The sequence below is a fragment of the Dermacentor albipictus genome, chromosome 10, assembly GCF_038994185.2.
Source record: "Dermacentor albipictus isolate Rhodes 1998 colony chromosome 10, USDA_Dalb.pri_finalv2, whole genome shotgun sequence".
In the NCBI taxonomy this organism is placed as follows: Eukaryota; Metazoa; Arthropoda; class Arachnida; order Ixodida; family Ixodidae; genus Dermacentor; species Dermacentor albipictus.
Window position 1 is genome coordinate 53,368,198 of NC_091830.1, and position 72,089 is coordinate 53,440,286.

General features: G+C 45.0%; 2 protein-coding genes across 7 annotated transcripts; both read right to left on the minus strand.

Annotated features, from left to right (window-relative positions):
• Positions 1-200: 200 nt before the first annotated feature.
• LOC135907636 (uncharacterized) lies at positions 201-47,692 on the minus strand. 3 transcript variants are annotated; one of them, XM_070526827.1, is made up of 8 exons: positions 47,120-47,686; positions 35,176-35,271; positions 32,191-32,519; positions 31,741-31,843; positions 24,961-25,040; positions 23,389-23,415; positions 9,390-9,597; positions 201-425 (listed from the first exon to the last, which is right to left on the minus strand). In XM_070526827.1, exons 1-8 carry the CDS (start codon positions 47,316-47,318, stop codon positions 343-345), a joined length of 1,125 nt encoding a protein of 374 aa, XP_070382928.1. In that variant the 5' UTR covers positions 47,319-47,686; the 3' UTR covers positions 201-342. The 3 variants fall into 3 exon arrangements, with proteins under 3 accessions (XP_070382928.1, XP_070382929.1, XP_070382930.1); XM_070526828.1 differs by lacking the exon at positions 23,389-23,415; XM_070526829.1 differs by lacking the exons at positions 201-425; positions 9,390-9,597 and adding an exon at positions 11,233-11,400 and having other exon boundaries at positions 47,120-47,692.
• A 3,107-nt stretch (positions 47,693-50,799) lies between these two features.
• Positions 50,800-70,831, minus strand: LOC135907682 (uncharacterized). 4 transcript variants are annotated; one of them, XM_065439381.2, is made up of 7 exons: positions 70,777-70,831; positions 70,523-70,674; positions 68,744-69,051; positions 60,481-60,589; positions 59,041-59,300; positions 56,727-56,886; positions 50,800-51,557 (listed from the first exon to the last, which is right to left on the minus strand). In XM_065439381.2, exons 1-7 carry the CDS (start codon positions 70,827-70,829, stop codon positions 51,445-51,447), a joined length of 1,155 nt encoding a protein of 384 aa, XP_065295453.2. In that variant the 5' UTR covers positions 70,830-70,831; the 3' UTR covers positions 50,800-51,444. The 4 variants fall into 4 exon arrangements, with proteins under 4 accessions (XP_065295453.2, XP_070384313.1, XP_070384314.1 ...); XM_070528212.1 differs by lacking the exon at positions 50,800-51,557 and adding an exon at positions 51,773-53,058; XM_065439382.2 differs by lacking the exon at positions 50,800-51,557 and adding an exon at positions 54,646-55,180.
• Positions 70,832-72,089: the final 1,258 nt, after the last annotated feature.

Below are 72,089 nucleotides of genomic sequence, written 5' to 3' on the forward strand. Positions count from 1 at the left end.
CGGAGCATGATGAAAAACCACCACGAGGAAGAAAAAAGCGAACTGCTGCGAAAACAAAAACATAGGTCTCCTCCTTCACGTCTAATAACACAGCATGTCCAAGAGCGGTGCAGGTCGTCTCGAAAGCGGCGTTTCAAACCATCATCAGCAGGTTAACTATGCCCAATGGGTGCAGTACGGAAAGAATTAACAAGTCAGAAACCACTTCTGCAACATTTATTATTGATAAAAGACCTGTTTTAGTAGTAATGACCATTTCAATGAGGCTCAGAGGGCTCAGCAATGTTATGCGTTTTTGATGTCGTGATATGATTACAGGTCACAGCAGGTCATTCTGCCTGCTCACTTTATTTCTCGAGACAGCATGCTTGAAAGGCTGTTCTTCAACTTGCCAGGGAATGTTTTGAAGTGCCGACATGTGTAGCCTGAAAGAAAAAGCAATAACAAGGTTCGGTAATGCTGCGACCGTACCTATGATCGAAGAGGTGACATTATTTTCGTTGCAAATACTTTCACTTCAAACAGGTTCTTTAGGGAGTCTTATTTCAAGTTGCTGAAATTCATTACAATGCTCACTTCTTTTTTTTTAACTCCTTATGTCTCTTGTAATCTTCACTTCATAAGCGAGTGCTATTTACCCATTTTTATTCAAGAACGCCTATTTCACGGTGTTAATGAGCATGTTTGCACACAATGTTTACCGTATATACTCGTGTAAGGGCCGCACTTTTTCTTCGAAAATTTTGCTAGGTGCGGCCCTTACACGAATCAGGCCGATTTAGTACAGGCAGTACAGGCCAAAGGTCTGTACTGTTTATGCAACAGTAGCAGAGTGCAAGAGTCACAAATGACATGCCAGAAATGTTTTTATTCGGATTCCATTTCGCTGTCCTCGTTCTCGGAGGAGCTCGCCTCGGCGTCCGCGTCTTCCCAGAGACGGTCATCTTCGGTGCCGTTCATGGAGTTCGAAATTCCCGTTACCTTGAAGCTTTTAGCAACTACTTCTACTGACATGGCACGCCACGCATTCAAAATCCATTCACACACCTGTTGGAGCGACGCCCGCTTCAGCCGTCCTGTAGGGGTCTTCTCGTGGACGCCTCCAGCCATCCATTCAGAGTAACATCGGCGAAATTCCACTTTGAATGGTCTGTTGACGCATACGTCGAGCGGCTGCAGCACACTCGTCAGGCCACCGGGAATGACGGCCAAGTCCGTACGAGTTGCGGCAACTCGGTTCTTGACGCGGTCGGTCAAGTGGCCCCTAAAGCTGTCCAAAACAAGGAGGGCTTTCCGTTGTAACAGCCCTCCAGGTCTGTTTGCCCAGACGGTCTTAATCCAGTCAACGACCAGTTCCTCGGACATCCAGCCCTTCTCTTGCGCACGTACGACGATTCCCTGAGGGAACTTCTCTTTTGGGAGAGTCTTCCTTTTAAATACGACGTACGGCGGAAGCCTCCTGCCGTCTGCCGTGATGCACAACATCACAGTGCACCTTTGGCGTTCTGCACCAGTCGTGCGCACAGACACACTTTTCGCACCTTTTAAATCCACTGTGGTGCTTTCCGGTGCATCGAACCACACAGGTGTCTGGTCCGCATTCCCAATTTGGGACAGGTCGTATTCATGCTCCCTCCTGAGAGCATTCACGAAGCGATGAAACTTAATGACGTGGTCTTCGTACTCGCGCGGCAGTTTTTGGCAAATCGTCGTTCGGCGCCGAATAGAAAGCTGGTTACGGTTCATAAACCGCGTAGCCCAGCCCCGACTTGCCTTGAATTGTGCCGGGGGTATTTCCATGTGGCGAGCGATGCTGAGGGCTTTGACGCGTATCATGTCAGTCGATACGGCGTAGCCGTCCCTTCGTGTGTCGACGACGTAGTTGACGAGCTCGCTTTCGAGTTGCGGGTACTTGCACTTTTTCCCGCGAAACGCCTTTCGGCTCCTGTTAGTAGCGGCGAGGGCATCTTTCTGATTCATCCAGTAACGCACGCGCTTCTCATCGACGTCGTACTTTCGTCCAGCTTCCCGCTTCCCGTGCTCCTCGGCATAGTCAATCACTTGCAGCTTAAATGCTGCAGTGAATGATCTCAGATGCCGGCCCATCGTCCGTCACGTGCGCTGGCTTCTGCAGGGTTCACTACAACCAACAAAGTGACACCGACGACACCGATCTGAAGTCGCGCTGCCAACGTATCGACACGATGCTAGGAACGATGCCAACAAAGAGGCCGCACAAGGCAAATATGGCGGCGCGCTGTCAACAGCGTGGTCGGCGCGTCGGCGGAAGTAGAATAAAAGCGGAAAAGCGTGCAGCGCCATCTGGCTGTAAATGAACTAACTACACTTTTCTGGCGGGACATTTTGAACTTTTGTTTTTTTTTTTTCGAAATATCCGCTTTCAAAGTTGGGGTGCGGCCCTTACACGAGGGCGGCCCTTACACGAGTATATACGGTACACACTCTGCATGCCTATGCATAGTATTGTTGCTTGTTCTTGTTTTTTATTTCTCTCTCATTCGCTTTTGCTATATGGTAGCTATTTTCATTATTTCAGCATGATTTACATGACGTACAACCATGAGCAAAAGTATACGAACCAGGGATAGCGCGATAAAGCCGATTTTTTTTCCTCTACCTGTCAATACAACTTGCAATTGAAGACTGCAGTCCAAACTTGGCATTGGGAACTTTCCATTGTACTCGTCAGTGTCAGTTTATGCACGTTAATTACAAAGAAATTCAGTTTTTTCGGCGACCCTGTGGTCCGTATACTTTTCCTCACGAGTGTACATATTTTAGTACACAAACCTGAGTATTCTATGTTTTTATCATCCCCAGTTAGTAGCTACTTGCGTTAGCTGTGTTGCAGCTGCTGCTGCTAACGAAGACGGTCAATGGCAAGTGTTGCCCATCAAGCCAACATGATTGCTGGTTTTGTCACCACACTCGGAGTATGCCTCCTGAAACTCAAAATAAAGTTGAAATCCTGAAGCTGGCCTTGTGGCTGCTGCTAGAATATGCTCTATTTGCTGGGTTCACAGAGAACATTCGGCTCAAAATTCAATGCCAATTCAAGGATTTCAAGGATGCCACAGGCCAAAATTCAAGGAAGGGGTAGCAAATCTTAGTCATAAACATACACCAGAACTTTGTCAAATCTCCTTCTTAGCTGAAATTTATTACCCAGCTAAGCAACTGCCAAGTTCAAGCTCTTGAGGTGGCTTTTGAAAGTTGGCTTTCTTCTTGTGGTGATGTCAATCACCTTCTGGCATGACGGTTAATATAGTGTCCAGAATCAGCCAAAGATACCCGTGAAAGCCAAATGGCTGAAAATTATTTTCCGCCAGGCATTTCTAGAGCCTATAGGGCTCGAAAGTGGAGCCATCATGGCTGCAGTGTGAACCAAATAGCAAAATAACAAAATAGTGGCAAGGCTTGGTTGCTTGATATGGCTTTGCCTAGTTCCACGATGGCATTAGCGACTTAAACAGGCCTGTCGTTGGCGGCTACAGACGCAGAACATTGCAATCATTTAGTGGCACGCTTAAAATAAAATATCTGCGATTGTTTACCAATAGACAGTGTCGGTGGCTTAGCCCCTATGTGAAGCTTGTTACTCTGAATAGTACAAAGTTACCTTCAACCCAAGTTTTCAAGGAGTTCAAGGAGCACATTTATTTTCAAGCAGTTTTGAGGGCCCTTCAATGTATTTTTCCAAATTTAAGGGTTTTCAAGGGATTCAAGAAGATGTACACACCCTGCCTTTTTTTACCTAATTTACAGCAGCGTGACAACACTACCAGCTCCACTGGAAAGTCGGGCATAAATAGGGTCATTTCTGATATGCTAAGTGGTTGCTTCTGATATGTTACGTGTAATAACTGTAATTACTTGCATCTTGGATTAAGACACACTCCTGTTTACTAGGCAAATTTCATGTGTTGCGTTTTTTTACACACTTGCCAACCTGCTTGGCCTTCGAGTAAGACGACAGTGAATTTCTAACATATATTAAAAAAAAAACAGATTTTCAGAATCTACCTCTACAGAATGTAAATTTACTCACACCTAAACGTATACTGGCACAATATTCTCGACCTTTCATTTCTGTAATAAATAAATATCCTAAACCTCAAACCTCCAAAAAAAGTACTCCGAGCCACAGAGCACCCTAATTATAATTAGCTTTCTACAAACCAGTCTTGATATAAATTTCCAAGAGGTTTGTGTCAGCACACAGATGGCAGTCACATGCGACCAGAACATTGCAATGTTCAGGCACCTGCTCATCTGCAATGCTGCTACGTTGATCTACCGAGTGCTTAAAAAACCTAATCCAATAATGTTATGACAACAGAATGTCTACCAGCATGTTGCGGGGGACTGTGCATGTTGTGAGGTAATGATCGTGATGATCGGTCATGACGAGCTGAGGTCAAGTGCCTTTAGAGGATACTAAAGGCAAATACAGTTATCGACGAATTTTTCAGACTCCAAAATACGGACTTGATGGATATTCCGGACTTTATAAATGTACCGCCAGGGTTCCCATAGAGCTAATGCATTTTGCGACTGATTTTTATGCGAAGCATATTACGAGAGCTCAACCCAGCTCCTCAGGCGCGGCGGTGTCGCCTTCAATACCATGTGACACCGTGACGTCACGACGGAGGAGAAACGGGGCTCCAACTCGCGCCGTCGCTCGCGGCGTCGCGGCGGTATATAAGCAGCTGCTCTTGCCTCTGCTAGACACTCACGAGGTGAGATGCCTCCTGGAGACAGAGCTGCTCGTTGGAATGAGAAGCGAAGGTTGCGGCGTGCTACAGAGACTGATTTTCTAGGTGGCTTTGGCTCAACTCTTGCAAGATGGGCTGGGTGGGAATCGAACCAGGGTCTCCGGAGTGTGAGACGGAGACGCTACCACTGAGCCACGAGTACGATGCTTCAAAGCGGTACAAAAGCGCCTCTAGTGAATGTGGTGTTGCCTTAGAAACGAGCTGTTTCTAAGGCTCAGGAGTGCGTCGCTTGCTCAGGCGCACATTTCGTTGCCGCGCCGAACGCTGCGTTGCTCGACGCTCACCGCGTCCAATGCGGGGCGCGTAGTCGCTGCCCTGTAGCCCATTGTCTTACACCCCTTGGCGGGTCGACGGGAACGCTGTCGCGTTCCACTCTTGAAGGCGAAGCAGAGTAATGCATGAGTTGTTTCTTCGTCTAGCCAAACCAAATATAACCAAGCAACAGCAGTTCACCAGGCTAAACAGTGGTTCAACAACTAAAATAAAGGCTAGTATGCTTCGCATCCTGGGCTTAACCTTAGCTAAGCCACAGCCATTTTTTTTGGATGAATTTAGGCACCAAAGCTTGATTTTCTGGACTAAGTCGCTCATTACAAGCCACGCTACCCAATCACGGGGGGCTGCCATGTTTAATTTTCATCTCACTTGGCCAGGCTTGGCTTGCCGTGGCCCGCTCTATAGACCCTAAAATTGGGAGGCACACGCTTTTAATAGAGAAAGTGCATAAAACTTCTGTCTCTGAGGCCATGCCCGCTCTTCCTTGGCTCAATGTCGACGTCGTCGTGAGGTTCTGTATGAGTGAAAGCGTCTGAGGGTGAGCCAGCGAATGTGGTTCAATCTCGCGTGCACGAGCGAGGAACGAGGCCTGGATGCGTGCCCTCTCCTGTGGCACGCGAGGCAGGGGGGTGAGGCGAGGGAGGAGGGGTGTTCTTTTCCGGCGGCTGCTAAGGTGCTTTAATGTCATGCTCAATCGTTGCTCCGTACAGAGTGGACACAACCGTGGCGTCTATTACAGCGTTGGCCCGGCGAATCACGGACGCCATAGTAGATGCCTTTGGCGGATGCCTTAGGGACGCATTGACGGTGCTCACGTGTCCTGAAAGCGGTCTGCTACGTGGCTAAAGTGCGCGTCCGCGCGGGCACCATTTTCAAAGCGATCTGCGATGCTTGCAGAATGTGCGTAGTGCCAGTAGCTTTGTATGCACTGTGCTTTCAATGTTTCGTACGCGCTGAAGTGACAGATGCATGGAGGTCCATTGGCTTAGGGGTGCTGCCGCGATTCCTAACTCGAGCATTTTCACAGACAGTTTCCGCTGTCATCGAGCAATGTGTGTTCATATTTACCTGTGCACGCGTGACACCGTGCTGGTTTAGCTACAACACGTTGACGGGCTAGTTGGTTTGAATCCATGATAGAATGTGTAAGCACGACTGAACAAGGACATAAAAAGAAGCAGACACACAGACAGAGCTGTATCTGTGTGTCTGTTTCTTTCTACGTCATCATTGAGTCACACTTACGCATTCTATCACTATTGATTTTGTTAGTAATCGAATGTTTAAAAGTTTACACGGACAAAAAACTACTATCCTTACTCCGTACAGCTGCCTGCTAATTTGCTATCACAATCAGTGCGTTGCCTGACTGGCAGAACTGCGAATTTTTTTTTTCGTCATAATCAGCACTAATCAGCACTATCGTCATAATCACTTTGTGCAGGATACATAATCTTTTTTTTAAGTTTAGGTTCCTGTTTTGCACATGGTATGTTTACAGAGCAGGTGTGTCTCAGAGGCATTTCATTTTTGTGTGTGTTTATACGGCTTCGTACTTGTGTGATTGGCACCACCTCACATGCCTTCGCGAGAGCCAAGTGGTGTGAACAAACGTGACTCATTTATTCAATCTGAATGCCGTTCTCTGACACCGGAGATCGCCAACGCAGCAATGCTCTTGTCGGACTATACGGAGACGACGTCACTGTTGCAAAAATACAAGCAAATCTGATCACCTCTAAGTGTAGTATGATGCAGGGATTCAACAGTGATTTTTTTAAGCCGCTCTAAGCCTAATAAGTTGTATTTTTTGGGGTGAATAAGTTTTTTGGACTGTTCGATTTTTCGTGCTATTTCTGGGTCCCCGCGAAATCCATAAAAATCGGTTGGCGACTGTATTAAGTCAAGCTAACACGACAGATTATTGCTCCAAAACATCTAAGGCACCAATATTATAGCGAATAGAGCTTCAGTAATCGAGAAATTGAGGTGAATGCCGGACGCGATTAGACTCCCCCGGGATAAGTACTAGCCCGATTACGAAGGCACTCCTCATCATAATTCTGTCACCAGTACTCAAACACTCGTAATAAAAAAGATCACCATATTGCATTACAATATGAAAGAAGATGCAACTTGTCCTGTTCTATCTGATATTTAGACAAAAGAACTCATTAACACTACCCTTAACAACAACTTGGGCAGTCGAAAGGTTTTGTTTTCTCCCCACTCTGCACTACCCGCACTTTCGTGTTTCACCAGTTTTGTTATTGCACAGTGTTGCACTGGTTTTTTAGCTAGCAAAACACAACCTGCAAGTAGCAGAGAATGCTACGTCCATGTGATGTTATGATATTCCCAAAGGGTCTATGCCACTTGACAAAGAGCAGCTACAGTGGCGAATCTAACACTGTCTTGGCTCAGTTTCTCCATGGCTGTGTGTTTGCACAGAAGACCATAGCACTGTCTCTCGGGCACCGTTTTACTCACCAATGGCTGCAGAGGTTGGTGACGGCATGCGTAATGTCACCACTTCTGGCTCAGGGTGGGGGAACAGAAATGCGCCAAAGGTATGCGGACCCTTAAGACGCAATTTTATCATAAACCAAGTCTTCTTCTTTTGCCACGGAACAAGCGCTGCAAGGTTTCTACAACGGTATCTTTAGCAGTCCGTGTCAACTTAGTATTTGCCTTTAGTGTCCATTTAAGAAGCATGGTAACAAATTTCTTTAATTCAAGGAAAAGCTTACCTGTCAGTGTGTCCAACCTAATAGAGGAACTTCAGAAATATATTTCATCAGAATATTTAAATCTGTAGTTATGATTGCCTTTATGGAATCCTATGCTGGAAGCAGATAGGCAAGCATGATAGCAACTATATTCCTGCATGATAGGGCACAAGAAGACAAGTGCCCCCCCCTCCACGCCCCCGACCCTATCCGTAAAAAATTAATCTTTTGTTTATCTAGGAAATGTTCATGCAGTTCACGCTTCCTGAACTGTTGAATTATTTTTACAATAATAGCTACATGCTCTTTCTGTTTCCTAGCAAGGTACTTTGATATGTACAGTCCACCATTAAATTTATTGCGGAACATATTTGAGAAAAAGCTGAATATCTGCACAGCCTCACAACGTGGCCTAGTATCTGCATTTACAGCCTTTACCAGTATATGTGAACAACGTGATGTTCGGTTTTACTGACAACTGTTACAGGCTGCCCGAAAATGAAACGTTTTTTTTGAGATCCTGTAAAACGTAAACTTTTGTGATTGACTGTACAAGGCAAGCCCCGTTTTCTTAGCTAAGCCAAACCAAGCTTTCAATAACAAAGCAACACTTTTACAAGAGATGCATTGGCATAATTTTTGCTGCAGCCACGCATGCACTCTTCATTTCGGAAGCATTTCATTCTTTATGAGGCTTCAACAAAGGAATGTAGTTCACATGAAAAGGTAAAACACAAAAATGACGACCAAAAATGAGAAGGTTTAAAAAACTTCAAGACATTTTAGTTTCTGTACAGACGCCTTGTTCAACTTTTGTTCCGTACAGAAGCCAAAACGTTTGGAAGTTTTTAAACCTTTTCATTTTAGGTCAGCATATCTCTGTTTTACATTTTCTTACGCCACCTGCCAGCCAGATGAATTATCTCTGAACCATCAATTTATTGTAGTCCAAAGTGCAAGTGTGCGCATACCAGAGGCATGCATATGGTGTCAGAGAGCAACCGGTGGGTTCAGAGTTACTCTATATCACTCCTGAAGAGAGCCAGAGTTGTGCAAAGGTTCACCATCTTGTTATCCAATGTCACATGGTAAAGCCACCTCAAGCTTGCACAGTTGCTTTCAGGATTTCTATCCGCGCACGGCACATGTATCTCGTGGCATGACATGCATGACATGACATGTATTGGGAGTGCAATGCATGACATGACATGCAAAGAATGACATAAATGGCATGACATGACCTGCATGAATGATGTAAAATACATGCATGATGTTTCATGACATCCATGAAGTAGACCTGTCTTTTTCAAGGCTGGCTTGAAGAAGACAAGTCCACTTGTCTAAGCACTGGCTGCCGCTTTTACTTTATTCTCATTTTGCTCACCAAGGGATGTCCGACATACTGCGTTTCTCGAACTTTGGTGCAAATTTCGAATCACATTTTTTATGTGAACCACAAACAGCATGACTGATTCTGTAAGTCATGGTCATTTCCATCAAAATCTCATGACATGTCCTGGGCAGTTGTGGACCCTTTAAGTTTATCAATGCATCAACATGCCTCAACAGAAAGCTTGCCTCATACCAATGACTGCATTAAGCCGCACAGGATCCAGTGATTCCTTGGCCTCCTTGTCTTGGCAGGACTTCCCACACAGGGTCTTCCCTCGCAACTCCTCATGGGTGAACGCCATACGGAGCAGGCGGCGAGCAAACCTACCCGCTGTGCAGGGCTCCAGGAGCAGTTGGTCCAGCCGCGACTTGTCGACCAAGACACCACCACCAATGTCCACCTCGAATAGAGAAACTAGAATTAAAATTCTGGTGGAAGAGAGGCATGCATCTGGTGCTATCATGCCAATTGACGAGCATTTGATGGCAGAGAATAATGCATAAGCTGCTGCGGCTAAGTGGGTATGTCTGAATCAGCTGATTTCAGTTTCAGTTTGTTTATTCAGACATACATTGCCTGGGTTGAAAGTACTAAAGGCAGATGAACTCTGCCTGACTAAGGTCCCTCCACCCATACATTTGCTAGAAAGCAATGAGAATAAAAAAGAAAGAAGAACAATGGCTTTGTACATCAAAGCACCACAAAAAAATTATCATGAACAGAAGTAACGTCGTGAATAGGCATCTTAAATTTTCACAATTAATAAAGGAGAATGACAAAGAAGACGGGTCTGTCCGGTGTGCAAGCAATCCACTATCTTGGTTGCTGCTGTGTACCTCAGTGTAAATATATTGTCATGCCTCAAGTCGTTTTACGTCACAACTTTTGTGGTGGAAGTGGTGGTTGTTCCCTATACCTATCACGGAGCTCCGCAACGACCACCTCATCACAGTTCAAACCATGTCACTCGGTGCCAGTACATCATCTGCACCACGTGCCCCTCCTGTGGCTTTTACCTACATGGTTCTCCCTCCTGCTCATGATCCTTGCGTGTTTTCCGGCCAGGATGGAGTTAACGTCAACACATGGCTCAACATTTACGAATGGATCAGCGCCAGCTACAGGTGGGACCTGACCCTTATGCTCGCCCACTTGCTTTTTTACCTGGATGGCCCACCACGCGTGTGGTTTGAGGCCCACGATGCTGACATTATAAGCTTGGCCTTTTTCAAACAGAAGATCCGCAACCTTTTCAATGACATCACTAGTCAGCAGCTTACTGTATGGAACGAACTAGCGACTAGTGCACAGACGTCTACCGGGTCATACGTTGCTTACATTCACGACATTATCGCTCTTTGCCACCGGGTTGACGAGCGCATGCCCGAGTCTGAGAAGGTTTCTCATATGCTGAAAGGTATAGCCGACAAAACTTTTAACCTGCTCGTTTATACCAATGTTGATACCACTGAGGCCATCATCAAAAACAGCCGGTGATTTGAACAAGCCAAGAGCCGCCGTATATCCCAGACAGCTGCCCAACATGGCCGCAGCTTCGTGCGATGCTGTTCACCTGCTGCCCCGAGCCGTGCCGCACGTGTTTGTAATTAATCCCTCCCACTCCTGTCGGTGACTATATCATCACTCCGATTGCTGACTTACGACTAACGCGTAATGTTCCTCTGCCACATACCACAGCCCCAATAGCAGATAGCTGTGTGTTCTTCCCAGTACTAAATGTTGGTCTGACCCCTTTAGTATTGCCCCACAACATGCCGCTTGCCCAACTCACTGCTATAGCAGTCACTGACGTGAAAGTTGTCGCCATAGCTGCTCTTGATGAAGCTGAAGTTTCCCGGGCCCCAGGTTTTGACGACACCATTTTCAAAAAATGATTGGATCAGACCTTTCACCTACCCAGACCGACGCACTCTGCCACATTTTGGCATCATACAGCGACATTTTCTACATCCATTATCGCCCCCTGGGCCAGACTAAGAGTGTCGCTCACCACATCAACACTCGTGACTCTGCTCACTCCCCGTTGGCCTTACCGTATGTCCGCATCATAGCGTGAAGTAATTCCAAAAGTGACCGAAATGCTTGCGAAAGACATCACCGAACCATCATCTAGTCCTTGGGCCTCCCCCGTTGTCTTAGTAAAGATGACGGCTCCTGGTGTTTCTGCATTGATTATCAGCACCTGAACAAAATCATAAAGAAGGACGTGTACCCTCTTCCCTGTATTCACGATGCCCTCAACTGCCCCCCCGGTGCCACCTTCTTTTCATCTCTGGACTTTCGCTCAGGCTACTGGCAAATTGCTATAGATGACATGGATCATGAAAAGATCGCCCTCATGACCCATGACGGTGATGAATGTGGTGTTTTGTGGAATAAGGGCCAAACATGGCCAAGGAGTGCCCAACCGGCATTAATGATTTTGCAGTGGAGGTACGAATTACGAGAGGTGGATGTTACGTAGCCGTAAAGGGGCCTAAAATACAGTCACTGAGAAGTGCAAAAAAATGTATATGTATTAAAATCATCCCAAGCATTAATGAACTGTACTATGGACATGAAAGATACATTGTGAAATAATGATGATATAGTAAAATATGTCACAGGTAAGCATATGCAGCAAGCACTACTGTCTCAACAGAGCCCTTGAAACGCAAGGGCCTGGACGCATGTGCTATACGAAGTCACTATCACAGCAGCATCCTCTGGAAAGAGGAGGCGCTGTAAATTTATGGGGCTCAAAACACGCAAGACGACATCATTCAAGTATTTTAGAACTGATTTGGTGTCAAAGAATGGTTGTGCACCAAGAAACATTACAGGATGGAAAGGGGTGTGCTGGCGCCATGCCAGAGGAAAATGTTTTTTGGTCTCAGCTTCGGTTTCCCAACACTCCAGGACGATGTGGAGGACAATCAGCTTGTCACCATACCTATGACAGGCTGGAGGCTCATCTCCAGTCAGTAAAAAACTATGGGGAAGGCCGGTAACATAACAGTGGATTAATCAAGTGAAACTTGTTCTTTTTTTCCATGTCCCACAAGTGTTGCCAGTGGCTTCGCAGTTTCTTTTGTAAGAAAGGCTTTAGATCAGTGGCAGGAACAGCAGCGGTAGGAATAATAGCTTGCAACGTAAGTGATCTGGCCATTTGGTCTGCTAGTACATTACCCTCGACACCGTCATGGCCAGGTTCCCAGCATATAAGGACATGCTGGTTAGATACGTATGCTCTACACAGAACAGCATATAGCTCAGTAAGTAGAGGGTTGTTGTGTTTGCAGAGTGACTTCAAGGCTTTTACGACGCTTAGGGAGTCTGTAAATACAATTGTTTTTTGAAGTTATGGTTTTCTTATATGCCTCACAGTCAACAACAGTGCATAGGCCTCAGCCGTAAAGATGCTTTCTTTTGGGGCAGTATGGATGGACAGCAGGATGGACCAACGGCTGGATAAGACACCCTAGCATGCGACTTGGAAGCGCCTGTGTGAAACTCTGTGCACAATTACTTGGACTTGAGTTCTAGGAAATGCATTCTAAGGCGTGCCTCTGGTTCGTGTTTAGTGACTTCTACAAATGATGTGTCACACTCTATGCCCTGCCACTGTCACGACGGTAACAGCTACACTGTAGCCGTACAGCACTGTTCCAGTACTGAAACACCCATTTCCTCACTAAGGTTCCTTACATGCAAAGAGAACAGCTTTCTCGCTGCAGGTCGCCATTCTACCAGTGCTAATGAACTTTGGGACTTTGTATAGCTGAACATTAGACTCCTTTGGACTTTGTTTCTTTGTTATTTTTTTCTTAGTAATTGTACTTTTGCTTTCCATTCTCCTTTCATATGTGTCTACAATTTGGAATCCGCGTTGAAAATACTTGATTCACACTTTAGAAGCTGCTCAAAATCATGCCTCCCATTTTATCTTATCAAATTATGACAACACTATCAGCGTTACTAACTTGAAATTAGCTATTGGTCTGCCCCTTTTAGCATCAAGACGTATAATTTTGCAACTGCCTATTCCATAAATTCTACTATAACTTTCCTGACCTTCGTTCCTTGCTTTTATTTCCACCTGTGCACTCATCACATCGTCTATTCAATTCTTTAAGTATCCAACGCCTTCATGGTTATACAAACGCTTTCAACAAATCCTTCCTTCCCGTTGCAATAGAACAATGGAACGCGCTTCCGCAATCTGTTGTTGTACAGCGAAACCCTTCGAAACTCGAAGAGTCACTAAGCACCCATATTTTCAACTAATTATGCAAAAATCTGGGTTTTCTTTTCAGTGTCTTTTCAGCTGTTGCTTTGTACATGGACATTCCTTTGATGTTTGTAGTATTGTTTTGCACCCCCCCCCCCCCCCCCCCGTGTAGTACCCCACATGGGGCCCTTGAGGGACTAATAAATGATGATGATGATGATGTTCTTTAGAGCATCGGAACGATGCTTTTTAAGAGGGGAGTATTGACATGTGTACTTGTTTATCTTTATCGGGTGACCACGTTTCACCGCCTAACAAATGTTATCGCACAGCGCAGGACGCGCCTGCATGTATAAGAAGTTTCTCAAATGTTACCCATGGTTTTATCCACTGTCTGTGGTCACCGAACCGTGTGCAATCTGATTGTATGCGCGAAGTGAATTGTGTAATACTTTCTGGAAGACACGCAGGCACCGTCGATTACTCTGGAACATTCGATGACTCATGTATAAAAACCGATGCGCTTGACCCGCTGATCAGGTTTTCAACGATCGCCGACTGTGTTCGCCGCTATCACTGCGCTTTAAGTGTAGCCTGTTTTTCTGGGCACAGGTTTGGCCAGTAAAGAGTTAATTTCATGGTTCATAGTTTTGCTACTCTGTTCTTGACCGTCACTGCCATGTAACGATATATTCAAACTGCTTGCCCAGACAGTCTGCCTGATCTTCCAGGTCATGTCCTTGGGTACTTAGTAAGGGCAGGGGGTTCGTCACTCAGCCTTCTAATTTATTCACCCTATTCCCTACTTTTGCCTTGCCTGCATAGAAATTTATCCCAGATATGTACCACTCCCAGCTTTCTCTTTGCACGTCGATGCGTTCTCCTGCTTTGCGATTTCACCTGTTTGAAATTAACAAATGTTTCAGCTGTCAGAGAACTGCAAAGCAATGCCTAAGCTTTGTTTTGATTTTTGCCAGCTATCTGACATTCAGCGTTCCACCACGGGATGCGACGGTTATTTGCCAGTCTGTTTGTCTAATACATTTTGTTGCAGCGTCAATAATAAAACCTGTCAGTATGCCACAGCATTGTCTACATTAAAATCAGAGATGTCATCTCTGCCAAAATATGCGAGTTTTCGAAGCAGTCCCCAGTTCGCTGATTCGATGTTCCATCGAACGAAATGTGGCGTGCATGCACCTTGCTTTGTAAGATTTAACGTAATTGGGGAGTGGTCGCTCCCAAAGTGGTTCTTGAGAACAGACCACTCCAGGTATGGAAATAGTGTGCTTGAAACTATGCTCAAGTCTGTAGACAAGTATGTGTTATATGCAATGCTGTAAATACATTGGTTCTTGTTCAGTAAACATGCACCTGGAGAAAGCAGAAAATTTTTTATCAGGCGCCCACGTATATCGCAACGAGAGTCGCCCCACAGGGGGCTATGAGCGTTTAGATTACAAGCGAATATGTATGGTGGAGGAAGTTCCTAAATGAAGCTCTGAAACTGTGTTCTGGAAAGCTGACAGCAAGGGGGGGATGCAAATGGAATTGTGACTAGCTTACCAAATAACACTGCTTGTACAGCAACTGCCTCGAGGGACGTTTGGAGGCTTAACCGTTTCGCTGTCACAGACATACCGGTACGTCATAGCGCTTCCCCCCCACAGTGTCACTGACGTACCGGTACGTTCTCTATCGTGCGTTCAAAATTTCGTGCCAGAGCGCAAAGCTGGCGCTCCTGGATTGGCCACGCTATCTGTTGACTCTTTCTACAAGTTCGTATATTTGCCCCGACCTGTGTTACTCCATGTATTGAAGAGTACGGCGCGACTGCTACTCCCCACTTTCTCTTTGCCGAGTGGTGCGGTGGCTCCGTGTTCGCTGTATCATGCGTCGCGCGCGTGTGGTTATGGGTTCAAGGGTTGCTCTGCCATCTCCGCTGGTTTGAAGATTTTTATTTTTCTTCTGTTGGTGTGCCTGCTACGGCGCGTCAATTTCAGGCGCACGTGCCGTTTCCTCTCCGAAAAGGGTGACTCGATTGCTGCTTTCGCTCTCTCGCCGCACCCTCGCTTCCGACTTGCAGCAGTAAACGTAAAGCCCTTAGAACTTTATTTAGCCTTTTTCCATCTCCCTCTGTCTTCTTGATCACGCAACGTCCCATTGCTCTCCGTTGTGCGGGCGACTGAAAGCGCATCCTCCCTGCGCGCGGTTACTTTCGGATGGCTCAGCGCGCGGGACCTTCGTCTGCTCATTGGAGGAGTGGCTCAATTCCGATTCAGAATACGAGCCGAGCTCGGATTCGGACTCGGACAGAGTCACATGCGAGGAAGAGGGTTCCGCATCGTCAGATTCGGATGTTGAAAGAACTTTATAGTCAGGCTGATGATGATGATGATGTTTACTAACAACAGCTGCAGAACACTGAAATGTGCATATGGCATTGACTACGTTATTTGTATACCAATCATAATCAAAAATAAATTGCTACGTTCATTCCCTGTTATGCTCGTTCCCTGAAACCAAGCCGACACTGGGGGTGCGTCACGGCCAGAAAGGTCCGACAGCGAAAGGGTTAATGGCTGACATGCAACACCCTTATCTACTATTACGGCTACACCCCTCCAAGAGGTGAGTGCATCGTCGTGGTCTTTGTGGAAAGTGGCATATTGTCTTAGAAAGTTGGTCTGCATTAATTTGAGTTGTGTTTTTTGGACACGAAGCAGCTTTGGAGTGAATTTGCAGAGGAGTTCTTTAACATCGTCAAGATTGTGGGGGAAGTCCTCTCACATTCCATTGTAATATTTGGGTATCCATAATGAGAAAAGAGTTAGTGCTGTGGTAGGTAGCAAGAGAAGTTTGGTTACAGGGCCCTTTGCCGGTCCTGTAATGTGCTGCATTTCTTTCTTGGAGCGGTTGAGAGAATCTTGCTGCACCTTAGGCGCTGGTGATGCTGTCTGACTATAGGTCATGTCCGTCGCCTCCTGAGGGGTGCTGCGCACCCGCTCTTGTGAGTGGTTTGTTTGACTAGAGGGCTCCTTCTCAAGAGATGAGGCCCTTGAGGCCACTGGCCCAGAGGTCAATGGTCACTTCTGCAACGGCAGAGCAGCGCCAGCCGCCGAGGGGGCGGATGACGTCACTGTGTGTGGGCCGGACAGTTGCCGGAGGCCATTGTGGCGCTGCCCCCTGACGCGCCACTTCGGCAAAGCTATTCTTTCGCAGGAAGGATACCCACCTGCGTACCTCCTGGAACAAAATATTCTTGTGAATTTTGATTGCCATACATTTTTCCAAGATGGGCAGGATTGCGAGTATGCAGCGTGCTCCCCTTCCCAATTCACAGTGTGAAGTGTTCTCACATGACTAGGACAGATGTTCATGGTCGCTAAATTTAGCAAAGGTTAGTTGGCCTTGGCAGTTCTGAGAACCGTGGCTTTAAGATTTGGCTTTAACCTTTAAAATTTAAAGTATCGTAGGGGATCTGAAATATATGGCCTGACCCTGATCTTAACATTTCGTCCTTACTTTTATGGCTGACCTTTCCATGTTGTCACTGCCCAATCACACACCCTGTTGGCTTTCTTTAATGAAGAACCCTACAAGATGACGCGGTCGTTGGGCACTGTGCCTTCAGGAGTATTCTTACTCAGTTGCCTACAAGTCTGGCCACCTCCATCTGGATGCAGACTGCTTGCCCGGCTACAATGTTGACCCACCAGACGTATCATACAATCGCCTAGCGACTGCATCATGTCTAAGTTTCTCCAGATTGGTGACGAACACTGCCATGATGCTTCTTTGCGATGGCTCATTGACCGTCTCGAATCTAAACCTAACGTCGCGTCACTGCGCATGTTCGTCCTCTCGAATGGCACACTTTACTGTCGTAATGTCCAGCCAGATGGTCCTGAGCTGCATTTCGTTGTACTCAAACATCTGCTTTCCACAGTCCTGCATGAGCTTCATGACTAACCAATTGCTGGTCACCTTGGCATATCTCGCCCAGTCTGTCAAACGTTATGTGGCCTCCTGCGATAAATGACAACGTTAGAAACGACCTGCTGCACTCCCTGCTAGACTGTTTCAACCGCTCTCCATCCCGACCGAGCAATTTTTCCATGTTGGTTTGGACCTTTTCGGTACTTTTCTGGAGTGAAAATCTGGCAACAAATGGGTCACCGTTGCTATAGATTATGCGACCAGGTATGCAATCACATGAGCGCTCTTCACCAGCACTGCTACTGACGTTGCTGATTTTTTTCGCTCCTCCTCAACGCAGCACAAGTTGACCACTTCCCACCATCCCCCAACAAATGGCCTCACCGAGTGCCTAACTCACACCCTCACAGGCATGCTCCCGGTGTCTGTTTCATCTGACCCCTGTGATTTGGACCTGGCGCTGCCATGCATGACCTATGCCTACAATTCGTCACATCACGACAGCGCCAGCTATGCATCCTTTTATAAGCTCTTTGGCCGTGAACCAACATTACCAATGGAGACCCTACTTTCGGCTGCTACAGCGCCACCTAACAATTATGCCCGTGATGCCACTGCTCATGCTGATCACACGCATCAGGTCACCCACACTAAGCTGTTGGCCTCGCAAGCGACCCACAAACGCCTCTATGACAGCGGGCATCACAACGTTTGTTTCTCATACGGTGCCTTAGTTCTCCTGTAATGCCCATTGCGTCATGTTGACTTGTCAGAGTTCTTATCTCGGTGCACGGGCCCTTAATCGTCCACCAGGTCATGGATGTCACCTATGAGATTGTTCCTGTCTCGCCGACTGCGCCACCTACGATCGCTCCCAGTGTCATAGTTCACGTCATCAGACTGAAAGCACCCCGCCCACCTCCTAACATCAATGTTTAGAGTGCACCAAGATGGCGCTCCTACCACCGGGGGTAATGTTACAAAGCCAACTCATTCGGAGAGAGACATTCTCCCTAAAGCAGACACAAAAAGACGGGTCTGTCTGGCATGCAGGCTGTCTGTCCACCATCTTGGTTGCTGCTGTGTACCTCGGTGTAAACACATCATAAATAATCCCGCCTCATGACGCTTTACATAACAATGTTGAAGAACAGTGCAGTTCTATGTTGTATTGCTGCAAATGCAACAGCAACTACAGCTGCCATTCTCCTTTCATGTGCAAAGTAACACGCAAAATAACTGTTCAAAGACACTGAAACCGCTGTTGGTTAACGTTCTTCTGCCGAGATAATAAATTCATCACCGGGGACTGATCAGAATGCAAGTCAGAAGTCTTGTAAGCAGACCGGACCCACCACCACCACTTCCTATCACATACCAGTATGAATATTTACTGATGCATGATGATGACGATATGTAGTGTTTTATGGCACAAGGGCCAGTCATGGCCAAAGTGTGCCAAGCCATGTTGCAATGCACTCAATGATGCAATTAATGATAAATGGCATCGTGGTTGGGTAAAACAATATAATGTGGCTGTATAGGGGCCTAAAAGGAGTAGTCAAATATATATCTATTAAAATAGTCACACTGACTTGCCAGATATGCTATGAATCTAAAAAATATACCCTGATGGAATGAGATACTAAAATATATAAATGCAAACAGCACTATTCCCTCAATGAGGTGCTTAAATGCAATGGCCTGTAAGCACTAGGACTACAAAATGCTACTAAAGCAGCAGCAACCTCACATAAGATGCTGTGCTATGACACTCTTGGACCTGTAATTTGCAATGAACTAACATCCTGCAGAAAGTTAAAAACTGATTTTCTGTCAAAAAATGGGTCAGCACCAAGCAACATTGCTGGATGATAAGAAATATTTTGTCGGTAGGCTAGAGGGAAGTGTTTTTATGCGAAGCATATTAACGCAGGTTTCGGGCCTTCGCGCGACGCCCGGCGGTGGCCACCATTGACCCTAAAGTGAGGTCACGTGACATGACGTCACGTGATGACGTCACACAGGCTGCAGATGGGGCCTCATATCGCGCCGTCGGTCGCCTCCCGGCGGTGGGCACCATTGACCTTCAAGTGACCTTCAAGTAGGTAACGTGACATGACGTCACGTGATGACGTCACACAGGCTGCAGATGGGGCCTCATATCGCGCCGTCGGTCGCCTCCCGGCGGTGGGCACCATTGACCTTCAAGTGACCTTCAAGTAGGTAACGTGACATGACGTCACGTGATGACGTCACACCGGCTGCAGATGGGGCCTCATATCGCGCCGTCAGTCGCCTCCCGGCGGTGGCCACCATTGACCCTGAAGTGAGATCACATGATGTGACGTCACGTGATGACGTCACAGCGGCTGCAGATGGGGCCTCATATTGCGCCGTCTGACGTTGCCCGGCGGAGGCCTCCACGCTTCGGATCGCGCCGTCGCGCGCGACGCGGCGGCGGCGCCACTATCGCTGCATCACGTGATATGTGACGTCACGCCAGGGATGAAGCGGCGCGCGCCCGCTGTCGCGTCAGTCTCTGTGCCCGCAACCGCGCCAGCGTCTTTGCGCCGGGCGTGTATGCGGTCAAGATGCCTCCAAACGCTAAGGATACGCTAAGGTTAAGCCCAGTGGATGCGAAGCATCCACTGGGCTTAACCTTGATGAGCCTCCAATTTTTTCCTTTCAGCTTTCATTTCTCTACACACCACCAAGACATGGAGGATGGTTAGTGTCTCGCCACATCTACAGCAAATGGAAGGTTCACCACCGCTAAACAGGTAAGAGTGTGTGCCATACGTAGGACCTATCCTAAGGCGGCAGAAAAAGACCTCGAATTGCCATATTTTTGTTATTGGTGGCAAATTTCCTAAATGTGGCTTGATTAAATGAAGTTTATTGGAGGTTTTGATGTCACACTTCTGTTGCCAATGCATTTCTAAGTTTTTTGACGAAAAATGGCTTTAGGTCTGTGCCTGGCATACCTATGGAAGAGCTACCAGCTTTTGCTGCAGTGGATGTGGCAATTTCATCTGCAAGCATGTTGCCCTCAATGCCACTGTGCCCAGGCGCCCAACATACTATGACATGCTGATAAGATGTATACGCTGTGCACAGGAGCGAATATAGCTCACTGAGTACAGGATTGTTGCGTTTGTGGAGTGACATTAGAGATTTTACGACACTAAGAGAGTCTGCGAATATAATAGCCCTTTGCAGTTTTGTTGCCGGAAAATACGAAATGCCGGAATGCGACTTTAGGGCATCTGTGTAAAATTCTTGGCTAGAGTACTCCGAGTGAAGTTCAAGAAAGTGAACTTGAATGTGTACCTGGGGAGCGTTCTTTGTTACTTCAACAAATGGAGTATCACATTCAGCGATACCATTGCCACAGAGGACATAGCTTGACAGGAGCCATTAGAGGACTTTCAAAAAGTGGAACACGCATTTCTTGACTAAGTTTCCGTACTCGCAGTGAGAAGGGTTTTCTAACTGCCCATTGATTATTAAATTAAGTTGCATATGTCATGTTGTTTATACTTACATAAGAGAGATGTCTGCGGTTTGCATTTAACTTCAGAAAGTACACAAAACTTGAGTACGACCTCTGAAGTTGAAGCACCCACTCATTAGCTTCAACATAAAGAATCTTTACAGGACTTGTCCTGAAGGCACCGGTCATGGACAGGATCCAGCATTTTCAATGCGCTAGGAGTAGCCTAATGATAAGCTATGGCCCCATAATCCAAGCGTGTTCGAATGAGATTCCTGTAAAGGTTCATGATGCACCTCTTATCACTACCCCACGTCGTGTGTGACAGAATTTTAAGAATGTTCATGGTTTTTAGGCAGTTGTTTCTAAACCACTTCAGGTGTGAAATAAAGGTTAATTTTGTGTCTAAAATTACGCTTAAAAATTTGTGTTCTGTGTTCTCAGGTATGTGCTACCCCTGAAGTTCTACATCAGGATTTGCTATGAGGCCTCTCTTTTGTGTGAAATTAGCACAGGTGCTTTTTCTGGCATTGAGCTTAAAGCCATTTTCATCAGTCCACTTAGACACCTCTAGATAAAGCCGTACTTGTTGCTCACAGACAGCAAGGTTACATAACTTAAATCCAATCTGAACGTCATCAACATGTACCAAATAAGATATAGTACACGGTATTGATAAGCACAAGGAATTCATTTTTATGATAAAAAATGTGCAGCTAAGCACGCCTCCTTATGGCACTCCAGTTTCTGCATCAACAGTCTCGAGAGAACACTAGCAATTCCAAGACAAAACATGCCATTTGATAAATAGCTTTCGATTACATTAAGCATTTTTTCCATGGATGCCCATTTCGAATAGGTCAAATAGTATTAGGTACTGCCATGTGGTATTGTAAGCCTTCTCCATGTCTAAGAACACTGAAAGAAAGAACTGTTTGTGTATGAAAGTGTCACGAATATATGCTTCAGTGCAAACAAGGTCTTCTGTCGTCAATCGGCCTTCACTAAAACCACACTGATGTGTGTTTGATTCAAGGAACTTGGTTGATTCAAGGAAGTGTGAAAGCCTGCAATTTATCATTATTTTCAGAGTTTACATAAACGCCCTGTGAGTGCTATGGGCAGGTAGTCTGCCACAGAGGACGGATCTTTACCTTGATTCAAGACAGGGACTACAATCGCTTCTTTGCGCATCAATCGAATGTCTCCTGCTGCCCAAATAATGTTGAAAATAGACAACACAACAATCTGCATGTCAGGACATTATGTACATAACTATCAGCTCCTGGTGCAGATTTCGCACAGCTGTTCAAAGAAGCTCTGAACTCGGCATTGCTAAAAGAATGGTTGTGGAGTTCAGTTCCACAACATTTACAGTTCAGTGCCTTACTTTCTGCTATTTGTTTACGTTTCTACAATGACTGTGAGTAGTTCACAAAGCTAGAAACATGGTCGAAATTTTGTCTGAGAGTATTCGCCTGGTCTTGAAGGCTGTAGCCTTGATTATCGACCAAAGGCATAAGGTAGGTTTGTCGACTAATTAATTTTCTTAGCCTTTTGCAGATTTTTACTTCTTGCATGTAGGAATTTAGGCTTGTGACATATTTTCCCCAGCTTTCTCTTTTAGCAGTACGTTGCGTTCGTCTGCGTTGGAATTTCACATGGTTGAAGTTCAGGTGGTTTTCTGCCGTTGGAGACTGATGTAGTAAATGCCAGGCTTTGGTATGCTCCTTATGCACATTCTTGCATTTTAATTACGCCCCGGCACGTGCCTTTTTCTAAAAAAAATTATGGGGTTTTACGTGCCAAAACCACTTTCTGATTATGAGGCATGCCGTAGTGGAGGACTCCGGAAATTTCGACCACCTGGGGTTCTTTAACATGCACCTAAATCTAAGCACACAGGTGTTTTCGCATTTCACCCCCATCGAAATGCAGCCGCCGCCACTGAGATTCGATCCTGCGACCTCGTGCTCAGCAGCCCAACACCATCGCCACTGAGCAACCACGGCGTGTCTCTTTCTCTCACTCTTTTTTTTTTTGTAGTCTCCTTTGTTTGCGGAATACACTCTATTGCAGCATCAATTATAAAAGCGGCAAAATAAGCAATAGCACTGTTCACACTGAAATATTTAACTGTTTCACTGCATCTGGGTAATTTCCTCAAATTTTTTCTAATCTGCAGATGCAACTTTCCATTGAGGAGGGTGCGGGAGGAATTTATTCTGTTCGAAAGTTTTGAGGCAGATGGGGAAATGATCCCTCCCATAGGGGTTTTTAACTACATTCTATTCTAGGCATGGTGGAAGCGTGGCAGAGCTTAATCTATTGCAGACTACGTGTGATGTGCTGTGCTTAGCCTTTGTCTAATTTACGAGTCGCCTGAGCCTTACGTACTCGTTGGGGATTTCAACGCACACCATACCCTCTGGGGAGGCTCTCAATGCGATGCCAGAGGCCTGTTAATAGAACATTTTCTTGTTTGTTCAGGTGCATGCTTATTGAATAAAAACGAGCCTACTTACTAATGCATCCTGTGATTGTTGAGGTACCTGCAATTAACAAATTAATAGATAGTGTACCGTATCATTCCTCACCTGGTTACAACTGCATTAACAATGAATTCCTTAAAAGAACTAGCCTCTTCAGTTTCACGATACTGACAGAAATTTTCCAACAATTCCTGAACTCATGTGAGCCTCCAAGGGAACGGAAAATTGAGAAGATGATCCCAATCTATAAGTCCAGCCCAAGAAACTCAACTCTTAATTATCGACCCATATCCCTCATAAGTTGTAAATTGTTAGAGCATGTAGTTTTCATGAATCTGGCTGCTAACCAGGCACAGCATGGTTTTTGAAAATCATATTCCTGCGAAACTTTAATTAATCAGCTGCATCGCATCCTGGATCACTCATCCTGCGCTGACTGTCTTCTTGGATTTTAGTATAGCATTTGATGAAATATTGCATAAACTACTACTTTTTAAACTAAGCTTACTAAATATCAACCATACCATTCTGAAATGGATAAAGCATTTCCTTACTAACTGTTTCCAATTCGTTGTTGATAACGGTTGTAACTCTCCACTCACTGAAGTTCATACAGGTGTACCACAAGGGTCTGTGCTGGGACCACTATTATTTCTTATCTATATTAATGATCTGACCATTACAGTATTCTTTAACACACATTTGCTCACAGACGACCGTGTTATCTTCTTGGAAATTACCAATGCTGATGATACCATAACACTTCAAGCTGATCTGGATAATATAGTTGGCTGGTGCGGGAAGTGGCTAATGGAATGAAATATTAACAAATGTAAACTAATGTGGGTTTCCAGATCTAATTCTAATCCTAGCACCTACCACCTTAACAACGTTCCATTAGCTTTCATCATGCATTGTGAATATCTTGTATTTATCTTGATTGTATGATCAGGAGAATCACATTACAGAACTCATTGCCCTTGTTTGTTTGTTTTACCCTACTACTTTGTGACAACTTCCCTCTTTATTGCCACATGCCCCTAAGGGAAATTTCAATAAATAAGGATGAATAAATATATAGGTGAAGCCCCGCTTCAGCATGAGAAACAGGGCACCGCACATTCCATGCGTCTTTGACAATGTTTATCATCTTGCATGACTCAGTTCCATGTTGTGCATGCTGAAGTTGACGAAATTTAGCACTTCCTATGTGGGTGCAGTCCAGAAACCTTTGCTCCCAATTGTACGTTGAAAGAATACGAAGCAGAAATAATTTCTTGGTAGCCACTGTTGTGGACACAAGGCTTTGATGCAGCTTTAGTAACACTACAGTTTTGGCAAAACATGGAAGCAGTACCAGGATGATTAATCATCAAAGCTTTTTAGCAGAAGATTTCATCTGAGCTTTTGTGATCACCTTTGGCACTTGCATGCTTTGGTGGTTTATTGCAGTTCCTTTCGCGACCCTCCCCTTCCTAACGTCATGCAACATTATTGATTCATTAACAGTTGCAAGCCAGTGCTTGCATGCATTTCATTGCCATTTCTAGTGCTCCCACAATGTGTGGGTGTATAGCAGAACAATGTGAGTAAACAAAATGCTACCTTTGTCGTCTCCATAACTCTGCTGCTACCCTGTACAGTCCACATCAGCGCCTTGAGCTCTCTGACCAACTGAAGGGATTCTGTAAAAAACAAGACTGACAATTAATTTAGCATACGTATAAGGAAGATAAAGGTGAAAGCCTGCACACTCCAAAGACATTAATTAAATCACTTGACATTCTCATATGAATGCGTTCTTACTTCCTATTACTTGTTCTGTTTACTTGCTTTAATTCGAAAGCATTATATGGCTCACAAGGGGGAAATTCTAAAAAATTTAAAGGTTTTTCGACTCCCACCAAAGGATGTGGCTTCGTGTGCCCTAATTAATGTTGCCATAATTAATGGTACCTTAACTAAATTTGGCTTAACACCAAAGGCTGTCGGTTCAACTCACACAAAAGGTTGTCGGTTCAAGTGCGTTAACTCTACTTAATTAACTCTGCCTTAGGTTGCAGGTTTGGGTGCCTTAATTAACACTTTCCCTACCATAGATGAGCTGACCTAGTGCACACGGTTTACACATAGACAAGCCACACATAGTCCACACATAGACAAGCTGAGCTTGTCCACACGGTTTGTACAGCTCTCACCGAAGACAAGCTGGGCTGGTCCGCGCTGGAACAAGCACTTGTGCACTGCCGCAGTCAAGTTATCCTTATAAATTTTGTGTAGTTTTTTTTGGCTTCAACAGATGATGCCGCAAAAAAAAAAGAAAAAGCTCATTTAAAGCTTGCATTTTGTCCTAGTAACGTTTCGATGCTGGCAACTGGGATTTAAAAATGGCGGTCTCCTCTGCGCACGTGTGTGCCGGCAACTGCTCTACTTCGGAAAAAGGGGAAAAAGAAATGTTTGTTTGCGGACTCAGACAGTGAAGAAGTTCACTGTCTGAGACTCGTCGGACTCAGGCAGTGAAGAAGTTCAATTTTCCTCTTAGAGTGGCAGCGACAATACTGAGCACCATACCTTCTCTGAGTCGTCAGATTCGGACGACGATAGCATCTCAACGTGTCAGCAGTGCACAAGGTTTGTTTTCATAGCTGCGCCTGGCATAAAGGTACCTGTGACAGAGGAGGGAACTGTGTCCATATGTTGAATTGTTTCTAACAAATGAAGTAACAGATTTCATTCTCCGTGAAACCAACCGCTACATGTACGTGGTGTGAGGAATGCGGTAAAGCACTCTGCGCTATTCCGTGCTTTGAAATGTACCACACCAAGTCTACAATTTAGGGATCTGACATCCCTTGCCACAAGCATGAGCCCTGCTCGTCACAGCGTTGTTTCTGAATTTTCAGACATTTTTTGCAACAAGGAGCCTACACAAAGTCAGATACTAACCACTGTGCATTGCAGTGAAGCCAATCCTCTCCACACTTTAAAAAAAGGTTTTGGATGTATCTTACAAATAAAGTGCTTTTAAGGATATCTTTTGGTTGTTTCAAGATGTGTAGAATAATGTAGATAAATAAAAAACGTTGGTATTTTTCTATAATTTTTGGCCAAAAACTCGTTAGGGAAAGGGTGCCTCTATCTCAATTAACTGCATCTTAATTAACACCTAACGTCATGGGTTCAACTCTTACGAAAGGTCGAGGATTCAGACAGTCAATTTTTTAACCCAGGAGCCATATAAGGCTTTCGCCTTAAAACTCATTGCAAGAACAGCAAGCACCTAAGTGTGCACAGAAATTATTTTTTCCACTTTTTTTTTTCGTGCTTCGTTTGTCACGCAGCATAACGTCATAATGGAACTAAATGTAAGTATGCAGTGTGTTGGTCAACATGGTGCCGGAGGTTTAGTAAGCAGGCATCCACCACAGTTTGCAAGTTAAGTTTTCACAGTGCCTCTGCTGCACTGCTTGATTCACTCATCTGGCTGCCAAACAGCACAATATGAGCCCTACTGTAATCATTTCATTCATGCCAACATATCAATGTTTCTTGAAATACGTAAAACAGTGCGCTCTTGTTCAGAAGCTTTGTGACTAACAACCAACATGCGTAACCCAAGCCAATGAACACAACATGTGCATAACGTCACTTCGACACATAGACAAAGCTCACACAAGTTTTCGTATTGACAATGAAGCTTATATGTTTCCTAACATTCACAAAATGAAACAGTTTGGTTGGATTTGCACAATTCAACTCCACCCTTGAAGCTCTTATTCCAGAAGTGCAGAACTCTGGAGCAGAGACCAAGTGCATGTGGCTGCGCCTCTGTGTTTGCGAGGGCACCAACTTAATTGTGGCCAATGTTCAAGGGATTTCAAGAGAAGCCCATGAAATTCATGCCAAGGTGGTGGCAATCAGCTCGGCAAGAATCTCTTTGTCAATAGAGAATTTTAGTGCGTCCGGTATTCCGGCAAGTGCGGGCAGTTTGCCAGTTGAGTGGGGGTGTAAACGTGAGCGGCCAGATTGGTGGTGCTAGCTGGTGGTGCAAAGCTCAACCCCCTAAATGCAGAGCCAATTACTATATTCTTCTTTGCTGGGGCGTAAATTTTTGACAGCGGTGTAACTGCGAACACATTTATGCCGCTGCTGAAAATTTGCACAAGCAGCAAAACAGAATAAAGTAGGTTACTGCAATTTTAGCTCTGCGTTTGGTTGAGCTCCACAACACCAGGTGGCTGCACCTCTCCAGCTGCTTATGTTTACGTTTCGGACCATCCGGCAATCCACCGAAACCGCCCCCACTTGCTGGAATAGCAGGCACGCTAAAAGTCTCTATTATGTTCCTTGAAATGCAAAGTGAATCACTGCTACTGCTTCCACCAGTTTTCCCTGGGATGGACAGTGCCATTTTTGCTTTGATGCATGAGTGTGGGTTAAATTCTCGATGGCTATACTTTACTTTCTCTTTCCTTCATAATTTTTGTCTTTTTTTTACAGATTCTACAGTAGCTAAAACATTATAAATAGCTCATTTCACTCCATTCATAATTTAGCGGCAGCGCATTCTTTTTTCACTAACGGCTACAGAGAAATCCTATAAACACATTATAGAAACAATCCTAAACGTACATACATACTGACACGTGTACGTATCTTTATCGGGCGACCACGTTTCGCCGCCTAACAAATGTAATCGCACAGCGCGGGACGTGCCTGCATGTATTCGAAGTTTCTGGAAAGTTATCGATGCCTCTATCCACTGTCTGTTGTCGCCGAACCTAGTGTTATCTGATTTCATCGCATGACGCGAATGGTGTAGAACTTTGTGGAATGCACGCGGGTCCCAACGATTAGTCCGGAACATTTGACGACTGCTGTATAAAAGCCAATGCACTTGACCCGCTGTTCATATTTCCGACGATCGCTGACTGCATTTGCCGCTATCGTTGTGCTATAAGTGTAGCCTGTTTTGTGGGCACAGGTTCGCCCAATAATAGTTAGTTTTGTCGTTCACAGTACTGTTACTGTGTTCTTCAACGTCACCACCACGTGACAATATTAGATATTCTTATGTTATGGGGCAATTATCAAACTGAAATAATGACAGGAACAGCTACACTGTAGTCTGCACATTGCATATACACTCGCAGCAATGTGGCGAATGCCCGCAGCAGCATCTGCCTTTTTTCGTTTCACACAGAATTGAAAAAAGAAAAAAGCGAGCGAACAATGTGCATTGTGTGCAAGCATTTGCATCAACCGCCTGCGACACATCTTTAACCCCCGTATGCAGAAATGCAACTTAAGTTGAAGCCCATGCTTGACTTGATTTGAGTGACGCTTATCGGGAACGCGCCGAAGAAAACGCAATGAGCGTCTTTGGGCACGTTAACGCCTGCCGTCATCTAAATCAAGTCAAGCATGGGCTTCGACTTAAGTTGCATTTCTGCATACGGGGGTAAGTTTCACTCCATGCAGGTTATCATCATGATCATCATCAGCCTGGTTACGCCCACACCAGGGCAAAGGCCTCTACCATACTTTTCCAACTACCCTGGTCATGTACTAATTGTGGCCATGTTCTCCCTGCAAACTTCTTAATCTCATCCGCCCACCCAACTTTCTGCCGCCCCCTGCTATGCTTCCCTTTCCTTGGAGTCCAGTCCGTAACCCTTAATGACCATCGGTTATTAAGGGTTACGGTCGAAACTTGCTACTCTATTTGAATTGTAAGGAAGTTCGGCGCCGGACCTCCTTTAGTGAACATAACATTGTCAGAACAGTGTGCCACTTGACGCCATGAAAGGTCGATGTGTTCGTACTAGGATGTGCACAGTCCCAATTTTAGTATGGCCATATGGCGGTGCCTTTACTCATCGCAATTGTGCTCAAGCGTATATTCTGGTGGTGAAATGCATTTTCAGGACAGCAATTAGACAGCCACAAATTTTGCTAGACATTTTCTTTCACTGCATAGTGTACCTGTTAGTATACTGTTGGCACGAGTAACGTGCTCTTGAGACAAAATATTGCTTCTAATAAATATTTGCTGTTTTCCTTAGTTTTACTATGATTTCCTGATGCTGGAAACTACAATAAAAAAATTTACCACAGGGCACAGTTCTTGCACACAAATTCGACCCTCAAAGAGTCAAAGACCCCAGGTCACCTACATCTTGTTTACTTGGCGTTCGTTGCACTACATTACAGCTGATAGAATACTTCGCATGCTAAAGCAATGCAATTTGCTACGTCCGGATTTGCAGTGACTGAAATCTAAACACACCATCATGTCTAACTTTTCATTGTTTCAATGACACAGTGCGAAGTTTCCCTAGATTTCCCTATTTTCTTAATCTATGCCTAAAATCCCTAGACCTAGGAAAAGTTCCCCAGATCTAGCAGCAACTTCGCTCGAGGCACATTTGCGCCATTGCTGTTGGCATTGCTAATGTCACTGTTGTAATGTCATGGTATCCACGTGCATACACAGCCAAAACATGGAGGGCTAGAAGGCTTCCAGAGATATGCAGCGAGTTTGGCTGCAAAAGTCATGAAGCCAAGTGGGTGTTCCACTCAATCGGCTCCGCCGGAGCCAGGGCAGCATTCTGGCATCTGCTGCTGATAGTGCGATCGTTGTGTACACAAGCACATCAGCATTTCTACTGAGCAAGTGTGCCATACCACACCACAGTGCACACACTGGTCTGAGCAGAGCAGGCAGCAAACGTCAAGCTGAATGTATCTAATCCTTTTTTTCGGCCTTGACTAATTCCAATGGCCAATGGTTACCACGACCTTTAATACACCCCAAAGATGTGGTGGGCCGATCACACTCAAGGCACAGATCAATCTCAAGACGAGTTCTCACAAGCGATGAAGATGAGGAACCCGATGTGATGATGACCATATGCAGACATGTGCACATGATAATGTGTAGACAATGCACACATAGTGAATTTTTTTCTGTAATAACTGCTTCTTGCACTTCACATGGTGTACCCATTGTATACGTTGTCTGTTTCCTTGCATTTACTTTTTACTTGCATGGCGTGTCGACTGCAACCATTACCTTTTCCATCTGAGCTTGATGTATCCCCTGTATGACAAAATGCTATGCCTGTACTGTTTGCATGTCCACTCCTGTACGAGCCTTTCAAGGCTCACGGTATTGAGAAATAAATAAATAAAAAAAGTGCCTAAGAAATGCCCACACTCATTTCTCTCTCGCATGCAAGCCGCCAGCCTGGCCGCAACTTAAAGAGACTGAGAATGCCTTGTGAAAGGATTCATATCAGAGATGTGGAAAATCTCGGCAGTGCAAAAGCGGAGGTCAGTTGGAACAACGACAGGTTAGACGTAATAATTAACGGGAATATTCTGTTCCAAGACTGGGTATGGGCCTATGAACCAAAACTGAAACTTGTCGCACAAGGCAGGAGTGTGAACTTGTGTCTGGGCAGAAGGGCGGAAGAAGACTGTGCAATGAGATGCATCATAGAGGTTCTTGCGGTCCTGTTGCCTTGCTTCAGTGTTGACGGGGACGAGCTGGCGACAATGAAGGGCATGGGATATACAGTCCCGTTACAACGGACCCAAGTACAACAGACTTTCGGATATAACATGATGCGGCTCTCCTTCGGTCGTCGCCCTTGTTGTGCCGCGCGCGATTTGAGAGGTGCGTCGGCAAGCAGCCCCTTGCAATTTAATCATTTGACCATCTGCGTCTGCGGAAGATTCCGTTTACTATCTCAGCCTTCCTTTGCAGTGGAAGCAAAATTTCGTTACATTGAAATTGCATACAAACACACTTCGTTATGTTGAGGTTCCAAGTACATGGTGTTCTATGGACAAGAGCTTATGAAAAGTTAAATACCTCATTATATTGAGAATTTCATTATATTGAAGTTTGTTATATCGGATTTAACTGTATTATAGAGTAGGTGGAGAGGGGCCTGGAAACTGCAGCGTACGGTTCATTGCATTTGTGGACAATTTAGAGATCAGTTTTTTTTTTTTTTGTGGCCACTTCCAGAAATGGCAGCAATGCCACTTTTACATTCTGCACTAAAGCAGAGCGGTGAAATAGCAGTGCACCAAGGGTAATACTGACCCACAGCAATGACAAGGAAAACTGCGGTCTTTCAGCTAATGAACAGCAATCAACCTCACCTTGAAGTTGGCAGGGAATGCAGATTTCTTACAAGCACTCGCAACATTTTCATCTGTCTATGGTGAAAGCACAGCAATGGTTGAAATAGACTGATCTGTTCACATGCAAGTGCACTCCCGACAGACACCTAACAGTACACAAATCAATTTTAGAAACATTCCTAAGCACTAAGATCGCAATATAGTCTACAAAAGACAAAGATAACCTACCAGAAATGTTCTGTGCATCCTCCAGCTGCCTTGCAAGTTTACTTTTTTCTCGTTCTAGTTGCTTCACCTTTTGCTTCAGTCCACAGGAACATGTCAGGTCATCCTGCAGAACACCGTTACATGCCTCAAAATATGTTTGCACCATTTGACACTGCCCTCCCACCGAGCTGTAATTCTTCCCCCTAGAAAAATTAATAAAACTCTCTGCCTATGCTCCGACCTCCGTGTGCTCAGGTCTGTGGTGTCGCAACGCACCAAACGCCTGCCTATGCAGACAACCCTGCAGGGAACTTCTCCGCTGATTAAAAACATTCTTTTGGAGAGGTCTGTTTCTCACTATCAAGATATCTAAACAGTACACTGAGGCATGATTGCAATACTCAAGAAGAAAAGCTACAAGTCTATCATGCAAGCAACATGACATTACAAATGTAACAAACATATAATTACCTCCGAATCATGCCTCCTCTTTTTCGATACTTTTGAACTTGACTCTGGCTCTGGCGTCAGCTCAGGCTCTGGCATCAGCTCTGGCTCTTGCATCGGCTCAGGCTCTTGCATTGGCTCAGGCTCTGGCATCGGCTCACACTCTGGCATCGTCTCAGGCTCTGGCATCTGCTCACGCTCTGGCGCCAGCTCAGGCTCTGACATCAGTTCTGGCTCTAGGTTTGGCTCCACTTCTGAATTTTCTTCTGGTACAGAACCTGGCTCCAATTTCAAGTGACATTGAACAGATTTGACCGCATCCGCTTGCTCTTCGCCTATTGTGTCCTTATTGCCTGTAATGAACCCCATATTCCTTAGAACAGAATTGTTGCACATGACATGCACACAATCGAAGCCTACAGGTGCTAATGGCTCGTCAGAATATTTTATGAGGGAATAATTTTGTTGTAATTGCACAACTTCAATGTTGTACAAATCAACTGATTAACATTGTATTGTGGCTCATTTACTTCATTACCCATTGATGGCCATCAGGGGCTACAAATCAAAACACCATGTCATCATCATCATCATCAGCCTATTTCATGTCCACTGCAGGACGAAGGCCTCTCCCCGGGATCTCCAATTAGCCCGATCCTGAGCCAGCCGATTACAACTAGCACCCGCAAATTTCCTCATTTCGTAACACCACCTAGTCTTATGTCATCCTCTACTTTGCTTCCCTTCTCTTGGTACCCTTTCTGTGACCCTATTGGTCCAACGATTATGTACCCTACGCATTACATTACCTGCCCAGCGGCAATTTTTTCTCTTCATGACAATTAAAATGTCGTCTATACTCAGTTGCTCTCTGATCCAAACTGCTCTCTTTCTGTCTCTTAAAGTTATGCCTAGCATTCTTTGTTCCATCACTCTTTGCATGGTCTATAACTTGTTCTCAAGCCTCTGCCCATATGTCAGGACCGGTAAAATGCACTGATTGTATACTTTCCTTTTCAATGATAATGGTAAGCTCCCAGTCAGGAGCTCAGGATGTCTGCCATATGTTATCCAATTCATTTTTATTCTTCTGTGAATTTTCTTCTCATGGTGAGGGTTCCCCTGTGATTAGTTGACCTAGGTAAACGTACTCCTTCACAGACTCTAGAGGCTGACTTGCGATCCTGAACTCTTGTTCCCTTGTCTGGTTATTTATCATTGTCTTCTGCATATTAATCTTCAACCCCATTCTTTTACTCTTCCTGTTAAGGTCCTCAATCATTTATAACTCGTCCGCAATGTTGCTGAATAGAACAATGTCATTGGCAAACCGAAGGTTGCTGAGGTATTTGCCGTTGATCCTTAATCCTCAATCTTCCCAGTTGAATGGCTTGAATACTTCTTCCAACCACGCAGTGAATAGCATTGGAGATATTGCGTCTCCTTGTCTCACCCTTCCTTATTGGTATCTTCCTACTTTTCTTGCGTAGAATTAAGGTGGCTGTGGAATCTATGTAGATATTTTCCAGGGTATTTACGTAAGCGGTCCGTACTCCTTGATTATGTAATGCCTCTATGACTACCAATATCTCTATTGAATCAAGTCCTTTTCCCAATCTATGAAAGCCATATAGAGAGGCTTATTGTACTCTGCAGATTTCTCAATTACCTGATTATTGACATGGATGTGATCCATTGTAGAGTATCCCTTCCTGAAGCTAGCCTTTTCCCTTGGTTAAGGCCAGTGTTGCCCTTATTCTATTGGAGATTATTTTGGTAAATATTTTATACAATACTGGGAGTAAGCTAATGGGCCTATAATTTTTCAATTCCTCAACGTCTCCCTATTCGTGGATTAGTACAATGTTTGCATTTTTCCAGTTTTCTGGGACCCCTGCAGTCGATAGACACTTTGTATAGAGAGCCGCCAGTTTCCTGGCATTATGTCTCCTCCACTTCTGATTAAATCGACTGTTCTTCCATCCTCTCCTGCCACTTTCCCCCTTTTCATGCCTTGCAAGGCCCTTCTGACCTCATCTGTTGCCATAGGAGGAGTTTCTGTATGTTGTTCATAATTGTTTCGAATAGAGTTCTCCTGAGTCTTCTGGGTAATGTATAGGTCAGTGCAGAATTCTTCCGCTGCTTTTATTATACCTTTGAGGTTGCTGATGATATAACCCTGCTTATCATTCAGTGCATACATACTGGTTTGTCCTACGACAAGTTTCCTTCTCACTGATTTTAGGCTGCATCCATTTTTTACGGCTTCCTCAGTCTTTCTCAACTTATAATTTTGAATATCCCATACTTTCGTCTTGTTGATCAGTTTTGACAGTTCCGCGAATTCTAGCTTATCTCTTGAGTTGGACATTTTCATTATTTGTCGTTTCTTTATTAGGTCCTTTGTTATTTGGGAGAGCTTGCCTACTGGTTGCCTTGGTGCCTTGCCTCCCACTTCGATTGCTGCCTCTGAAGCCAGCCCTGTTATGATTTCATTCATTACCTCTATGTCATCATCATCATCTGTTCCAAGGCTGCAAATGTGTTTGCAAGTACCAGCCTAAACTTGTGTGCTTTCACCCTTACTGCCTCTACGTTGACCTGTTTCTTCCTGACCAATTTTACTACTTCTCTTTTCAAATTGAGGTGAATCCTAGCTCTACCTAACCTATGATCACTGCACTCTACCCTACCTATCACTCCTACATCCTGCACTATATGCTGGGATCGGCAGAAAGTATGAAATAAGTAGGTAACCTAGAACAACATAAATAAGTAGGTAACCTACAACTCCTAAAATAAAGATGTATCTTTTGTACTCTTTCACTCATGTTTCATGTAAGTCATATTCAATGTGTCCAACTGCTGTGGGTGAATGTACGCCATACACAACACAACCCATAATTACACAACCCACACATATAAAACCCAACCACACCCCAAATACACAACCAACAAACTGTGTGTTAAGCCATTGATAGGTTTACGTTACTAGACACGGAAACTCACCAGGGGATGACAAATTGCCAGGAGATAATGTCCGGACAGCACCCACCATTAATGGACTACTTGCCAGCTGAATGCCGCTGTTTTCATTTGGTTCAGCTGAAATACACAGCAATGGTTACAATTTACAGCGTGCTTGGTGACCACGACATTGATTTCATGGCATAGCAGCCATCCACAAATTTTCAGCTAGAGAACTTTTTCAGAAAATGTTACAAACATGTCAAGTGTACAGATGTAGCTCTCGAACAGGTCTGTCGCACCGCAATCACCAGAGCTTTTTTGGTACAGGAGGAGGCAGTAGTTTTGCCTTGCTTCGAAGCACTTCATAACATACACAACTCACGTGAATACTTTCAATGCAAAGCTATCGCCTGGGAAGCTGCTTTCTACAAGCTATCTTGTAAAACCATTATTGTTGATTGAATGCTCCCGCCCACTCCTGCATGGTGGGCTGTTAATAATGGCATCAAGCTCTTCTCTACTGCACACTGCTGTTCAGTTTACTGAATGTGAATGGAGTATTGTGAGTGGAAAGAGATTCCCAATTAACAGATTAAAAAGACAAAGAAAAGAAAATGCTATGGACGGCGTGAGCACTGTTTTTCAATGAAAGGTTTATTATAAATGTGAGCCAATTATATAGAAGGTCACAAAAAGAGAACACACAAGGTGAGAATGTAAAAAGTGGGGAGATAGAAATGGCGGCCACATAGGGGATGCGCAGTTATGTGTTGTTTGGAAAGGCCAACTCCTGCTTAGAGCGATAAATGGCCGGCTTACACATGACTACGGTTGCTTTTTGACCTGGAAAGCTTTGCCAATTTCATGGGTGAACTGATCTGTTGTTGACACCCCACCCCACCCTTCTTACATCTTAATCTTGTTTCTTTGTGACCTTGTATATAATTGGCACAAGTTTTCAATAAACCTTCAAGTGAAAGACCGCGCTTGTGTCGTCCATACTTTCTTATTGTTTCAGTCCTTGTGCGCTGTAAATCATGCATGCCATTTATTTTCCTTGAGGCATCTTTACCATTCCCCTGCAATGTGTCCTACTTTAGCTACAATCTAATGAAGTCATTCAAAATTGTCATGTGCTGAAACAAAACTTTCTGGAACATTGTTGTTTGAACACAGCGAACTTGCACAGCCGCTGTTATGACCATCTAGAGAGCTGTAACCTTGTGCTGTACAGAAAGTATTAAAGGGAAACTAAAGGCAAATACAAAGTAAAGCTAAAGTGATAGATTCCTCCTCCTCCTCCTCCTCCTCCTCCTCTTCTTCTTCTTCTTCTTCTTCTTCTTCTTCTTCTTCATCATCATCATCAGCAGCAGCAGCAGCAGCAGCAGCAGCAGCAGCAGCAGCAGCCTATGTTATGTCCACTGCAGAACGAAGGCCTCTCCCTGTGATCTCCAATTACCTCTGTCCTGCGCCAACTGATTCCAACTAGCACACACAAATTATTTAATTTCGTCCCACCACCATGTATTCTGCTATCCTCTACTGGGCTTCCCTTCTCTTGGTACGCATTCTGTCACCCTAATGGTCCAATGGTTATCTAACCTGCGTATTGCACGACCTCCCCGGTGGCATTTTTTTTGTCTTAACGTCTATTAAAATATTGTCTATACCCATTTGCTCTCTGATCGAAGCCAATCTCTTTCTGTCTATTAAAATTATGACTAGCATTCTTCGTTCCATCACTCTTTGCGTGGTCCATAACTTGTGTTCAAGTTTCTTTGTCAGTCTCCAGGTCTCTGCCCCACATGTCAGCACCGGTAAAATGCACTGATTGTATACTTTCCTTTTCAATGATAACAGTAAGATCCCAGTCAGGAGCTTACAATGTGCCATATGCGATTCAATTCATTTTTATTCTTCTGTGAATTTTCTTCTCATGGTGAGGGTTCCCCTGTGATTAGTTGACCAAGGTAAACGTACTCCTTCACAGACTCTAGAAGCTGACTTGCGATCCTGAACTCTTGTTCCGTTGCCTGGTTATTTATCATGGTCTTCTGCATATCCATCTTCAACCCCACTCTTACACTCTTCCTGTTAAGGTCCTCAATCATTCGTTGTAACTCGTCTGTAGTGTTGCTGAATAGAACAATGTCATCGGCAAACCGAAGGTTGCTGAGGTATTCGCTGTCAATATTGTTACGGTGAAGTGAAGGAAGACGTTGAATTGGACTAGAGAAAGACGAAGTCTGGCGGTTGCCTGAACGCCATATCCATCATTTGTAAATATAAGTTATTTTACACTCGTTGGCCTGCTTTCTTCCCGCAACATTTTGGTGGAGGTGTGGGGTACAACCACGGAACTTCGCAGCGGACGTCATCTACCTGCTGCCACAATGGCAAATCAACCGACACAAGCGACAACGCCTCGGCAGCCCGTGCCCACGGTCATCCTCACTCACCCACGGGACCCGCGAACATTTTGTGGCACGGACAACGTCAACGTCGAGGACTGGCTTACGATGTACGAGCGAGTGTGCGACAACAACAGGTGGGATCCTACAATGATGCTTGCAAACGTAATATTTTATCTGAAGGGAACTGCGAAGCAATGGTATGACACACACGAAGCTGACCTAACGAGCTGGGATGTTTGCAAAGAAAAAATGCGAGACCTGTTTGGCAGACCTGTCGGTCGTCAGCTGGCAGCTAAAAAAGAACTTGCGTGCCGCGCTCAGACGTCCACAGAATCCTATGTCGTGTACATACAGGATGTGCTGGCCCTCTGTCGCAAGGCTGATGACAACATGACAGAGGCAGACAAGATTGGCCATATGTTGAAAGGTATTGCAGACGATGCCTTCAATCTCTTGATGTGCAAGGATTGTGCCACTGTGGATGCAATTGTTAAGGAGTGCCGGCGCTTCGAACAAGCGAAGGGCCGCCGCGTCACTCAAACTTTCGACCGGTTGCCCAATACCGCCGTGACATCTTCTTGCGAAGACCCGCCGCGGTTCGTTCAGCCCGCAGGACCGGAAGAAATAACGCGCACCGTTCGCCGTGAGCTTGAGGCCATGGCCCCGGCTCCAGTTCGTTCAGACTGTCGGGAAAGCGTACCCGCTATCTCCCTTATACAAGTGGTCGTTCGGGAGGAAATAGCAAGTTTGGGCATTCCATCTCTCTGCTCGGTCCGCCATACAAACACCTACCAAATTTCTCCAACCGCTCGCTCCCGGACGCCAAGCTTTCCACCACTCCGTCGCAACCCAGCTGAATGGCGCACAGCGGATGATCAACCCATCTGTTTTAATTGTTCCGGTATTGGACACATCGCCCGTCATTGCCGCAACCACTGGTCATCGCCTCCTCGGTGGTCGTCTCGGAGTCACTACAGCCAAGTACCAGACAATCGTACTTTCTTGCCCTATACGCCGACTAGGAACATCAACGCCGACAGTGCTCCACCAAGATCCAGCCGCTCCCCATCTCCGCAAGGTCGTAGGTCCCGTTCGCCTCTCGTTCACCGCTCCTCGTCCCCTTCTGCAACCGGTCGCTTCGCTTCGGGAAACTAGGCGGTGCAGCTCCCGGAGGTGAAGCTGCAACTCCGACCCGGCCCACAAATCCTCTATTGACCCTGCCTACATGTGGAAACCTGCTGGACATTGAAGTCGATGGCGTTCCTGTTAGATCTCTCATTGATACAGGAGCGCAGCTTTCAGTTATGAGCGCTGCTTTCCGCCGCAGGCTCAAAAAGGTTCTGACCCCCGCCGTACCGTGCACCGTGCGAGTCGCCGATGGGAGTACGTCCCCTGTCCTTGGAATGTGCACAGCATGTGTGACCATTGGGGGCCATTATACCGTTGTTCTATTTATCGTCCTTGAACACTGCCCCCACGACCTAATTCTCGGCCTCGACTTCCTTTCGAAACACTCTGCCCAAATTGACTGCTCCGCAGGTGTTGTACAGTTGGACCTGCCGCTTCCTGCCGACGCAATCACTTGTGCTCCACACCGCTTATGTGCTGCTGAATTTGCAAGGCTGTCTCCGCAGGCTGCTACAAATGTCCTCCTGACGCCCTGTCCTCCCATACCTGATGGCGAGTACATCGTGTCGCCACTTACTGACGTGGTTTTGTCGCTTAATATTGCCCTACCGAGCATCTTAATTCGGATCCGCGAAAACTGCGCTCGCGTGCCCATCCTCAATTTTGGGTTCTCGTTCCATGTTTTGCCACACGGTATCGCCATAGCGCATATCACTCCTTTGGAAGAATTTCAGATTTCTTTTTTGACCTCTGAATCCCTCCTCAGTACGAACGGACCTTTGTCATCCACTCCTTCGTACTCGACGCCTGCGGACACTGTTTCTAAGATGATCGCCCCCGACCTTCCTTCCGAGCAAACAACAGCTCTTCGTCATCTCCTGTCATCTTATCGGGACATCTTTGATTTGGACGACCGTCCACTTGGCCAGACATCTGTTGTCACGCATCGCATCAACACCAGTGACGCCAGCCCCATTCATAGGCGGCCATATCGTGTCTCGGCAACAGAAAGGGCCATCGTACAGAAAGAAGTAGACAGGATGATGGACAAGGACATCATTGAGCCCTCCAGTAGCCCATGGGCATCACCGGTTGTCTTAATAAAGAAAAAAGAAAACTCGTGGTGCTTCTGCGTTGACTACCGTCACCTCAACCAGATAACAAAGAAGGATGTTTATCCCCTGCCTCGCATTGATGACGCTCTTGACTGCCTTCACGGATCGCAATACTTTTCATCAATTGACCTCCGCTCCGGCTATTGGCAGATTAGCGTCGATGAGATGGACCGCGAGAAAACCGCCTTTGTCACACCGGACGGTCTGTACCAATTTAAAGTCATGCCCTTTGGATTATGCAATGCGCCAGCTACATTCGAGCGCATGATGGACTCTCTCCTGCGCGGCTTGAAGTGGTCTACATGCCTGTGTTACCTCGACGATGTGATTGTGTTTTCGCCGAACTTTGAGAGCCACCTGCGGCGCCTCACCACCATACTCTCCGTGTTTCGCAGGGCTGGCCTTCAGCTAAACTCCTCCAAGTGCCATTTCGGTCGCCGTGAAATTAACACGCTTGCTCATCTCGTCAACGCCGCCGGAATCCAACCTGATCCACAGAAAGTTCACGCAGTGCGAAATTTTCCTGTACCTTGTTCAACGAACGATGTCCGTAGTTTTCTGGGCTTATGCTCTTATTTCCGGCGATTTGTGAAAAATTTTGCCGACATCGCTCACCCTCTCACTGACCTTCTTAAGAAAGACGCCTCTTTCTCTTGGGGACCGCTACAGGAGAAAGCCTTCTCTACCCTGATTGAGCGGCTTACAACTTCCCCGATTCTCTCCCATTTTGACCCTTCTGCGCCCACTGAAGTACGAACTGACGCGAGTGGTCATGGCATCGGCGCTGTCCTCGCTCAGCGTCAACAGGGCCAAGACCGTGTCATCGCTTACGCTAGCCGCCGCCTTTCCACGCCCTAGCGAAATTACTCCATTACTGAGAGAGAATGTCTCGCGCTCGTATGGGCGGTCGCGAAATTTTGACCGTACCTTTTCGGTCGGAGCTTCTGCGTTGTCACCGACCATCACGCCCTCTGCTGGCTCTCCTCTTTGAAGGACCCAACTGGACGACTTGCACGTTGGGCATTGCGCCTAGAAGAATATACATTTTCTATTATATATAAGTCAGGACGCCTGCATAAAGACGCTGACTGCCTGTCCCGCAATCGCGTGGATCAACCGGACGATACCGATGCAGACTCGGACATCAGTATTCCGTCCCTCTCCGGCTTCCTCCATATTGGCGACGAGCAGCGCAAGGATCCTGTTCTTCGAACACTTATGGAACGCCTAAGCTCCTCGCCCAATGACCCGTCCCTTCGGATGTTCACCTTGCGCGATGGAACTTTATACTGTCGTAGCGTTCGTCCTGACGGCCCGGAGCTCCTCCTAGTCGTCCCCAAGCACCTTCGACTCACAGTGCTCCAGCAACTTCATGACGCTCCCACTGCTGGACATCTGGGCGTCACTTGTACTTACGACCACCTGCGGCGCCGCTTCTTCTGGCCTGGCATTTATCGCTCTGTGCGCCGTTATGTCGCTTCTTGCGACCTGTGTCAGCGCCGGAAGACGCCTGCTATGCCTCCCGCTGGTTTGCTTCAACTTATTGATATACCTACAGAGCCCTTCTTCCATGTGGGCCTTGACCTCCTTGGTCCGTTTCCAATTTCCATCAAAGGAAACAAATGGATTGCTGTAGCAACCGATTATGCCACTAGATATGCCATCGCACGAGCCCTGCCAACCAGCTGCGCTACAGATGTCGCCGACTTCTTACTAAAAGACGTCATCCTGCACCACGGCACCCCTCGCCAGTTGCTGACGGATCGCGGCCGCTACTTTCTATCGAAGGTCGTTGATGATCTGCTCCGCTCCTGTTCTACAGAACACCAGATTGCTACCGCGTACCACCCTCAAACGAACGGCCTCACCGAGCGACTCAACCGCACACTCACTGAAATGCTCGCCATGTACGTTTCCAAGGATCACCGCGACTGGGACGTCACTTTACCATACGTCACTTTCGCATACAACTCGTCCCGCCACGACACTGCCGGATTTTCACCATTTTTCTTTTTGTATGGCCGCGACCCCACCTTGCCTTTTGACACGTTGCTACCTTCCGCAGTACAGTCACCCAGCACTGCTTACGCTCGCGATGCTATTGACTTAGCCGCCCAGGCCTGAGATGTCGCCCGTCATCGCCTCAAAGTCTCGCAAGCTTCTCAAAAGTGACGCTACGACCTTCGGCACCGAGACCACCATTTTTCACCTGGTTCCCTTGTCCTTCTCTGGACGCCTTCACGTCTCGTCGGCTTGTCGGAAAAATTACTGTCCCGTTTTTCTGGTCCCTACCAGATCTTACGCCAACTGTGCGACGTGACCTACGAGATCGCCCCACTCGGTCAACCTTCCGTGCCTCCCAACTTAACCAGCGATGTTGTTCACGTCACCAGGCTCAAGCCCTATGTCCCCCCTTTAAGTGAGGCTGTTTAACTTGCACCGGGACGGAGCTACCCCGCCGGGAGGGTGATGTTACGGTGAAGTGAAGGAAGACGTTGAATTGGACAAGAGAAAGACGAAGTCTGGCGGTTGCCTGAACGCCATATCCATCATTTGTAAATATAAGTTATTTTACACTCGTTGGCCTGCTTTCTTCCCGCAACAATATTTACTCCTAAGCCTTCCCAGTTTAATTGCTTGAATACTTCTTCCAAGCACACAGTGAATAGCATTGGAGATATTGCGTCTCCTTGTCTGACCTCTTTCTTTATTGGTATCTTCCTACCTTTCTTGTGTAGATTTAAGGTGGCTGTGGAATCTACGTAGATATTTTCCAGGGTATTTACGTAAGCGGTCTGTACTCCTTGATTACGTAATGCCTCTATGACTACTGGTATCTCTACTGAATCAAATACTTTTTCGCAATCTATGAAAGCCATATAGAGAGGCTTATTGTAATCTGAGGATTTCTCGATAACGTGATTATTGACATGGATGTGATCTATTGTAGAGTATCCCTTCCTGAATCCAGCCTGTTCCCTTGGTTGACTAAAGTCCAGTGTTGCCCTTATTCTATTAGAGATTATTTTGGTAAATATTTTATACAATACTGGGAGTAAGCTAATGGGCCTCTAATTTTTCAGTTCCTTAACGTCACCCTTTTTGCGGATTAGTATAATGCTTGCATTTTTCCAGTTTTCTGGGACCCCTGCAGTCGATAGACACTTTGTTTAGAGAGCCACCAGTTTCCTATCATTATGTCTCCTCTATCTTTGATTAAATCGACTGTTATTCCATCCTCTCCTGCCGCTTTTCCGCGTTTCATGCCTTGCAAGGCCCTTCTGACCTCATCTGTAGTTATAGGAGGATTTTCTGTATACTTTTCATTACTGTTTTGAATAGAGTACTCCCGAGTCCTCTGGGTACTGTAAAGGTAAGTATAGAATTCTGCCGCTGCATTTATTATACCTTCGAGATTGCTGATGATATTACCCTGCTTATCTTTCAGTGCATACATCTTGGTTTGTCCTATGCAACGTTTCCTTCTCACTGATTTCAGGCATGCTAAAAGCATTTCTGCATGCTCCATTGTTCATCAGGTTTGACCATGCTGCGAATTCTATCTTATGTCTTGAGTTGGACACTTTTATTCCCTGTCATTTTTTCATTAGGTCCTTGGTTACTTGGGAGAGCTTGCCTACTGGTTGACTTGGTGCCTTGCCTCCCACTTGAAGCGCTCCCTGTGAAGCCAGCCTGTTATGGTTTCATTCATTACCTCTGTGTCATCATCATCTCTCTGTTCTAAGGCTGCAAATTCGTCTGCAAGTACCAGCCTAAAGTTGTCTGCTTGCACCCTTACTGCCTCTACATTGACCTTGTTTCTTCTTGATCAATTTTACTCCTCTCTTCAAATTGAGGTGAATCCTAGCTCTAGCTAACCTATGATCACAGCAGTTTACCCTACCTATCACTTTCACATTCTGCCCTATAAGCTGGGATCGGCAGAAAGTATGAAATCAATTTCATTCCGTGTTTCATCATTAGGGCTTTTCCAGGTCCACTTTCTGTTGCTAAGCTTCCTGAAAAAGGTGTTCATTATTCTCAGCTTATTCCTTTCGGCAAATTCTACCAGCATCTTTCCTCTATTGATTCTAGAATCGATGCCATAGTTGCCGATTGCCTGTTCACCCGCCTGCTTTTTCCCCAATTTTTCATTGAAGTCACCCATTACAAGTGTATACTGAGTTTGCATTTTCTCATCGCTAATTCAACGTCTTCATAAAACTGTTCTACTTCCTCATCGTCGTGACTGGATGTTGCAGTGTAAGCTTGCACTACGTTTATTCTGTACCTCTTATTTTGATTACGACCATTGCTACCCTCTCGTTAATGCTGCAGAATTCGCCAATGTTGCCCGCTATGTCCTTATGGATTAGGAATCCTACCCCATATTGCTTTTTATCAGGGAGACCTCTATAGCAGAGCTTATGGCCATTATTTAGCAATGTGTAAGCCTCAGCAGTTCTTCTAATCTCACTAAGGCCGATGATATCCCAAACAATGTCTGATAGTTCCTCGAACAGTACTGCTACGCTAGCCTTACTCGAGAGGGTTTGGGTGTTACATATTGCAAGGGTCAGTTTCCATTGGCGGCCTGTCTGGACCCAAAGATTCTTAGCACCCTCTGCTGCGTTACAGGTCTGACCGCCGCTTTGGTCATGTGCTCCGCAGCTGCTGGGGACTGAGGCCCATTGGTTAATTGTAGATATCATCAGGGAGGTTGTGGCCAAATACTACACCAGGGAGGCCAATTCCTGTTCTGGTGAGGGAGTGCCCTTGTTCAAGCTTAGTGGGCCTGCCTAACTTGGTTGTACCTGCATTAGCATAGCCCCACTCACTCTCGGCATCTTTTGCCGTGTCACTCCAAGCCTGCAGATGTAGTGCAGTGGAGAATATAAAAGAAAATAAAAATGGGGGGGAGGGATTTGAACTTCAGACTACCGCAATCTAGCATTCGACATAACTCAGCAAGATAATCCCGAAGGCGGCTAGGCTACCTTATCGCCGAAAAGTACGGCCCAGAGGGCCCTACATGCCTAAGAGATCCGTTGATTTGTCCACGTAGTGCTGCATACCGCTCATTCGTTTGCGTAGTGTGTACTGCCTGCATATATTTGCGTATGCTGGCATTCTTCCAAGATTCTGGTACGCTTGAGGTCATGAGGCATTGAGTATACAGGGTGGCCAGTTTTTCTAGAACAGTCTGCCCACCATCCTTCAGCAAATCTGCTGTTACCTGATCCCCCCCAGCTGCCTTGCTCCTTTGCATAACTCCCAAGGCTTTCTTTACTTCTTCTGGCATTACTTGTAGGATATCCAATTCCTCTAGACTATTCCCTCTTCCATTATCGTCGTGTGTACCACTGGTACTGTATAAATCTCTATAACACTCCTCAGCCACTTGAACTATATGGTCCATATTAGTAATGATATTGCCGGCTTTGTCTCTCAACGCATACATCTGATTCTTGCCTATTCCTAGTTTCTTCACTGCTTTTAGGCTTCCTCCGTTCCTGAGAGCATGCTCAATTCTATCCATATTATACTTCCTTATGTCAGCTATCGTATGCTTGTTGATTAACTTCGAATGTCCTGCCAGTTCTATTCTAGCTGTAGGGTTAGAGGCTTTCATACATTGGCATTTCTTAATCAGACTTTCGTCTCCTGCGATAGCTTACCGGTATCCTGTATAACGAAGTTACCACCGACTTATATTGCACACTCCTTAATGATGCCCATAAGATTGCCGTTCATTGCTTCAACACAAAGGTCCTCTTCCTGAGTTAAAGTCAAATACCTGTTCCGTAGCTTGATACCGAATTAATCTATTTTCCCTTTTTCCCAAAGTATTTCAGAAGTACTTTGTCACAGAAAGTATTTGAATGCCCTCAGCCGAAGCGGAGTTATCGTTAATCAAACACAGCCTCTGCTATGCTCCCGTTCCTTCTTCAATGCCTTGTAACGTGAAGGCTACGGCGCAGTGGGGCATGCCCACAACACTCTGCCTTCTTAACGCCACATTGGTGTGCAGTTCAAATTTCAATTTGGATGTTAACATAGATGCCAAGACTTCCACCTTTGATGCCTAGGACACACTGAACATAAGCCAAACACAGTTGTCCTCAGCGAGCCGCAGTGTGCTTAGCCAGTGGACTCGTGGCGGCATTCCACAGAGGCTACAGTATCTGTGCCATGTAGCCGACCGCAGCTTAATGTCAGCTATCAGCCACCTAAGGGAATGACAAAATAAAGAGTCCCATGATGAAATAAAGTATACAGAAGAGAGTGAGAGCAGGGCCTTCTGTTGAAAAGAGAGCATTTGAGAGCAAGGTAACTTCACAATCCACCTGCGAGCTTCACGCACTGCGTACAACAGCAGAACTTGGTCGAGATGTTCCCAGCAGAGTATGCTACCTGCGGACTACACTGTTTCACCGAGCCAGGGCTTTCTTAATTTCCCTTTAGCTTTTCCTGGCGGCATTGTCTGTTGGCTTCATGTGTTTGCCACAAAAAAAAAAAAGATTGGCAGTTTTATCTGTAGCACGAAGCAGTGACACGCCGACTGGCAAATTTAATGCATACTTATCCTGGGACTGTTTCCTGTAGTGTTTGTTGGAGTGAACCTTCACAGTTGCGAGCGAACAATCTCCTTTCAAGAAGTAAAGGAAGTGGGAGTAGTATTCATTTGTGAAGGCTGTGCCTCCTGGTGGTGAAGCAGAAAGCCTCAGCTCTTCATCCTTCTCTTATCTATCCTGACTTGGACACCGGGCTCTGGCGGCAACAGTATTCATTCAGCGCTTCCTAAATTTATATTTCTTTAAAGAAAACTGGAAGACGTCAGCGCCACTAAGAAAACATGAGACGAAGCCAAGCACTAGAAGATGACTAATGAAAACGAAGCAGACAGGCTTGATCATTATCATTACAGGCAGAAGAACAAAACCCAATTTAGAACTGCTTCCGCAGCTGGGAAGGCTGTGCGCTAGAACACGTAGGCATGGACACCAGCTCTATCCAGTACACAGGAGTTGAGCAAGCGTTAGACAACCGCGGCAGCTGCTGGTGCGGTCGCGCTCTTCAGGATCATTCTTCTTCACTGCTGTAGCATCAGCAGAGTGTCTGAGAATTAGAATCCTGGACTGCCAGTTCGTTAGTAATAAGTTCCAATCTTTCGCGTCAGAAGGAGAAATTTTCTTTGGGATTTCCTTGCAAAGGATTTTGTGATTCCATCGACGAACAGCGATGGACATTGATATGACCAGGAAGAAAGCTCGTAACACCTATCGCTGTAGAAAAGAAGCACAAAACAATGCAGCGGTTACTTACCTGCCACGGACGACACTCCGGCCACACGGCAGTGAGACACAGGCAAATGACCACAGTAGCAGCACCAGCCGCACTGTACAGACGCGGCTTGCACATCGCACGTGTCGAGAGCCGTGGGTCGCGTGAAACCGTCGCAATCACAGCCGCTTGACATGCACTGTGCGCGCTCAACACCGCGAATGTCAGCGTTCGTGAACATGCCGGTAACAGAAGAGGGCTCTCGCCGATCGCTCGTCACAACACGTTTCTTATCGCGCAGAGTTTGCCGCGAACGCCTCGGTTCACAGCGAGGTGCAATCTACGGCATGTGCCGTGCGGAGATGCAGCGGTTACACAAACGCGCAAGAATACGAGCGAAGTCACAGTACCGCTATACCAGCACCAAATTGAACGAGCCGCCACAGAAACGATTACAACATGCGAGGAACTCGCGCACCGTCGCCGGTAGGACCACAGAAAAAACAATCAACAGGAAGGGGAACGGAGAAAGGAAAAAGAAAAAAAAAACGTGTAGGAAACAAAACAAACGAGAGAAAAGAAAGGCAAGAAAAAAAGTGAAAAAAAGCAACAAGAGGTTTGCTTGTGGACGTATGACGGAAGGTAATTCTCGAATTAGAAAAGTAAGTGGCGCCATCTAAAAAAAAAAAGTGAAAACTTTGGTAAAGTGTTATTTTGAAAGGCGACGCCTTCTCTGATATTTTCAGCGCAGTTTCAATCAGCAATACGTTGCCGAAAACGTAATTTGAGTGATTTTGTTTCACAGCCTTCGAGACTAAGAACATTTTGTTGCTCATAGATGCAGTTACTCTTTTCCACATAAAGAAGTATACCTTCTGAGCTTCAGGTCGCCCTCAAGGAGGTAACCACCTTGGTCGCCCTACGTGGGACATTTATCAGTATGTCCGAAGGAGATGACCAGCTAGCCAAGCCAAGCAGTAAAGCACTTGTGTTTGCAGCCGTACAGGTAGAGAGGAGAGAGCGAAGGTATTGAAATCTTCTCTCCTTCTCTTTCACTTCCCTCCCCTCAAGGGCGCAGCATGGCGCAGTGCCGTGTTGGCCACTATCAAACACCTTTCTCATTATTCGCCCGCCAAGTATCCGCCGAAGCGCGGTTCCTTGCCACGTACACGCACGTGCTTGTGTCCAAGAAAAGGGCCGATTTTGCCGCACCGGCGGTCGCGAAATTTTTCCACGGATCCCGACTCCACTGCTTCCTCATCTCATCCAGTCATAGAAAATTTGATGAAAATGCAAGATAGCAGAAGTTTGGCAGAATGTCCAGAGCGTATACAACTTTGTAAATGACACGATTTGAATAAAATATAAAAAGGGGGAGGGGGTATTCCACCTGTGTAATTACCATGAAGCTACAAGGGAAACATACGGTAGCATTGCCATTTGTTGGGCGTGTTGGTAAATTGAAAGCGTATTTAGCGCCAGCAAACAAGGACGTTGTCGTCTCCATTCCGTCCTTGTTTGCTGGCGCTAAATATGCTTTCGAAACATACGGGTTACCCAGAAAAGAACTTTACGGTTCAAGCAAAATTCCTCCTGGTCGGTGAAGTGAATCCTGCAGGAGTAGGGGCACCCTGGAATGAAGTTTGCCTGTACGTCTCGTGCCACCTAGCAGGGGCGTGAGCACCCGCGGGTGGGCCCTCACCGTCATTTCACTATTGTCCGTGGTGTGCTCAGGCCGACCTGAAAGCCTGCTTTTCCAATTTTCCAATGGATTCACCGCGGCCTCTTGGAAGCTCCTTCGTGAGAAGTGTGAACAAAAATAACAAGCGCAGATACTGCTGTGTTAAGGATTATCACAACCTTTAAGGGGATGTCGGTATCAGATTGTATCACTTCCCTTCAAAACTGGGGGAAGCAACCCAGTGGCTGAAATGGATTGTCGCGGTTCGTGTCGGTCTTGCGAATTTGTTTAACGAACTAAGACGTAAATGCAAAAATAAGAAAAAAATAAACAAGAACCAGCAGCGGCATCCGTAAAAACACACAATAAAGTGTCAACTGCATAAAAACCCGTTAACTGATTCCCGCTCTTGTAAATCAGTTGAGATAATTGTTTAGCTCGTCTTACTCCAAAACAAATGCGCAGTGGTTGTCACGTGTCAAATCTAGCTTCGTAAGCTGGAGCTTTGTACGCGCTGTATTTCACCCTGCGCCAAGATCAGGACGCCAATGCTGGAACGGAGCTCATTCGTGCCAATAATTTTTCGCGCTTAGAATAACAGAACTAAGGTTGCAGTACACTGCAGCACACGTGAAGTATTCAAAAATTAGCATTTCTCTCGCGCACGCTAGCGTATATTTCTTCAGTCTACACATTGTTTAGTCTCAGCTGATTTCTCTCTATGATGCTTCAGCAGTAATGCCCTCTCACATTCGAGCCCGAACGACAATACCAGAATATGCTCGAGGCATTTTGTCAACGGAGAAAGAAGCACTTACCTGCCAATTCGCCAAAACATCTACAATTGTGAGGTGCTGGGCACGCTCCAAGTAATGAAGTGACAAATGACAATTGAAAGACATCCACGACCGTATTCGCTCGCTTAAGCGGCATAAAATAATGATTTGTTAACTCACTTTGAGTTCGACGTCGTAAGCATGCTTGCTTTGTTGTGACAAATACTACTTCGCGACCTGCGGTGGTTGCTTTGTGGCTATGGTGTTGGGCTGCTAAGCACGAGGTCGCGGGAATAAATCCCAGCCACGGTGGCCGAATTTCGATGGGGTCGAAATACAAAAACAGCCGCACAGTTAGATTTAGGTCCAGGTTAAAGAATCCCAGTAGGTCCAAATTAATCCGGAGTCCCCCACCACGGCATGTCTCCTAATCAGATCGTGGTTTTGGCACCTAAAACTCCATAATTTAAGCACCTCGTTGTGATGTCTGTGCTGTTTACTTCTTTGACACGATATACATGGTTGCAGTCGTAAATTAGACGTCCTTTCTCAAGCGCCGGTGGTCCAAAATGGGCCTTGACAGTTTGGATATTATTTCCATGTGTTTTTTGGTAATAAAGTGCAAGATAGTAAAGGTGCTTGCTTCGTTTTTAATTTTGCACTGATAGCAAATGTGATGCCATAGCATTTTTTTTCTTATGTCACTCATTAAAGTTATTGAATCTAACTTAGTTTAGCATTTGGCTTTTAGAATACTGTTTAGTCTATCTTGACTGATAAAAAATTGACTAGGTACGAGCTGTAACTATCCACGATGTAACATTTTGTCGCTTTGTAGAAGGACAATTTGCTAATAAAACCCCATGTTACTTCATTCAGTGTCCCTTTAAAGTTCAAGAGACGTTATTGAGAAAGATCCCGAATGTGGGAACCTAAAGATGGCAAAGGAAATTTTAGGGCAAGGCTTAAAAACGTTGGCAATCAAATTTGGAAGCATATATAGCAAAATCATTTCCACAGAAGTCTGCCAGGTGGTGAATGGTTCAAGGAAGGGAAGTTGTCATCCACCTAACTGCAGCAGGAAGCTGCGAAAGCAGTGAACGAGAAAAAGAAAATATCATAGTGCCTACAAGCTTAACATCCACACACAATTATGCATGCCATTTGCCTTCCAAACGTCCGATTTGTAAATGGTCGTATGGCAATGGTGGCTTGTAGTTTTGTGCCGACATCCACCACCAGCTTGGAAAAATGCCCCAAGTGCGTAAATGAACATTCAGTTTATTAATCATAAAACATAACAGCGTGTTAGTCAGAAGTCATGATCACAAATAAAAGTTTATAGTCATAAAACACAATCTCAAAACCTTATCATAAGAAGCCAACAAACACTGACACCAAGGACAACATAGGGGAAATTACTTGATTGATAAATGAAATAAAGAAACGATAAATTAATGGACATCACAGAGGATGAAAAAACAACTTGCCGGACATGGGGAATGATCCCACAACCTTCTTCCCCTATGTTGTCCTTGGTGTCAGTGTTTGTTGGCTTCTTATGATATGACTAATAAAAATGGGGTCCCTAGGGTAACCCCCTTTCTTCTCGTCAATCACAAAACCATGCACTTTGATTGCACGTAGCCACACAGGCCTTGGAACACCACATCCTAGGAGCACTCCATTCCAGGAATGCCTCACTTTAGGAACACCACGTCCTAGAACACATTCAGCTGGGACTAGATCACAGTGGAAGGGAGTGATCCGGTGTCTCAGCTTTCCCTACCTCGTGTCAAGTGTTGCACATCAAGAGAATTTTAAAAATTTGCGTGGGAGGATCTGTCTGCACGGAACATTGAAGCAGGTGCAGCGCCTTACAGGGCTCTACGGTTGCAAATTCCCAAAGCCTATTCCTCAATGGTTCTTTCGCAGCCACATCTGTGAGATGAGCGTGCAAGCCACCTTCGTATATATGCGAGCACCGCTGCCTTGTCCACCTTCTGCTTCATGCATATGGTCTCTGCACAGAATGAAAGTAACAAGTAGAAAAAAAGAAGGCGTATCAGACAGGCGTCAAAAGAAGCGCATCATATTTTCCCAACTATTAGTCGTATTTCCCCAAAAAACTTTGGACATTTTTTTACAAAGGTTCAACTTATATATGCATAAAGTCATGCATGCTGGCACCCCCAATATGAACGTTTCTTTTTAAGTGAGCATGCCACGCTGCAAGAGCAATGTCAGCTATGTGCCTGCAAGGTCGCGTAAAAGTTGTTTTGTAGAGTTGCTGATGACGATGCAGTAACGCTGTCACCATAATCACATTTTATTATGCCAACCGAGTTAAAATAGGCGTGTCTCATACACTGGTGCGAGTTGTATGCCATTTTTTTTTCTTTGAAACTCAATATTTAGAGGGTTCAACTTATACAATGAACTGCCACAATATAAAGTCTGTTACAACTGTACGCACAAAATAGACAACGAAGCCAGAGAAAGCACAGGGGAAATTCATTCATTAAATTTATTAAAAATGTAGAAACAATAAGGAAAATGGAGGTAGATCAAAAGAGAACTTGTCACAGGTGGGCGCTGAACCCATATCTCTTGTACTATGTGTACTGCACGTTTAAATCCAGTACTACAAAAACAAAACTAAGAACCTTTACATGCAGGATCTGTTTTGATCCTGTGCGTAAGTGTTCCTTGTTTTGTTCTCGCACTGCAGCACGTAACCTTGCAGTATGTCGCGCCACCTTGCCTAAACGGAAGTGGGTACTCCTCATCATTAAATGTGTGGTGCTATACCAGTTCGTCATCTGTGGCGGTCAATGTGCCCGTCCACTTTCTTAGTGTAAGAGTACCAGATTAACCCTGGGAAACAATAGACAGCCCCGTGCTACGCCACGCCAGCAGGAGAACACGATTTTAACCGGCAGCATCATGTACTAGTAGGAGTAACCTTGTCTACATACACATATAGCCAAGAAAGTGGACGGGAAGATGTGGGCTTGGCTCTCACCCCCAGCATGTTTTTTTCGTCGACTGTGATTTCTTTTTCCATATTATTTCTGCATTTCAAGTAAACAATTATTTTTCCTATGCATTTTAAGGCTTCACTGTTTTCTGCTTACGATTGTAATTAACTAAAAAAAAAAGAATCTTTCAGGTCCCCGGTTAGGATGTCCAGAAATGTAATGCTGTTTGTGGAATACTGGGTTCACGGAGAGGTGTACAGCAGCAGCAACAACACTGGTAGCAACACCTGGTGACACAGTACCTAACCAGAGAGCACTCAAAGCTAATACTCCAGTGACCTAGACATGGCACTTCACTTCTGGTCCAAAGAATTGGTAGCAACACAATCGTTAACATGCAATGTATGTTTACAATTTTCTTTTTCGATGAGAACCCTGACACGGCGCAAAGCTTTTTTGCGGAGACATTGTAGTTACACACCGCCCACAACAGGTCACTGCCAGCTTTGCTACTGCCGTTAACGACTCCGTCAGCCTGGTAATCTGCAAACGTTAAGAAGTTTATGAACAAACTAAAACTGTCCATTCTTCTCACTTGCCACATAACAAAAGTGTTACTCTGAGCAAATGCAGCACACCTATGAGCAATATAAGATGGAACATCTGGTTTGTTTGCAAGTAAAGACTACTTATGTGATATGTGGGTTTGAATCTAACATGTTAATATACAGTAAGTAGTTTTTCTATTGAATATTTCATTTCATTGGACACTTGCATGAGGAGAATGTGTTTACACAATACGACCTCCTGAAAGGAACTAGAGTGCTTTTGTTTCATATTGCTCGAGGCGGTACACATGTCACAAACAAATATCTTCGTCTTCTTGTCAATAAGGCATCATTGTTACTAATACTTTTCTTTATATTAGATCACAGTCAACTCCACTTACAACGAACTGTAGACAAATACCTATTGTCTACTGTCTTGGGGCAACACTCATGGGACTCATTGCATAAGCGTCGCCACAAGATCGTAGACAATAGGTAGTATTTGTCATACTCATACAGTCAGACCTCAATATATTGAATCATTGCATATATTGATCACTTTCTATGTCGCCTGGAGAATCGCATGCATTTGTCATTTCTTTTATTACGAACGGGGTCGAACGTAACATGGATATATTGAACTCCACCACCCCAGACGGCATGCCTTCTGTTAACAGGCAGCAACCTTTCCCACAACACCCTCGAAGAGAGCGGTGGTGCAATGGGCATTCTGAACTGCTGCATATGGCAGCTTCGCTAGTTCAACAATGACAATGATGCATTGCATTTGCCGCACTGACTCCTCCTCGGTGCCGTGCTCTGTGCCTCATGAGGAATGGCGGTTTGCTTCCACAAAGGTGCGTGACAGCGCATGTTCACTGGGCTCACTCACAAGCACCGACCACACGTACGATTGCAGACGCGCGCAAGCTCGCGCCTTGCACATGCCGCGCCTGGCGAGGAATAGTGGTTGCGGACACGAGCTTGCGTGCGTCCACAAGCGTATGTGTGGACCTAATGTTCAAAATGCTTCGATTGTCGGACGTGGAGTTCGCAGCGGAAGTAGCGGCCAAATGAAGACGCTGCCGAGGTTGATCCCACAAGCGCTGAGGTTGTACCACTCCCAACTTCAACTGAGGCTGCAGCTGCTTTCGCCCTTCTACGCTCCTACTACAGTGCAACAGAAGGCACCGGCCTAACACTTGTGGTTCGTTAGACTATGTTGAGAACGCCACGGTTAACACGTGTCTGCCATTAAAAAGCAGGTGACACTGCAGTAATTTCACCCAAAGAAATAAATACTTTATGTGAAGCTTCAAGTGAGTATTTACTGCGCCACGATTGGTTCATTGATTGATTTGTACAAGCTTTTATGCATTTTTAATGTGATTTTATACATTCTGGCTATATCGAACTATTTCTCATTAACCGTGCTGTTCGATAGATCAAGGTTTGACTGTTTATGTCACTCACTGAATTGAGCACTTCCCGCCAACTCTATTAGTGACCCCTCAGCAACAATACTACCCATATAAACCAGCCTCAATATTCTCTCACCTCTTATAAATTGTCTTTCAAGCTAACTCATATTGTGTCTGAGTAATAAAGACACTGCCTTCAGTTATATAACTCTGGAATAACTTACAAACCAAAATATTACTCGAGTTTATGAAAACCTGAATTTAGCGTTACCTAAAGCTAAAACTAATTATTGGAAACAAAAAAGTTTTTTAAGCTATATCTGCCTGGAACTTGTTGCCTATCTACATCAAATTATCCCACTACACATCGTCATTTAAAAAAAAGCACTTAAGAAAATTTTTTTGCTAGCGTATGTTAAAGATTGCTTTGAAAAATGCCTATACTTTCCTTTCTTGTTTTAAGAATTCCTGTTGCATCCTCCCTGTTGAACCTGCTGTCTTTATTTACTAAGGCACGACATACTGCCAGAGTGTTGTGCTAGCATTATGATTTATTACTACGTTGTATCTTAATTGAGTCATTCATTTTCTGTATCATCGCTGCTTGTGCTTTTTATGCCATTATTTGCTTTATACATCTTTGCATATGCTGTACTCTCAAAAGGTCCCCGTGACAGCTTTTCCTCATGGGACCACCTGTAAGAATTAAAACTTTTTGTAGTGTATTCACTGTGAAACAACTATGCAATGAATCTTTCAAATTATAATTAACATTATTGAACGGCCGTACAAAGATATGACAAACAAGAGTTGAAAAGGAAAACAAAAAATTTCAAACGCAGCACTGCATTGCTACACCACTCAAATTGGCATCCCCGTGAGTATCTTCAATCACTTGTCAAAATGGATCATATCATACGTAAAGCAATATATAATAAAAACAGCATAAAACAAGTAAACTGCAACATATCAATACGTAAAGTGCCGCTCTCTATTTATGTTATCCATACAGCCATAGCCCCATAAATAGATTTCATTTGCAGCACATGTTTTAAACGAATAATGATTACATTGCTCAACACAATGTCGATAGCATGCAAAGTATGCAAGGAACGACTCGGCAAGAGTTGCAAGTCCACCGTTCTGCCAAGGTCACAGGTTCCTGCGTGACAGACGGTACAAAAGTTATGCTATGCTGTGCGTTTGAGTGTTGGCTGAACAAGGAGAACATGTTACTGCATACGTGGTATAGTATTAAATGCCGCAAAGTGGCATTTCAAATTATTTCTGTTCGACTTACATTTTGACAATAAGCAGAAGGCACAATTAAGCAAGGCACTTTTACTTTTACTGACCATCTCTTTTCCCCAATATATGAAATGTTTCAGTTACTGAAAGCCCTGGCTCATAGCACTGTGAAGCAGTAGCAGGTACATCAGACATACTGGGATATGCGAGCTCCATTTTTCGAGATTATAATGCAGTGGTAGGCATGTATATCATATTTGCCAGTGTAAGAACTACACCTATGTTTGAGGTCAAAAAAATTAAGAAAAAAAAGTTTCAGCATGGACTGGATTTTCAATGCATTTTCATTACGTATCAGTCGATAGCGCCACTAAATGCTTTGAAGTTTCTGAATATCCAGCCCCATGGCTGTCACTACGGACAACCTTCTTTTGAAGTTCGCTGATGAGGCAGTGAGCTCCGGTGGTTACGATGGGAACAACAGAAGTGGCACTTGATTCGTGGTGCTCAATCTTAAAGAAGCTTGAGTATGTTGCGTAACCAGATTAGATCAGATTCTGGGGGGCGGGGTTTCGCGCCCGAAACACAGTCCAATTATGAGGCTCGCCACAGTTAAGGACTCTGGATTAATTTTAACTACCTGAGGTTCTTTAAAGTGTGCCCAAAGCACAACACATGGGTGTTTTCACACTTTGCCCACCCTCGAGATGCTGCTGCCACGGCCAGGATTTGGTCTCGCAACATCGTGCTTCGCAGTGCAGTGCCAAAGCTACTAAGAAACCATGGCAGGTGTACTGTGCAAGCATAGTTTGCATTATTCTGCGCATCATTCGCTGCATTGTTGGTGGTGTTAGGGGTAGTCATGCGCCTGACACACGCTACAGCTACACCCAGTAAACTTGAAAAACATAAACGTGCATGTCTCACATGAGTAAATGCAGCGAAAATCACGCAAGAGCAACAGGAAAAGAAAAACAGAAAAAGCAACCATCACCTGTTACCACGCTGCATATCTGCAGCTTTATGAAAGCCTTCTTGCCCCTTTTTCCGTACATGCTATAGCGTTGCTGAACAGAGTGACCCATAATACTCTTCATCACAGTGGTTGCCACCTTTCGCAAGGTAGAGCCCTTCAGGCGAAGAAGTTGTTCACGCTGCAAATAAGCCCAAAATGTACACAACTGTTAAGAGGCATGCGACATGCTACAGCAAATATAATCCCCACTGAGACATCAATCGAGGCTCACTTGCTATAACAGTGGCAAGGTTTGCCACACAATATACAGCTGACCCTCATTATAACTAAGTTGCATCTAACAAGAAATAACTTTTTATATACCTGATATTTATTATAGGCATGTATTTCATACGTGCTTATGAACGAGAAGGAAAGGGGTTAAAGGGGCCCTGAACCACCCGTCGGGCTTGGTGAAATAACATAGTCCGCAGGTAGCATACGCTGTGGTGAACATCTCAGCCAAGTTCTGCTGTCGTACGCAGTCCGTGAAACTCGCAAGCGGAGCGCGAAGTCACCTTTTTCTCAAATGCTATCGTTTCAAAAACCTCATGCGCCTCACTCTTTTCTGTGTGCTTTATTTCATCATAAACCACATTCCAACATGCAGTTGCTATTGGTCACTGCGCTAGGCTACACCGCGGCCGCCGCAAGGTGCCACCACGAGTCCAGTGGCTAAGTGCACTGCGGCTCTCTGAGGACAGCCGCGTTTGGTTTACGTTTAGGCGGCATTGGCACCAAATCGGAAATTTGAACTGCGCGCCATGGTGACGTATCCGCCGTACCCTTTATACCACAGTTTGCAGTGCAAGGCACTGGAGGAGGAAGGGGAGCACCGCTGAGGCCGTGCTTGATTGCAGATAACTCTGCTTCTGCTGAACGCATTGAAGTACTTTTCACGGCAAAGTGGTTCTGAAATAGCCTATCTTCACTTCAAATGTCTTTCTCCACTTCGATAAAAAGTGGTTGAGGGCCTGATTTTTGTTAGTCATATCATAAGAAGCCAACAAACACTGACACTAAGGGCAACATAGGGGGAAATTACTTGTGCTTAATAAATGAACTAAAGAAACTATAAACTAATAGAAGTGAAAGTAGATGAAAAAACAACTTGCCGCAGGTGGGGAATGATCCAACGATGCGTAGGTTGTGGGATCGTTCCCCACCTACGGCAAGTTGTTTTTTCTTCCACTTTCATTTCTATTAGTTTTTCGTTTATTTCATTTATTAAGCAGAAGTAAAAAAGGGATGGTAATAGAAGTTACTTGAAATAGGAATACTTGTGTAATTTCTGGTGGTGACTGCAAGAAACAATGTTTCAAGAAAGTTTCAAACAACAATTCTATCGACAACAAGAGGAGTAATCATGGCAGGCTCTCTAACCTTGGACATGCTACTCGATTACAGCAAATTACGCAAGACGATGTTCAGGATGACGAGCAAGTTTCACAGTGAACCTGTAGCCGACAAAGGTGTGATACTGTGTGGTGGGACACAGACAATGGCAGACAGAGTACTTTTTTTTCCCAGAAAATTAGTGACAGATACTCCCAGTATTGTGCGATTTTTGGATGGATTCAAAGAACAGCAGCTGGGCAATATTAAGAGGAACACCAAATTACCATAGCAGATTCCAGTTCAGGACAGACAAATTGGCATCAGCTAGCCCAACTTATTTTAAACATCCCAGTCATTCTTCCATTTCCTTTACAAGTGTGTGCTGTAATGGGCCAATAAATGTCATGTTCTGGGACTCACCGCAACTAAATTCGCTTTTTCTGTCATCAACCGAGAGTTTTCACTAAGCCTCAGTGGCAACCTGTGTGCTCCGTCTTTGATAAGAATGTTCACAGGGTTTCAAAGTACATGGATGACACTTGGGGGAGCAGCGACTTTTATTCAGTCTGCTCTAATCTTAAATTTCTTTTTCAATATTGTATGTTCCAACTGACAGCATGTCATGAACCTCAACAAACAAGTACCAGATCTGTTATATATCAAAGAACTCCTGGAAACCCAAACAAGACAGAGGTTCACAGGAAAGTAGAGACGAAGTTATAAGCAGTTGTTGAACAATGGAATGTTGGCTTTGAAGTCAATAATTCAGCAATGAGACCTGTCAAGTGTCCTGGTCTGACCGCTGTTGAAGACTTACGAAAGTGTCTCATTAACTCTTAATATACAACCAAGCTACTGCCAAATAAAGTAGGAAAGCCTAGAAAAAGATACGAGCATTGTCATATGGTTATCTGGAGAGATTTGAACCACTGTGATAAAAGGACAAGGTAAATACCAAGGCTGTAGCTACACCGTCATCTTGAACAGCTTTCTCTAGTGCTTCCCACTCTTTCAGCGTTTCTGCAGGCAAGTTCGGCAGAGTGACTCTCGATGGCTGCAGACGATGCATGTCCCAGTTCGAGAAGGCCTCCTGAAATCGTGGCAGCCCGTCGAACAGCAGCCACGTGCGGTGCCTTTTCTGCTTCCGGTCTTGAATGCTGTCACACTGGACTGTGCGGGTATCCAAGAGGAGTCGTTTGATCAGCAGGTGAGCATCTGTAACAAATAAGCATGCAAATTCACCTCTGCTAGGTCTCCGTAAGTATCAAAAACTTTGTAAACAAGAAGTACGCAGCACAGATGTCAGTGTGAATCTAGCGATGGTGCTGGTGCTGTTTCCAGTTTTGGCCAAAGTGCAAACTCCGGTGTAAAATCGAGCCGCACACCAATCTATCAAGATAGCACCATCGTCACGAGAAGCAGCTGCCAACTTACGCGTGAAATTATTAAAGCAGAGATATTGATAGCTTAAGTGATAACCGTGTGTCCAAGGCATTGATTGCTTTAACTTAGCAGGAATTACAACACTTGCGTTATCACAGGTTGTTTTGCTAGCTGCGCCTGTGTGATGGTACGCCACAAAATGCCTTTATATTCTGCACTTTGCAGGTCTCCATACATTGTTGCAAGTTAGCACTCGTGTGTTTCAGTCTTCTTTCCCTGTCCTCGTCTGGTTGTGCCCTTGAAGTTTTTGTCACGTCTTGCCAACATGCCCAAACACCCACATTGTTCAGCTTGTTTTGAATCTCGACTGCATTCTTAGTAGAAAGAAAGCAAGGAGCAAGTTTCACTTGGGAAGTCAAACAATCTAGGCTAGAGGATTGAATAAGAACATGACTTAACTTTATGGTTGGCTCTCAGATTTGTTGCAAATACGAGAGTAAAAAAATGGCAGCTTTAAAAAGATGCTCCACAGTATGAAGGAAGAAAGAAGCCTAGGCAGGAGCATAACATGACAATCTTGAAGCCTTGACAGAAAGATTGTAAACGAAAGGCTCATGGGAAATATAGGCTTTCGCGACGGGATAGGCAAGCAATAATTTCTAGCAAGCAATCATGCCGACAGAACAAGGAAGAGCAGGTCAGGGTGGTGGCAAGCGCCGATCGCGATGAGGACATCACTAAGAGCTGCCATGAAATAAACAATGTCCTGAATGGTCTGGCAGCCAGGCAGGGCCTATTTTCCAAGTCAATCTGCAGCCAAGTCCCCAAAGTAAAAAGGAAGGGAAGCATCAGAGAAGGCTGCCTTGCCCAGGCTAGCTGCACTATGTCGTGCTCCCTGTTAGTCCTTTTCCTTTCACCATGCTGGCAAAAAGTAGCTGAGGACTCATTGAAAACCAACATGCAAATAGAAAGCAGTAGTTTAAAAAAAAAACAGCAGAGAGACAAAGCTTACCAGAAATGTCTTCAGCATCTAAGCAATCACGTTGCCTTTCAGGATGATCCTTTTCTTCCTTCAGGTGTTTTAAGCTTCGCTCCACAATGTGTGAGCAAGTCGGGGCTTCCTGCATACCGCCATATGTACCACAGTTAGCCTAGACTGCAAAGCGCAGGCTCTATTTGTCGTCCATGCTAGTGTACCAAACGTTATCTAGTTAAATGAAGTGTGTCAATTGATGTAAATTTGCACTACTGGTGAGGTTGTGTAAATAATACTAAGGGTTTGTACAGAACATTTGACTCAAAATTTAAGGACATTTCAAGGATGCTAAATGTCAAAAATCAAGGAGCGAGAAACAAAACTTATTCGTATACGCACACAGACACTGAAAAATAGCGAAACCTCCATCTTAGCTGAAATCTCTTACGTCCAAGGACCTGCTGAGTTCGTCACACACTTCAAGCTCTCCACGCCACTTTTCCAAGTTGACTTTCGCACTGTAATGATGTCAATCACCCTATGGCATGACGGTTGGTAGTGTCCGACTTCAGCCAAAAATACTCATCACGTTAATGCGAAATGGCCAAAACTTACTTTTTGCCAGGCATTTCTCAGGCCTAGGGTATGACAACGGAGCCATGATGGCTGCGGCATGAACTGACTAGCAAAACGACAAAATGGTGGCCTGGCTTGGTCATGTGTGATGTCACTAGGGGGAAGCGGGGGGTCGGACCACTCTGGGTGCAGCACGCTGAGCACTCACTGTGCTGTGGTTGACGCTCAAGCCTTTGTATTCTCCGTGGCTCCTAGCTGAATACAGTAAATGTCTGCGCCCAGGCAGCTGAGTGGGCCAAAGAGAATAAGCTAAAGCAGAAAAATGCTTACAGAACAATGTACTTGTTTGAAGCTTTCAAGCACTGGTATATGTGGGTCGAGTCGTAATGATGCAAGTAGCATCATATTAAAAGTACTCACCTACGGGGCAGAAACCTGGAGGCTTATGAAAAGGGTTGTACTTAAATTGAGGACGACGCAACGAGGTATGGAAAGAAGAATGATGGGCGTAACGTTAAGGGATAAGAAAAGAGCAGATTGGTTGAGGGAACAAACGCGAATTAATGACATCTTAGTTGAAATCAAGAAAAAGAAATGGGCATTGGCAGGACATGTAATGAGGAGGGAAGATAACCGATGGTCAGTAAGGGTTACGGACTGGATTCCAAGGGAAGGGAAGCGTAGCAGGGGGCGGCAGAAAGTTAAATGGGCGGATGAGATCAAGAAGTTTGCAGGAACGAGATGGCCACAATTAGTACATGACCGGGGTAGTTGGAGAAGTATTGGAGAGGTGTTTGCCCTGCAGTGGGCATAACCAGGCTGCTGCTGATGATGATATTAAAAATGTTGTGACAGAGAAGGTTAGCTTAGAGTTGCTTTCCTTTATGTGTTCGTTTAAAAACACTTCACTGGGCTGCTTGTGATAAACAAGAGCATCAGGTGGGGGGGGAGAACAGATTACAAATCCAACACTCACTCCTAAATTTAAAAATTAAATTATGGGGTTTTACATGCCAAAAGCACTTTCTGATCATGGGGCACGCCGTAGTGGAGGACTCCGGAAGTTTCGACCACCTGGGGTTCTTTAACGTGCACATATATCTAAGTACACGGGTGTTTTCACATTTCGCCCCCATCGAAATGCGGACGCCGTGGCCGGGATTCGATCCTGCGACCTCGTGCTTAGCAGCCCAACACCATTGCCACTAAGCAACCATGGTGCGTGACACTCACTCCTCTCCTACTTTCAGAATAAAGCGAGATTGACCTTCAAATGTTTCGTCTCTTTCTATTTGCTCACTCGATTGCTAAAAATTGCACACACATGCTCATGCTCAGTGTTGTGCTTCCGTGGCTTGAAGGCTGCATTGGTTGCTATAACTCTGAAGAATGGCTAATCTATACAAAAGGCTTATGTGTTAATGTATCATAATGCATAAAGAAAACGTTTCACCCTAATTAGCAATGTCTGCATGATGAATGAGTGAATGTAAATAATTGGTTCTATCATGGAATAAGTGCAACAAGTTCTAGAAATTACGGGACAGTCGCTGAAGCACAGGCTCCCAATTATTGAAGTTCTTTCGAAATGTATGCGAAGCAGCGCTAATCAGTGCTGCATTCAATGCCTGAAACAGCAGCAAGTGCTAAATTAAGCGAATAATGTCACAAAACAAAAACAGCAAATTGAATTGTTTGTAGTGCATAAGGGATAAAAATGAATGCAAAATTACAGGCAAAATTAGGAGCGTTTCCCTTTTAAATTATTTCATATTCACTCTATAACATGTGCGTTAAGAGATAGGAGGGAGTGGCAAGATAAAGAGAAGAGAGAAGGGTGACTGACAATGGAAGCCGAGTGACGCCACTGGTTGCTTGGTCTGGCATGGTCCAGCGCCTTAACGGAAGTGGTAACTTAAACAAGCCTCGGTGTGGTTGGAGGTTATGAACATGCCATGATGCAAATGGTTTAGCAACACTCTCAGAATAAAATACTAGGATACTAGGATTGTTTCCAATAGACGGTGCCCATGTGAAGCTCCCTATGCGAAGTACCTGCCTCTTCACCATTTTCCTTATCTTTCTGTTCTTTCACATGCTTTCCTCTTTTTCCCTTTCCAAGTCTAGGGTAGTGAACTAGGCACATGCTTGGTTAACCCACTACCTTTCCCTCTTCATTTCTCTCTCTACTGTTACTCTGAAAGGGCAAACGTTGCCACAAACTGCAGTTTTCAAGGAATTCAAGGAGGACACTTATCTTTATGGTGTCATAAGGGTTCTTGAAACACCTTTTTCCAAATTCAAGGGTTTTCAAGGAATTCAGAATGATGTACGAAACCTAATACTAGCCTCCCTCCCTACACAGGACTAAGACAAAAATTGTGAAGTGAAAACAGAACAGAGGCTAAAAGGAAGGCTAGAGTTTCTTTTTTCACAGACTCAGAGTGTACTGGTCAAGCTTATCTTTGGTTCAGAATAAAATATATCTGGCTTACTGATAAGTCAAAGTACACTACGTGGCCTCAGAGTTTACTGTGTATATCGCTTTGGTAGTTGTGTGAGTGTATAATTGGTAACTTTAGAGTGTGCACTTAAGTTATGAAATACTTAAGACTGATGATGGGTATGAACACAAACACATGATACACAGTGGAATTATCAGCTGTTCTGTGTATTGGAAATGAAAACAGATTTTCAACAGTATGGAGACTGTGGACACTTAGAGAATGGAGAAAAAATTAAATTTGGCTGCAGCGGTGGAGCACATTGTGCACGAAAGCTTGAACAGTCCTCTGTTTTACAGGTTGGTCTGTCTCTGCAATTTTAACCCTCCTGTTTTTGCACTGTGCTGCTACTGCCAAACTGATTGTCTGTGTTTATCCTTAATGCATTCAGCCACTATAACCATACCATTTCTGACATGTGCTGGAGATTATGGTTACGCAAGAGCTGCCTACAATTTTACATTCTGCGTGCCATTTAGCAATTAGCGAGCATGACAGAGTTTTGACGTGCTCCGACTGCATGTTTGTTTTTGTATATTGGACAATGTTTGGGTGTGAATGATGTCAAACGAGGAGCCTTCAAGAAAAGTGGAAGTGCGAGACATACCAAGGAAAAGGGGGCAAAACAGTCGTGCTTGTACAGGGTCAGGTAAAAGATCTCAAAATGACAGTGAAGTTGGTAGAATTGGATAAGAAGCTTAATTTGCTTTTGGGCTTGCTAGGTAAAGTGTCATTGAGCAATCTATCCAAACACTGTCCAATCAATTTGATGAAATTAAGAGGCGTCTCAACTGCCACAAAAAAGACAACAACAATGTAAAGCGCAAGCTGGAAGAGATGGAAGGGGCTTGGGCTTCTCAGGACCTTAGTAAGGTTCAGGTTGGCATTGATGCCCTTAAATGGCATATCAGGCACCTGAACTTAGAAATTCTTCTACAGCACCACGAACTGTTTAGGGTTGCTTTCTAAAGAACAATGGTTTGTCCACATAGAAGCTGAACAAAAGGGAATTACGTTGTGCACATATGTTGTGCTCAATCTGTTTCTAGCAAAATAGAAGAATTCGAAAGCTTTTTTGTGGGGATAGATAAGCTGTGCGACATTGTTATGATAAGCTCAAAACCTGGTACTATATGAATGACAGTCACATTTTTCAGCTTCCCCACAAGGAAACATTTTAGCTTAATAGGTTAACAAGACACGGGGGAGGTGTGTCCTTATTACTGTCAGAGCATATACCTTGTGATATACTTCCTAATTTTTCGTGTACAACAGACAATTACGAAGTGCTATGTGTTCATGCAAAGAAAGGCATCTTTGTTGCATGCCACTGCCCTCCCGATGATGTTCTTGCCCATTTTCTTGAATTCTTTGATGATCTGTTAGTGTTCACTAATGAAAACCACCTAAATTTAATTATTGGGGGAGAGTTCAATTTAAATATTGGCTCGAATACAATACACCGATATTATTTTGAAAGGGTATTCATTTCAAATGGTTATATAAGTACGGAAGCTGCTCTTGATTTGTTTATAACAAATTACACTCCTCTGTGTATCACAAGTGCTGTTTTGAGTAGTGCTATAAGTGACTATATGCATATTTGCATGTCAGAGACACAAACGGAACATTCTGGATAGTAACCAAGGATACCCTAAAAGCTTTACAGATAGAGTTGAAGCAAATTAACTGGAATGATGTTTTACAAGAAAATAATGCTGGATCAGCTTATAATACGTTTCTTAGCAGGTTTTTTTGCCACGTATAAAAAACATTTCGTTTACAAAATCAATAGCAGTAAAAGATGCCTAAGAAAGCCATGGTTAATGAATGCTCTTTGCAAGAAAAGTAAGAAGCGTGACAAACTATATGCAAAATTTATCAAAAATCGAGAGCCTCTGGATTTAAAAGCATTCAAAATGTTTCCTCACAAATTAACCAAGGAATTACGGAAAGCATGTGATGCTTATTTTCTGCAGATGTTTTCGTCTTGTATGAATGACTCAAACAAACTATGGGATAGACTAAACGTTCTCATGAACAGAAAAGAGAGGAGTGATTGAACCGAACATGTTAGTTTAAATGGTAGGTTGTTGGTAAAGGAGGGTTTGGCGAACACCTAGAATGATTATTTTGTACACATAAACGTTGACCTCAATCACCCCATGCTGCATTATGGGCACATTACACTAAACGTAAACACAATATTTTTTTCATAGCGCTGGATTGACATGGACAAGAAAGACGACAGGATGTGCACTACTCCTGTCTATATGTGCAGGTCTACCTCATGATGTATGATTTCAATTCAAATAACACTGAAACAGTGAATGATGTGGTTGCGGTATTAAATGCATGTCTGACAATCTGGTTATTACGCATGAGCTACCTAACAATGTTATCCAGTTTTTAGATATCAAACTAAATTTGACCGCCAATCGTTGGGAATACCACCCTAGGGAAACAAAGATGCTGCTTCCGCATGCCTCGTCACATTCAAAGCTGGTGATGTGAGCAATTGCAAACCATGCCCACACCGGATGCCTGGTAGTTTTTCAAGACAAAAAGAGCGGCTACTGGAAGTAGGCTACCCTATCCACATACATTTATCAGTGGCACAAAATGCACTAAAGGAACTAGGGGAATCGGATAGTAAGCACTAGCATAGCCATGAAAAGAGAAAGAAGATGGTTGTACCATACATGCATGGGATATCACACGGTTTAGAGAAGTAGGCCCAAAAAAATGGAAGTGGACATTGTATTTTCTGCTCCACAAAAGCTATCAAGCATATGCAAGGCCACCAATCTGTTGAGACAGATGTGAGGAGGATGCACAAAGAATCATCGGCCGCTGTTTATGCACTGTGCATGAGATGTGGTATATTGCTTCCCTTTCTCATGCGGCAAAGTGTACATGGGCAGGCAGGCAGATGCTGCAATGACAGGCTAAGGGAACGCGAGCAAAAATTTAACTGTTATCTAGATGGACGTGTCTCCGTGCATTGTGATGATTTCGGGTGCAAACCACTGTTTAGGGATTGTGCAGTCGTGTTCAGAAAGATACGTAGATACGAGGAAATTGTAGAAGCAAGCTTGAGTGCAAAAGAAGGTACTAATTGCATCAGTGCTCCGTCAATTACTCTAAGCAGAAAAAAAACTGCCGATCTGGAAAATGTTGGGCTGCGCGTGAGATGATTTCCACTCATTTGATCGGTATGAGCATCATGCTTTCCTGAAATAAGATTCAGTTGATAGTGCACACCCTGTTGTCCTTCTTGTCCATGTCAATCTAGCGCTACATTGATGCAACGAACCAACTAGCCCTAAAATCAGCGCAGGATTAGGGGGGGGGGGGGAGGGGCTAAGGGGGCTGCCGCCCAGGTCCTCACCTCAGACAGTTGGAGAAGGGGGCCCATTTATTCTAACCTGCTTAGTATATGAAACCATGGGCGACGGAACTTCGAGCGACATGTATGAAGTGAGAAAACCAGAACGAGCAGACGGGGCCCCCCCGCCTAATGTAACAGCATGCATTTAGCCTGATCATTTGGGGAGAGCGCGTCGAGTTGCAAAAACAGGAATCCCCCGTCACCCCGGCGGGGTCCTCTTTCTTACGAGGCGAGGTGCATTTGCTTGAAAGAGTTTTCGTGGTTTCCTGTCAGTCCGTCCGTCCAGTGCTGTCCGGAGAGTAGGGGCAAGGGGGGAACACCTAAAACATGTAATGTGGGATGAGGACCTAAATCTCCCTTGCCCCTCGTCACCACCATGCCACCCTCCACCTCTCAAATAGTTCCGCCACTGTCCTTCTCATGGAAAGGGTGTGCTGCAGTACCCAACAGTGCCTCCCATTCGACTTTTCTTCATCGTGATGGTAATTTGGGCGGGAGAGCATGAGTCCAATAGCAAATGATGATGAGTCTGATGGCAGAGTCTATGCAGGAAAGGAAAGAAGTTGTAAGGCCATTCCGAAAAATTTCAATGCAGTCTTGTGTTGCCTTGAAGCTATATCAAAGAATGAGGAAGAAAACGGTGGCACTAGGAATGAAGTGGGCTCTCTCTCCAAGAAAATAAATGACAAAACTAGAGACTGCATTCATGGCGACTTTCTGGAGTGAAATCTTGGAGCGCTTTGACAAAACAAGTCAGTGAAACAAATCAGTGAAGTGCACATCATCAAGACAGTTCCTTTTTTTAATTCAGTAAAGAAGAGAAGATCAGAGCAATCAAGGCAGGAGGGACAACCAATGGCATCAGGCCCACTAAAGCATCACTGTCAATGTGATGTCACCGTCTTTACATTCTGTTTGTCTTGCTAAAATAAACACTTGCTATTCAAGCTTCTGGTCATGTGCTCCACCAATCTGTGCTGCTCAAAACTGCAGCATACAATGTTGAGTCGTGTAAAAGCAACCAGCCTGCTGACAAGCTTTTGTTTACTTAACTGAATATTCCTTAGTTTCATCACAATATTTAAAAGAGAATGAAAAATGACAGGGATACTTCAGAGTCAAACACCTCTCGCACACTATTATTCAAGAGTGAGATGTAATTATGTAGCTAAATGTGGGGTGTACTCTGGTCAAAGTGCAAAAGCAAGAATTATAGGCCAATCTTGCTTGAAGTGGAGATGGCAGAAATGCAAGTATGCCGTAAATTGACACATCATTCCTTTTATACAGTACAAGATTGGTTAGAAGCCAGCAATTTTTTGGACACTTTCATTTTCTTTATTGTGCATAATTATTAGTGCACCATGCATTCCCAGGTCACAAATTTCACCCACACATCAAAGCTCAGCTATAGTTAGTAGCTTCTTATGGCAGGGAGCCAAAAACAGAGCATTTCATCGCCGGTGCGCTAACATGTATCATATGAATGCATTGCGCTAGGTAGATTTTAAAAAAAAGATTTCATGCTTTACATAAGACTTAACTCTGCTTCTAGCGGTCTCCATTTTTCCCACTTTGCTAATATGTGCATAAATAATGCCCTTCCAGTTGTTCAGTGCTGCTAAAAATGATGAGTTTGACAGATGGCAGATTACACACCAGTACAGCAAAACATGCCACGTCATGATTCACATTCACAAATCCACGTGTCACAATTCAACATTTACGAAATGTGTTCAAGCATGAGGGCAAGTTTCAATATGAAAATTTACAAAGCCATTACCTAGATAAAGATTAAAGTGGTAAAAAGCTGGAAAAATGAAATTACCTCTTTGTCATCCCTCTTCTCCTCAGGTTTGGCTGATCTTGGCTCTTGCTGTGGACTTGTTCCCTGCTCTTGGCTCCGCTCAGACTGTGAGCTTTGCTCTAGCTCAGAGTTTTCTTCAGGGATGCAATCTGGCTTCAGTTTCAAGTGAGGGTTGTCCAATTCTGCAACACAGGCCACCCCTTGCTGCTCAGTGCAGCTCTGCGGCTGTGGATCTGCTTCCGGCGTGGAATCTTGCTCCAGGTTTTCTTGAGAGCCGGATAAGCGTGAAACGTCCACCTTCCATGGCTGCTCACTACACGTGCTAGTTTCTGCATGCATAATGTGAACGTGAGAACAAAACTACTAATCGAGAATAATTAAATGAGTACCGAGAGGATTGCATTTCATTTTATAATGTGAAATAAAGGTCCTACCCTTCTAAACCTACTAAAACTAGCGTAGCACCAGTAAGTGCTTACTATTATACTTGCTTCTATGAAACGATTTCAGTTTTTTTTCGACGTGGATATGTCATGACCTTACGATACACTGGCTGACTCACTTCCTGTAATTGCTACAAACTGCCACATGCAAGCACAGCCTGAAGGAACATTCACAGCATTCTCATTTATTTTGTTTTATGTGCGACACCATCACGCCTAGCTTTATATTGCTACACAATCAATGTTAACGTACTTTACTCTGTGTCACGACATCACAATAATGTCAGTGACACCAGGTCCGGCTTTTCGAGACAACTTTAGTAACAAATAAAGATGCCTAATAATGGTAACGACCACTGGGGAGCTGCGACTTTTTGTGGTTGGCCGACGAGACGCAGCCACGCTAGGCCCCATTATTGCTGCCAGTGTTCGCCCAGGGACCATTATTCACGGTGACGAATGGGCCGCATTCAACTGTATCCCAAATTTAGTGGGTGCTGACGAAGCGAGTGTCAATCTGCATTGGGAGACAGTAAGCCACAGTGTGAACTTTGTGGAGCCCCATCACAGGTGCTCACATTTAAAAAAATGTAAAGTTCTTCGCAAAAGGTGAGGTGCCACCTCATCACCTTCGGGTGCTAGCGAAGTGAACCGCAGCTGGAGTCGCACCCGACAGAGCTGTGGTGGCAGTCAATTGACGGCCGCGCGCACTGAAAACACTCTTCTCTGCGTTTGTTAGAAGCCATCGCTCGGCGCTACCCAGTGTGAAGGTACATCACGAAGTAAAGGAACATAAAGCGTAGTTTTCCGACTCTGCTTGTACGAATGTTTTCCGGCATTCCTGCGTGTTTACATACACGGCAAGCCCGCGGTAAAGCACTTCCGCGCCAGCCGACACTCGCTTCGTCTTTAAGCGCGAGCAGCGAGCTATCTGTCTTAAAAGCCCAGTGCGAAAACAAGGCGGAATGCGGCGCCGCCATCTTGTGACACTAGGCTCAGCGTTAACCCTAATCTTAGAGCCACGCTTAGTTACGAACTTCTAATGCTGCTCAAGGCGCGCAGAAACAAGCGGTGGCTCGATAAGTTATCATGCAGAAAGTACCGCAAGTTCGCAAACAATGCTTTGCAGTAAAACAAAACAAAACAAAGCGCATAAGCCCCCCTAATCTTCGGTGCCCGAACATAACTGAAGAATAGCTTTGATGTGAGAAAATGTTAAGCAAAACACCGTACGTTGAGTGGGACATTCCGGCTCCTCCATACGCCGGCACAGCTGTGCGTGCAACAACGGTTACCATATCATCTTGTCAACAACATGCCCATGCATGCAACGGCAGTAGAATGAAAGTAAACTGACCTGCAACATGGCTGTGAATAACCGGTGAGTGGCCGCAGCCGCGGCACCAGCCGTACCAGCCGTACGGTTCAAAGGCGACTTGCACTTGGCAAATGTTCAACGACAAAGGTCGGGTGAAGCCGTGGCAATCGCAGCCGATAGACGTGCACTGTCTGCGCGAAATGCCGCGCGTGTCCACATGCGTAAACATACTGCCAGCCATTTAAGAAACGCGAGTTGCCCCTGATCACAGTTCCCAAGAGCGCGCTACTTACGTCAACAGGATTTTGGAACTGAAGGCAAGGAAGAAATCCTCCTTCTGGAACATGCAGTACGCATGCACGGCAGCAAGTGAAAAGTAGTGCTGTGTTGAACGAACCGCCACAAAGCAAACGAACCCCCTCTCGCACCATGGAGGAAGGAAACGGGAGAGGCCCTGACGTCACTCTTTGTGAAGCTAACGTGAAGCCGGAAGTTGGCGTTGCTTGCTCCGCCTATCGGGCCAGCCCTCCTCTCTTGTTTACAATTCTCGCGAGACAACGCCGCGCTGCGCGCAACCGGGCTTCCCGGACGCGAGCGCTCCGCAGCAATAATAAACAATCGTTAGCACGTTAGCATGATTCCGCGAAATCGGGCAAAATTTCCCGCGGATATCCCTCCGTCCGTTGCTATTGCCATGGCGCGGTACATTGCGTACAGCGTTGCATGCGCGTTCATTTCACGAACTTTAGTTCCTCCTGTCTCACCTGGCCACAGCAACATCCGGTAGAGCACGATCCAGATAACGCAGCGCAGCAAAACACGGACACCAACGCAAACCTGCCCGCACGGCGCCTTTGCCACGGTACGAAATTTACGGAGCAACACGTGCAAGCCCGAAAGGTCACGTGCAAGCCCGTGTGGCCCGAAAGTACAGTGGCCACTGTACCGAAAGGCGTGGCCGCTACAGCAAAGAAATAAAAAAAAACAGCAAGAAAAAGGAGAACCTAATACGTCACTTCCTCCACACTTCTCTCCTAGCGCGCGGAGGGGATAGGACCTCTCCTCAGTTTCCTTCCTCCGTCTTCCACTACAGTGTACTAGATAGGTACCTATTCTAGTACACTGTACTTCCACTGCTGCACAACAGACAGCGTTGCCAGATCACTTCAACCACAGGTGGCCAAATTGGCATCCGCAGTTGCCCAAATGTAAGCAAAAGCGAAACCTTGGGTAGCCCAAAAGTAGCCAAAAAGCTTTGTCTTTTTGTGAAGTCATTTCTTAGGCATATTGAATTAATTTGCGGCAAGAATACCTTAACCGTTACCGTAACCGTTACCTTTTTCCTACACTAATTAAAGGACTATTATATAACGCCTTTTTCGCCTCTCATATCAATTATTGTCACCTCGTATGGGGCACTACAACTGATACGAATTTAAGCAAATTATTTTTATTGCAGAAAAGGATAGTACGCGTCCTCGCAAATGTTCCGTACGATACACACACCAAGCATTTATTTGACAAGTTTAATATTATCACATTGCACAGAATTTATAGGCGTCGACTTTTGCAGAAGTTTTAATGCATTAACTGGAAAATCGATCTC

What these genes read in the sequence shown, in the direction of transcription:
- LOC135907682 (XM_070528212.1), bottom strand. Translation starts at nt 70,829, where the DNA reads ATGTTCCAGAAGGAGGATTTCTTCCTTGCCTTCAGTTCCAAAATCCTG. An exon ending in AGAAGAGGGATGACAAAGAG is followed by an intron (nt 60,590 to 68,743) that starts GTAATTTCATTT and finishes GGCGGTATGCAG; the next exon opens with GAAGCCCCGACTTGCTCACA. An exon ending in ACGGTGTAGCTACAGCCTTG is followed by an intron (nt 56,887 to 59,040) that starts GTATTTACCTTG and finishes GCTTATTTGCAG; the next exon opens with CGTGAACAACTTCTTCGCCT.
- LOC135907636 (XM_070526827.1), bottom strand. Translation starts at nt 47,318, where the DNA reads ATGTTCACGAACGCTGACATTCGCGGTGTTGAGCGCGCACAGTGCATG. An exon ending in TGGCAATTTGTCATCCCCTG is followed by an intron (nt 32,520 to 35,175) that starts GTGAGTTTCCGT and finishes GGTTCATTACAG; the next exon opens with GCAATAAGGACACAATAGGC. An exon ending in AACAATCACAGGATGCATTA is followed by an intron (nt 9,598 to 23,388) that starts GTAAGTAGGCTC and finishes TCTCTATTCGAG; the next exon opens with GTGGACATTGGTGGTGGTGT.